This window comes from Muntiacus reevesi, chromosome 16, assembly GCF_963930625.1.
Source record: "Muntiacus reevesi chromosome 16, mMunRee1.1, whole genome shotgun sequence".
Lineage (NCBI taxonomy): Eukaryota > Metazoa > Chordata > Mammalia > Artiodactyla > Cervidae > Muntiacus > Muntiacus reevesi.
The window spans coordinates 15,233,587-15,299,219 of NC_089264.1; the positions used below are offsets into that span (position 1 = coordinate 15,233,587).

The 65,633-nt window shown below is 38.9% G+C and overlaps 3 protein-coding genes across 5 annotated transcripts; all 3 read right to left on the reverse strand.

Annotated features, from left to right (window-relative positions):
* Window positions 1-378: 378 nt before the first annotated feature.
* On the reverse strand, window positions 379-17,648 carry LRIT3 (leucine rich repeat, Ig-like and transmembrane domains 3). Of its 2 annotated transcripts, XR_010659416.1 has the most exons (4): window positions 17,134-17,648; window positions 6,108-6,413; window positions 2,090-5,207; window positions 379-540 (listed from the first exon to the last, which is right to left on the reverse strand). XR_010659416.1 is itself a non-coding variant. In XM_065907332.1 (3 exons), the coding sequence occupies exons 1-3, from the start codon at window positions 17,579-17,581 to the stop codon at window positions 4,102-4,104; spliced, it is 1,860 nt and encodes a 619-aa protein (XP_065763404.1). In that variant the 5' UTR covers window positions 17,582-17,648; the 3' UTR covers window positions 2,013-4,101. The 2 variants fall into 2 exon arrangements, 1 of the variants encoding a protein (XP_065763404.1); XM_065907332.1 differs by lacking the exon at window positions 379-540 and having other exon boundaries at window positions 2,013-5,207.
* Window positions 17,649-25,616: 7,968 nt separating this feature from the next.
* Window positions 25,617-47,189, reverse strand: RRH (retinal pigment epithelium-derived rhodopsin homolog). 2 transcript variants are annotated; one of them, XM_065907171.1, is made up of 7 exons: window positions 47,062-47,189; window positions 35,745-35,935; window positions 33,660-33,759; window positions 32,979-33,132; window positions 31,909-32,077; window positions 29,729-29,907; window positions 25,617-28,251 (listed from the first exon to the last, which is right to left on the reverse strand). In XM_065907171.1, the coding sequence occupies exons 1-7, from the start codon at window positions 47,096-47,098 to the stop codon at window positions 28,137-28,139; spliced, it is 945 nt and encodes a 314-aa protein (XP_065763243.1). In that variant the 5' UTR covers window positions 47,099-47,189; the 3' UTR covers window positions 25,617-28,136. The 2 variants fall into 2 exon arrangements, with proteins under 2 accessions (XP_065763243.1, XP_065763245.1); XM_065907173.1 differs by lacking the exon at window positions 47,062-47,189 and adding an exon at window positions 41,125-46,813.
* On the reverse strand, window positions 46,938-54,297 carry GAR1 (GAR1 ribonucleoprotein). Its single transcript, XM_065907174.1, has 7 exons — window positions 54,018-54,297; window positions 53,514-53,724; window positions 52,143-52,297; window positions 51,608-51,667; window positions 51,250-51,388; window positions 47,621-47,686; window positions 46,938-47,258 (listed from the first exon to the last, which is right to left on the reverse strand). Exons 2-7 carry the CDS (start codon window positions 53,710-53,712, stop codon window positions 47,245-47,247), a joined length of 633 nt encoding a protein of 210 aa, XP_065763246.1. The 5' UTR covers window positions 53,713-53,724; window positions 54,018-54,297; the 3' UTR covers window positions 46,938-47,244.
* Window positions 54,298-65,633: the final 11,336 nt, after the last annotated feature.

Here is a 65,633-nt window from a genome sequence, read left to right on the forward strand (position 1 = left end):
GAAACAACTGAGCGATTTCACTTTCACTTTTCACTTTCATGCATTGGAAAAGGAGATAGCACCCCACTCCAGTATTCTTGCCTGGAGAATCCCAGGGATGGGGGAGCCTGGTGGGCTCCCGTCTATGGGGTCGCACAGAGTCGGATACAACTGAAGCAACTTAGCTGCTGCTGCTGCTGCATCCAACCACTTAGTTGAAATTAACTGCATAAAAAGAGGACAACACAAACCTACCCAATAGTTTGTAGCCTAATTTTTCCACTATTTAAACAAATTAAGACTCAGATTTTACATATGAAATAAAGTTTATTATAATTAAACAAAAGAGGCTACTTAATACAAATATCAGCATTCTCTTCCACTGAAATCAAAGGATACAACTTTATTGATATTCCTTTCTTTCTGCTATAGTCCAAATGACTGAACTTTTTAGTCCACAGTGTCCTTTAGGGTATCTTTCATCATTCCTGGCTTCTGGAATATCTATGAAAGTCCTGAGTAATATTATGACAATATGACTTCCTCCACTGTTTTGTAATTCTGTTAGCAAAAAAAAAAAGTTTGTTTTTAATGTGGAGTAGTTCTGCTTCTTTGTCATCCCAATATTGCTTCTATATCCATTGCACAAAACAGTGTTTCTCAAAGTCATTACATCACCTTCATCATTCCCCTGGGCTGAGTATCAAAGTGCAGTTCCCAAGACCCCAGGCTGCTGAATTCATATTTCTACTTGTAGAACCTAGTAGCCTCCATTTTAACAACCCACGCAGATGGTCCTAAACACAGTCCTCCAGGGAAGAGTCAGCACCTTGTGCTGCACTAAGCTAGTCTGGTCTCCTCAGAGTCTGTGCTCCAGATCCTTACCCCTTTCATGCATGATAAAGTTACCAAATGCTTGGTGATCTTAGTTGCTTTCTAATGGCTAGCCCATAGTTGTAATCAAGGTTCATAATTACTTAAACTTGGCACCCCAAATTAAATCTGATCCTGTAGAAATGGTCTATTAATGCAAAGGATAACAGACCACTTGCCTTCTTTGCTCTGTTCCTTACACTAGAGTAACCTAATGCTGGCATTTTCAGCAGTAACCATACATAACTTGGGGAAGCCCAGGTGGTGCAGTGGTGAAGAATCCACCTGCCACTGCAGGAGATGCGGGTCCCACCCCAGGTCAGGAAGATTCCCTGGAGTAGGAAATGCCAACCCACTCCAGCATTCTTGCACTTCCCTGATAGCTCAGTTGGTAAAGAATCCTTTGAACCCTAGGTCTGAAAGATCCCCTGCGAAGGGAGTGTGTGTGTGTGTGTGTGTGTGTGTGTGTGTGTGTGTGTGTGTGTTTAAAATCTCGCTTTGTTAGCCATAAACCCTTTTTGGATTCAAGTCCCTGGGTCAAAAGTTTCTTCTTTGAACTTTTTGCAAAAGTTTCCCAAGGCATCTCTCTGACTCTCTTCAGGGTTTGCTTTTCCGGACACTGAACAATTTGCTTGGTGTTCTCAAATTTTTTATGTCATAGCACATCACTGATGATAGCCTCACATGTGACACACCCTCACCATGTATTCCAAGTTTTACAACTTCAAATATATTTTGTCTGAAAGTAAAATATTGTAATCATATTTAATTACCAGATATATTACTATATATTATTTATGACTGCTCTTCACAATGCATATATGTCAGTTGCTCAGTTGTATCTGACTGTTTGCGAGCCCATGGACTGTAGCCCACCAGGCTCCTCTGTCCATGGAATTTTCCAGGCAAGAGTACTGGAGTGGGTTGCCATGCTCTTCTCCAAGGGATCTTCCTGACTCAGAGATCAAACCCCAGTCTCCTGCATTGCAGGCAGACTCTTTACCATCTGAGCCACCAGCATATAGTGATAGTGAAAAACAGGCTGCTGCTTGTGTGGAATTCCAGGCTGCTTGCTACAATATCAGCCTTTCTCTCCCACTCAAGGAAGCACATACTTGTAAGAGCATAAGAGCAGTGATATCATCAGGATAACCCTATGTTCAAACGTATGTATTTTTAGAAACTAGATGAGTTACAATTTGCTCTTACTATGAGTAACAAGTTGCTTGTGACTCACCTCATGTGCCAAGTCCAAGTTGAGGATGACAAAGGTGCTTTCTCCCGCCATTCCAATCCCCTCTCCACCAATTAGCTTTTCCTTGCTGGGCAAAATTAAGTCCAGGCCGCACTTGATTTTAATTATGAGAGCGGTCAGTAATTCATTTCATCAGGATGATCCAAGTATCTTGCTTGACAAATAGCTTGCCTTTGTACAGTTTGGGTGTCTTTTGGCTCAGCAGTCTGTAACATTCTCCCACAGCTATATTATTTCTAAGGTGGTAGTATTTTGGCAGTCTGTTTATATGAACTTTTTAAATATGGTAATGAAATCCCATGATGCCTTTAGAGTAAAGAAATGCACGTTTTTGCAGTCATTAAATTTAAAATAAATCATCTAACATAAGTTGAACACAAAACTGTTGTTATAAGGTATTTTTTTTAAAAATCCAAAAAATGAATACAGAATTTAAAACTGTTAGATCATTAGACAATGCACATAGTGATGAAAGCACCATGGTCAAACAGGTTGCAAAGGACAGGAAAGAGGATAAGACAGGGAGGTCTGGGAGTTCTGAGCAGGACATCCACCCATGCTAACCTTCTAATACAGATTACGGTGAAACTAGATTTCTCTTTTTCTTTTTAATTAAAAGCCATTTGAAATGAGAAGTTTTTCATCCTCTGGCTGCTTAGATTATGATTTCCACAATGTGTTACATTAAAGCCTATTTGTTTCTTATGTAAGATATAGTATTTTCTTAGAACTTGCTTCTTAGTATATTTCAGGACTCATAACACGTCTTTATAAATCTGTTCTATACTCCAAAATCTTCAATGTAGAGAATATAATATTTAGTAAATATGGTTTAAAAAATTTCTTTAGAAAAACTAAATTTTATTGATCAATTCCCTTTCCTATCTAATCATGTGGCCCACTCCAATCAAATTTCCCTGATGTTTTTAACCTAGAGTTTGACTAAATAAATCCACTCTTGTTTGTTCAAATTGCTCTTTCAACATCCTAACACATCCTTTTTGGATCTAAAAGACTTTCAAAGATCATTCCTTTATCCAGGCAATCAAAATATGACATGGCAAAAGACAAACTCTTTACCTATGGTCCTTTGGCTGCATGAATATTTTCTGACAAAGCAGAAGGAAAAAAAAAAGTGAAGGAAGTAAGGAGAGGGGGGGAGAGAAGAAAAGAGGGACAGGGAAAAGAAGAGTAAATATAAAACTATTAAAGAGATTGTTTTAAAATGAGTACATTTTTTTAAAAGACCCCATACAGTCTGTTAGCAGATGTATTAGAATGCAACCATTACTCTCTTCTCAGAATGGTCTTACTATTTGCCATGATCCTCTTTTTAACTTATTTTTGCTAGTATCCATATTTCTAAGGACAAGGGAAAATTTTTTCATACTTTCAATATGAACACTACTATACTATATTAAAATGCATAATGGTTCTAAGAGCTGGAGCCCTCCCTGTCCACTGGGTTGCATTTAACCACAGTGAAAGCAAAATTATGCACTGTTCCACTCTACCAGGCAATGGCAGCAAACGTGCACAGCAAATGCCATAAAGCACTTTGAACAAGAATGAACATCAAGGCTTAGCTGGTTATACTAATCTTTCTTCACTGCCCCAAAAAGCTATCTTTTTAAAATTCAGAGTTAACTTTTTATGACTATTTTCACCTGAATTTATTTTTAAGAACTAAAGTATTATCCTAAAATATATTATTAACTGACTTTAGCACTAGCCTAAAAATGATTTCTATGGACATTTTCTACAGAGAAGATATCAAAATTATTTGTCTTTTCAGTTCAGAAGTCTCATGATTTTTTTAAACACACTTTAAGTGTGACTTTTTTCATAAAGGATGTGAAAAGCATCCAAAAGTCATCCAAACAGAGGGTCAACTATACCCCTAGATCCTTAATTTTGTGAGAAATTCTGTGGAGCTCACATGTGTCTGAGCTGTAAAACCTTAGCAGTAATACTCCGATCCAGAACCCTCACTTTTAATAGTCAGGAGACTCCACACTTGACCTAGAGCAAAGTGGCAGTTTTTCTGATTCGGCTCTGGGCCTTCGCGTCCACAGTTCCCCTACACTTTGAGACCTGGGGGACAGCGTCTCAAACTGGATATAAGTCTCTTTTGCCAAATCATCTTCCCAGAGGGAGTCTGGCTTACACTGAAGTTTGCAAACTTTGTACAACAGGAAAAAAATCAACGGCAAGACAGCAACGCAGGCAGCGCCACTCACCACCATCAGGAAAGACTCTTGAGAATCGCCTTCTTCTTCAGCTCTGTCAGTAGAAAAGGTGATACACTGGTCTTTCTGGGGAGGCATTCCCCTTGGACAGACACATGCTATATACTGCCAACCAGGCAGCAAGCCATTTATGGTGACTTGGTTCCTGCTGGAGTTCACATTAAGCAGCAGCAGGTCCTTCTCACCATATCTGGAATAAAACACGGTCACTTCCGAGTTCTGGGTGGTGTTAGCAGTGTCCCACATCAAAATCACGCTTCCTTCTGTTTCACTGACCACCTGGAGGTTTTCTATTGTGGCATTCGTTTCCATGGGCAGGGCTCGATCCAGCAGTGCCAGCTCTTCCCTTCTACTGGCACTAGCTGGGGGAAGCTTCCCGCCACCCATCTCTGCCTTGGCACTTCTTCTCCCATCTGGGCGTAGTGACGGTCGGCTAGCCGTGGCAGTGCTTGTGGATATTCTAGTGCTTGGAGTTGTAGCTGAAGAAACAGTGGAGGAGAAGAAAGGAGACAAGGAGGAAGCAGTGGAGGGAGGAGATGAAGTTGAAGTAGGAGGAAAAGTGGGAGAAGAGGAGGAATAAGGCCAGGGAGACGATGATGAACCAGGCAGAGATGCGGGTTGTCTAGATCCTGGCTGGACCTCTTGTTCAGGGTGATCCCCAGTCCCTCTTTCAGAAGTATCTGATGAGATGGTGGCTGTGACAACACCGGCCACTGTCACAGTGACCACAGCTTCTGACATGCCAGCCAAATTTTTGGCCTTACATTTGTAATCCCCAGCATCCATGTAAGAAATGCCCGTCAAGCTTATTATGGACCATCTGACTCCCTCCCCTGGAGATTCCTGAATTACTGGAATAAAGAAAAATGCATACTCTGTGAGAAAAAAGAAGGAAAAGACTCAAGCAACATGCCAACTGAAAAGTAAACAATTTCTGGTCCTACAAGCATACCTCTCACATAAGCGGAGAGAGAAGTGGTATGCTGCAAGTCTCTGAAGGCAGGTAATGGTTCTGTAAATGGTTTACATGGAAATCTAGGACATGCTAGGTGACATGAGGTTTGTATGGGAAATAGTATTTTAAAAATACATGGGGCTGAAAATTAAGAAACTTTGGCTTTAGTAAACTTTTGTCACTAAATAACATGCTATTCTAGACAAGCTATCAGTTTTTAGACCTCTGTTTCCACGTTTTTTAAATAAGGGGATAAGACAAAGTGATCTCAGATATCCCTTCCAATTTTAACCCACTGTGATTCTATAAAATGTTTATCACATTAGTTCAATATTTCTCAAAATATTTGTCTCATTGTAATAAAATGCCAACTATCCACAAAGTCAGAAGACATCATGGATCATTTTCTAGCATGGATGAGTCATAATTTCTGTTCCTTTCTTTCACAGTATATTTCATTTAGCTAACCTGGTAAATCATGAGTTGCTTTTTTAAAACTTTCCTCTGATGGAGGGAAGTTAAAGACAGAGGCCTATCTGCAACCATCCAGATGCTGAATCATGTTGTTTTCCATCTAAGAAAAAAAATCAGATTGTCTAATTTCATCTATGTGGTTAATCAGACAAACTGAGGAAAATATTAATCAGTAAAGTGTACCTTTCAAAATTTTTCCATTCAACACTCTTAGCAATAATTTATTAGAAATAGCCAGCCAATCTCAAACCATACAAAAACACAAGATTAAGTTCAGACATTTGTAAACACCTTATTTCAAAGGCCTGAATTAAGAAGATACCTGTATAATTAACTGGAGAGCTATCTGGTCTGATCCACGTGAGCTGCGGCGTGGGGTAGCCAGTGGCATCACATCGCAGCAGGACATTGCTGCCCAGAGCAGATGTGATCTGGGTAGCCGAGGTCATCACTGATGGCTTCAGACACTGCTCCAGCTCAGCCCGCTGAAACGAAATCCCTGTGAGGCGTTCGGGTTCACTACACACCATCATCGGATCAAGAAGTACTATTGCAGGGTCAGCGACTTTTGACAATGACATTATTTTGGAAATGTGACAGTCACAGAACCATGGGTTGTCCTGCAGACCTAGACCAGAAAGGAGGAAAAGGTTGATAAAGTTTTTCCTGATGACATCCGTCTACTCACAGCCTCGTGGGATGGCATTTCTGCACTCTGGCCCTAAAAACAGAAGTACTTTGAGGGGTCAGAGTCACCACTCTGTCAGTTTTACCCTGCACTCCAGCCACCAAATTCAATCTGTCCTGTCAGTTCAGATCATCAATGATCATGTGTGTGTGTGCGCGTACTCAGCTGTGTCTGCCTCTGTGACCCCACAAACTTGCAGCCCGCCAGACTTCTCTGTCCATCGGACTTTCCTGGCAAGAATACTGGAGTGGGCTGCCATTTCCTTCTCCAGGGGATCTTCCCAAGCCAGGGATCAAACCCGAGTTTCCTGCATTGCAGGCAGACTACCATTGAGCCACCTGTGAATCCTTTAATGATCATAGCTAATAGTTGTTGAACATTTATTATATACTAGGCTCTGTTCTAAGCACTTACCTGTTATTATTTTATTTAATCCCTACAGTTCTATGAAAAGAATATTATTTCCCCCATTTTAAAAATGAAGAAACTGAGACACAGAGAAACCAAATAACTTGACCAAGGTCATGTAGCTGATTAGTGTCAAAGTCAAGATCTGAATCCAAATATCACAGAATGTCATAAATATGGTGACAGAGTTCTAGAGTGCCAGAAAGTATTATATTATTATAAATATTATTCTAGGGTGCTGAGAGGCAGCTAACTCAGCCTGCAATATGTCAATATTTTGTGTGACTTTGCGGTAGTATAATTTTTGTGTAACAAAAGCATAGAGTGAGACATAGGCAAAGTTAGGTGACAAGATTGGAAAAAAGTGGTAGAACATGGCTTGCCATGAATGTCACAGTGGTGGCCATGGAGGTACACTGCTCAATCCCTCTTCAAGAGAGACGCAGCGGCAGGAAATACAGTTAGCTGACAGCTTCCAGTTGCTAGCGCCTGCAGGATCTGCCTTGGTTTTCGGAACTGTTAGCCAAAGTATTGTACCCTTCAATGAGGCTGTCAGTGAAAGCTTAAAGGAAAGTGAGAAAAATATTATTGGAAAGTAGAGAAAAGGGCACACCCTTGTTATGAAGTAGCAGCAAGTTTAGCAACACGATCACTGGTGGTTGACACAGAAAGTAGAAAAGGTACTCGATGAAATGAATGTTCTAGCTAAGGATATTTCCACATGGTGTTGAAACTGCTGCCTGCTGTCTTCTTGCTGCTCATAGTAAAACATAAAGGAGAGACAACAGCTAAAGGAAGAATCGCTAAATGTAAAGGAGCTAAACCCGATAAAACTGTTTCTTACACCACCCTCTCCAAAATTCTCCAATGAAGGAAGGGTCTCAGAGCAAAAGTCAGATTCAGGTGGGTGGTTCTATACAATTAGTTGCTAGGATCTCAGAAAGATCTCCTTAAGGACCTTACGAGTGATGGTCCATACCAGCCTTACAAAAAAAGCCCAAGGTTAGAAAAGATTTATCTCAAAGAGATTTGTGGTTGTGGAGTGGATTTGTATTGATTTTTAAGAAGAAAAAACAGAACCGCAAGTTTAAAAAAAGTCTAACCAAGGTGGAAGACTTAACCATTCATAAATTCCAGATTTCTACTTATGCCTATTTTTATTATAACAGCACTTTGTGAGTGGTTCATAGTTCTCTGCCAGTATTGGTAAAGTTTGCTGTTTCTACTATCTTCTATATTAGAAATTTCTTTTCTTTCATGGATGAATTACCTTAATCTTCTTCTCACATTTAGTCCCATAAATCTATAATCAGTTCTCTAATACTGATTTAAATTCTACTCAACCTGCTGATAAATATCAAATTCATTCTGTCATATAATATCATATGTGTAGAATACTCATACTTTCAAAAGACTTTGACTTGGTATGCCAGATTTTTTTCTTTATAAAATAATAACAAAAACAGACTTGCAGATATAGAGAACAGACGTATGGTTGTCAGGGGGGTAGTGGAGGAGGGGAGGGAAAGACTGAGAGTTTGGGGTTAGCAGATGCAAACTATTACATACAGGATGGATAGACAACAAGGTACTACTGTACCGCACAGGAAGCTACATTCAATATCCTTCGATAAATCATGAAAAGAATAGATACATGTATAACTGAGTTACTTTGCTATACAGCAGAAATTAAGCACATTGTAAGTCAATTATACTTTAATAAAGGTTAAAATTAAAATAGTAAAAACACAAACCAGCAGTTATTGGTTGCTTCCTAAGTGACAAATACTGCACTTATCAAAAGTTGTAAAGGGTCTACATTTTACCCTGCTTTAGCTGACCTGGTAGCTCAGCTGGTAAAGAATCCACCTGCAACGTAGGAGACCCCGGTTTGATTCCGGGGTCAGGAAGATCCCCTGGAGAAGGGATGGGCTACCCTCTCCAGTATTCTTGAGCTTCCCTGGTGGCTCAGCTGGTAAACAATCTGCCTGCAATGCAGGAGACCTGGGTTCTACCCCTGGGTCGGGAAAATCCCCTGGAGAAGGGTATGGCTACCCACTCCAGTATTCTGGCTTGGAGAATTCCATGGACTGTATAGTCCATGGGGTCGCAAAGAGTCAGACACGACTGAGCAACTTTCACTTTCACTATCCTGATCTTAAAGTTCTCATTCTTAACAACCATATATATGTCTTATACTGACCTCAGGAAGCTAGTATGGTTCTTCCAATTTCTTACCAGAAGACATTAAGGCACAAAGAAATTACTGCCTTGACATTGTAAGTAGCTTAGAGTCCCAAGTCCTAGGTGTTTGAGCCTCTTAGTCTAATGCTTCTTCCACGACAATTCACTTATCTCTTTGCCACCTAAAAGCATCTAGAGTATGGGTAGCAGCTGTAAGTGCTGTCATCTACAAATAACAAGCGTTAAAACAGCAATGTCCGCAGCATAACAGTCTATACAGGGAAAGATCAAGAGCTATAAAATTAAGAGTTTCATTTATACTTTGAAACTGTCAAAATAAAAAGTGTTAACGGTAAAACAAAATTCCTTAAAAATTAATCCAAAGGACTGCATCTAAAAGCGATGTGTTTATTTTTAAATCCCTCAAAAATAAAATATTTATTCATGCTATGAACATCTAAAGTTAAGGGTACAACTTTTAAAGCCTTAATAATAATAGTAACCTAGAGCTGAACACATTCAAGTGTTTTTTTTCTTCTGGGGACAAAGATACAAGAACTCTCTGAAAGTTAAACTATTACTTGTACTGCATTCCTTGGCAAAGCACCAACCACAACCAGCAATTTGCATTAATTAATTTTAAACTACTCTTGGATAGGGTAAATGAACTTTGCGTTGTCCCATTTCTCAAAGGATAATGTTTTTTTGTGCATCACAGTAGTCAGATATGCTATTCTTTATGAAAAGTCAGCAATAAATTCCAGTACAAAAGTTATTCTGTAGACTATAAGCTCTTGAAGGCAGTACCATGCCTTAGTCAACTTTGGGAGGTAGTTTTACTTAACAATTCAAAACGTAAAGTAAAGCCTTTTTAACAACTGGCGCTAGAACTACTGGACTTCTATTTGGGAACAAATAGACCTTAACCCCTACCTCACACTATACTCAAAAACTGTTTTGAGCTAGGTCATAGTCGTAAACATAAAAGCTAAGAATATAAAGCTAAAAACTGAATATAAAAGTTAAGACTACAAAGAAAGACTATCCATATGACTTGTGAATGTGAAGTCGCTCAGTCATGTCTGACTCTTTGCGACCCCATGGACTGTACTTGACAGGCTCCTCTATCCATGAGATTTTCCAGGCAAGAGTACTGGAGTGGGGTGCCATTGCCTTCTCCAGGGGATCTTCCCAACCCAGGGATCGAACCTGGGTCTCCTGCATTGCACGCAGACTCTTTACTGTCTGAGCCACAAGGGGGCTTCCTATGACCTGTAGCTATGCAAATATTTCTTAGATGGTATATAGAAATCACTAAAAATACAAGGAAAAACTGATAAATCAGACGTCATCAAAATTTTAAGCTTTCTTACAAAAGACAGCATGAAGAAAAATTTTTTTAAAACACATCTTGAAGAAAATCAATAGGCAAGTCACAGACTTACAGAAATAGTCATAATACATGTAATTAATGAAGACTTAGTAATAAAAAGATGAACAACATTAAAAATTATAAATATACCAATGGTCAATAGTAAAGGTAAATGGTCAACACCATTACTCATCAGGGAAATGCAAACTAAAATGACAATGTTTTACCACTCCCTTGGCATAATCACTCCCAAGAATAACGAAAATGATAAAGACTGACAATGTCAAGTGCTGCTGAGGATGTGGAACAAACAGACTGTGCTAACGAAAGTTTAGAACAGTACAATCTCTGGAAAACTGGCAGTTTCTTTCTTAAAAAGTTATAATATCTAGCTATCTTATGACTTAACAATTTCAATCCTAGGAATTTATCCAAGAGAAATGAGAACATAGCCACAAAAACTTTGCACAAAAATGTTAATTCATAATAAAGCTAAAAACTGGAAACAGTCCATCTGTCCAACAACAGGAAAAAAGATGAATAACTGGTACACTTATACAATTGAATAGACTGAGCAATAAGAAACTTCCAGCATGTGCAATGACATGGTTGACTCTCAATAAAATACATAATGTTGAGTGAAAGAAGCCAAGCACAAGAGTACTTCAAATGAAATTACAGAACAGGCAAAATTAACTTATGGTCATAGAAATAAAAGTAGTAGTTGTCTGGGGTGGGGGGAGACTGATGAGAAAGGGCACAGGGAAGCTTTCCAGGGTGATGAGAATACTCTGCATCTTGACGAGGCTGTGTGTTTTGTGCAGGTATAGGTTTACCATCATTTGCTAAATTGTACACTTAAGATTCACGGTATGCATATGATATCTCAATTCCTCAAATTAAAAAATAGTTCAAGGAGTTCCCTGATCGCCTAGTGGTTAGGATTCCCGGCTTTCACTGCCATGGCCTGGGCTCAATCACTGGTCAGGGAACTGAGATCCCATAAGCCATATGGTGCAGCTGAAAAAAAATTTTTAACTAAATTTTTAAAGTTAAAAAATTTTTTAAAGATTAAAAAATAAAAGTGATGTCTCTGGAGATGGACTGTGAAGTTGAAACTTGACTCTGCCTCTTTACCAGCTGGAAAAAGAAGGTGATGACAGTCACAGACCCACCTCATGGGGTTGTCCTAGAGGCTGAGATAATACCAGGCAGTCCTCAGATGAATGTCTGGCAAAGGGTAAGCCTTAATTGTACGGATATGTCTCCTCTCTGCCTAGGAAAGAGCAGGTAAGCCAACAGAGAGTCAGAAGTATTTGTCGAACTAAATTAATGCCATTTTACAGAATTCTGTGGGAATACTCAGGGCCACCACTGCCCTTTGGCAAACTCCATTCTGAATTTTTTGTTGTTTAGTTGCTAAATCATGTCTAACTCTTTTAGGAATGCATAGACTGTAGCCCACCAGACTCCTCTGTCCATGGGGTTTCCCAGGCAGAAACACTGGAGTGGGTCTCCAAGGGATTTTCCCGACCCAGAGATCAAAACCATCTCCTGCATCGGCAGGCGGATTCTTTACTCCTGAGCCACCAAGGAAGCCATTCTGAATAGAAGAGCCCTTTACAACTAAGCAACTTTAGGTTCCAGTAAGAAGAACACAAAAAAGCAGTTTATACTCTTCTACTACAGAGTTTTTCCTCCAAGATAAACAGTGTTAGGCCTTACAGACTTTGCCTGTGTAAATATTTCTTTATTCTTGAGAAAGAGGTCATGGAAATTTACCTGTACTGCAAATCAATCTAGTTTCACAGTTAATTTAAATGCTTATTTGCAGGACACTACTTTACATTTTTATAACTACATTAAAGGACAATTTCATTAGGTTGATCTTTTTATTCACACAGAGGAGAAACGGAGTAACTGAAAAGACTCTCCCTAAATTCTTTTTTATTAAATAAATATTTGATTTAAATAGACCAGTAAAATAATATATACGAGGAAAATAACTCTGGTACTACTACATATCTTGCATTACAAAGCAGTGGGGAAGAACATGGGTCCTACAACCAAATGGTTTGTATTCAAACCCTACCTCCATCACTATGGAATAAATGAATCTGGGCAAGTGTTTTAACTGTGCCTCAATTCTTCATCTATAAAATAGGGATGAAACTATACTTATCATGGGGTTAATGTGAGATTAGAAGAGGTTACATCATAAGCTATAAGAACTAGGCCTGGTCTAGCATCCATCAGTATTAGCTACTATTACTATTATAAATAGAATCCATTAACAACAATAAACACAGGGTAACAAAAATGAAATGAAAAGAGAATGTATCCCACTATAATAGTACAAAAGTAAATTCTACAGGGCACCTGGAAAGATATAATTGCTACAGTTAAGCACTTGAGTTCTAAATAATCTAGAGCTGGTTCTCACTGCCATATTTTAACAATTAAATTGGAAGACTTAGGTATATTATAGTTAAACTAACAAAAAAGTCAAACTAGAGAAGTCCTTCTTTATAATATACTCACATCTCAGTCACAACTGCTATGGATTGTTGTTGATATAAAATCATAGCCTCGGAAACTGTCCAGTTATATTCAAAAGGACTGTCACGTAAACTGCATTCTCATTACATTTCTATTAGCAAGATGGAGTAAATCCTGTTATCTCCACTTTCCAGATGTGAAAACTGAGTTTTCCGTGTGTGGTGCGCATACATGAACTAGTCTTCTTTTCAGGAGGTAGCACTTCTTTCCCCATCTTGTTACGCAGCAGTCACGACTTTGCTTTGGTCAGCTGCCACACGTGGCTGGACATGTTTCAAAATATCTTTTGTTGCTTATTATTACGATTATAAAAAATAATGCATGATCTTCGAAGCACATTTTGAAAATACAGAAAAGCAGAAAGATGTCAAAGAGAACAGTTAATCAATTAGTATAACTTTTAGTCTTTTTCTTTGCAAATTGTAAAGTACTCATGATCATGCATTATGTAAAATTACATAAATTTAATGTTATACTAAAAGTATTCTTGTGTAAGTTTTTAAATAATCTGAACTGTTCCTCAATAAAATATTAGCAAACCAAATCCCAGAATACAGTAAAAGGATCATATACCATAATCAAGTGGGATTTATTCCAAGGATGCAAGGATGGTTTAACATCCACAATTTAATCAGTGTAATATATCATTTAATAAATTGAAGGATGAAACACATGATCATCTCAATAGAAAAAAAGCATCTGACAAAATTCAACATCCATTTATGATTAAAAAAAAAACTCTCAACAAAATGGGTATAGAGGGAATGTACCTCAACATAGTAAAAGTCATATATGACAAACTCATAGTTAACATCATACTCAAGGATGGAAAGCTGAAAGCTTTCCACTAAGACCGGAAACAAGAGAAGGATACTTAGTCTCACCACTTTTAGTATATGTGCTGCCGAAGCGAGCACTGGTCTCACCACTTTTATTCAACACTATACTGGACTGAAGCGACTCAGCAGCTGCAGCAGCATACTGGAAGTCCTAGCCAAAAAATTTGGCAAAAAAAAAAAAAAAAGGAAAAGAAAGAAAAGGCACTTGTATCTAAAAAGGAAGAAGCAAAACTGTCACTATTTGCAGATGACATGAAACTATATATAGAAAACACTAAAAATAATCACCAAAAAAAGAAACATGAATTCAATAAACTCACATGATACTAAATCAATATATAGAAATCTGTGGCATTTCTATACACCAACAACAAGCAATCAGAAAGAAAAATTAAGAAAATAGTCCCATTTATAATTGCAACAAAAAGAATAAAATATCTAGAAATAAATTTAACTAAGAAGATGAAAGATCTGTACACTAAAAACTATAAGACACTAAGGAAAGAAATTGAGGATGATGAAAATAAATGGAATGATATACTGTACTCATAGGTTGAAAGAATTAATGTTTTTAATTAACTGTATTACCCAAAGTAATCTACATATTCAATGCTATCTAATCAAAATTCCAATGGCACAGTTCACAGAACTACAACAAAAAAACTCTAAAGTTTGTATCGGACCTCAGAAGATCCCAAATAGCCAGAACAAAAAAAAAAAAAAAGAAAGAAAGAAAAAGAGAGAAAGAAAGAGAAAGAAAAAAGCTGGAGATATTATGGTTCCTGACTTCAAATTATACTACAAAGCTTGTAAAAATCAAAGAGTATAGCACTAGCACAAAAACAGGCACACAGATCAGCGGAACAGAACTGAGAGCCCAGAAGCAATCCACACAGGTGCAGACCATTTACAGCAAAGGACTAAAGAACATGAAGAGGAGGCAGGGCAGTCTCTTCAGTGAGTGCTGTGGGGAAAGCGGGACAGCCACATGAAAAAGAATGAAACTAGACCACCACCTTACACTATACACAAAAGTTAACTCAAAATGGATTAAAGACTGGAATATAAGACTTCAAACCATAAAATTTTTAGAAGAAAAGACAGGTGATAACCTCACTGACTTTGGTCTAAGTGATGTTTTGTGGATCTGTCTCTAAAGGCAAGGAAAGAAAAAAGGAAAATATTAATGTTCTATAAAATTATTTCTTCATATTAATATTAGGAACTAATATTTAGAGAGCTATTAATAGCCATTTAGTAATTTGATTTTATTTTTAGTCTATATCTCCATTGGGTAATTTTATTAGTATCAGGAATTGCACTCAAAGAAACTTTTAAAAATACATAGTGAAATAAAATTCCAATATTATGGAATTTTAAGTTATGAAAATTTCTAGCTATTAGTGTCACTCATAAGAATCAAATCATTCACTAGAATAAAGTAATTAAGTACTACAGTATGGTTTTGCATGGCTATCACAGTATATATATTAATATTTAAGGACTCCACAACTATTGCTAAATTAAACTAATTTTTTTCTCTAACCCACCCTAAAATGCTTCTCTTATTATATAAACAAAAATATCTGAAGGATAGATAGTGGTCAAAACATGAAACAGGTGTGCAAGAGAAATTTTGTGACTTTTTCTCTATTTGGTTCTTATGGAGAAAATATTTTTACTTTCATAAGCACCAAAATGCATATACATTTCAACAAAAGTAATTCTAAAGCCTTTTAAGTGCTGTCACAGTATTTCTTTCTTTTTCCAGTTAAAACACTTTTTATTGAAGTGTAGTTGAGATACTATATGTTATAGGTGTACGATATAGTTATTCAAAATTTTTAAAGGTTATACTCCATTTACAATTATTATAAAATACATAGTACTTTCCTGTCTATAAAAAATATCAAATTTATCTTTCATTTATACTTTATTTCAGAAAATATTTAGCAAGTGATATTGGTCAGTAGAAATTTCTGGCACAATTTCTGGGAATCCAGTTGCTTCTCATTCAAAAGTCTTACAAGTCATTTCACTGACCAAACACTCAAAATTTCTTTCATTTTTCTGAGAATTACAACTTCTTCTGCAGCCATGATGAACATATCTTGTACAATTCAGAAAAGCCTTATGGGGTGAACAAAACTTTAGCAAATCAAATTGCTTTGTCAAAGCTTCAGGTCTGTGTCTCACACAAAAGTGGGACAAGGCCTCACTGCCCACAGATGCTGTTGAGAAGGGTCTCAGCTCACTGACTTCAGCTGGGCAGTCACATTTACTGGGCATTCACCAGAGCACTGTGCAAGCACTGTAGGAAGACAGACAAAAGGAAGAGACGGGCTTGCTAGAAGGAGTTTATATGTTAAGAATCCAAGATAAATATCCAGAGAATCTAAACAAATTCAGGATCAAAATACACAAGATTAATCACAGCTAAACTAAGAGATTAAATCCATCAGGAGACCCATATAGGCTCAATACAATAACTGGGGTTTAGTTTATTTGTTTTTTAATTAGGAATATATGAAGGCAACAGGGCTTTCCTGGTGGCTCAGATGGTTAAGAATCTGCCTGCAATGCAGGAGACCTGGCTTCGAACCCTAGGTTGGGAAGATCCCTTGGGAAGGGAATGGATACACACTCAGTATTCTTGCCTGGAGAATCCCATGGACAAAGAAGCCTGGTCCGTGGGGTCGTCCATGGGGTCACAACAGGCTGGACACAACTGAGCGACTCACATACATACACACACATCTGGAAACTATATTTCCTAACCAACTAAACCACTGCTACTAAATAAAGATGCAGATGCCCTTCCCTCACTCCTGAAGACCCTGATAAAGGGCTGAAAAGAGACCAGAGAAAAAGATCAGTTGTGGCAGAGTATGGAGCACTAATGTGCTCATGAGAATCAGAGCCGGTTGATAGATTCTGTCATTCTTCCCCAGGTTCTCTAAGAGCAGCATTTGTCTCTCAGTCTATGAGGCAAATTTCCTTCCCTCCCCTCACACGCACACACAAACACTTGCTGCCCTCAGTCCACAAACATGGATGCACTCACGCTCATACACATACACACATGATGTGCACATATACAGTCACAAAAAGAGTCATTATACCTTACACAGGGCAGACCGATAGACTGATCTCAGTCAAATGATAAAGTACTGCTCCATCAAAAGTGCAAGTACAGAGTAAAACACCAAATTCAACAGATGCAAAAGTAATGGACAACTGAAACAGGTACAGAGAGCAAACCATCTGGACTGGAAAAGCCCAGAGGCTGTGAGCTTACCGAGAATAATTCTTCTTGGTGGAAGGTCCAGGCTTCTGGATGACGCTATCACCAAGTGTGACCAGCTTTCCAGGAAATCTGGTGGCAGAGTGGTTAATCTGTTGCTTGATAAATCCAAGTAGGTGAGGTTCTTCAGGTACCTGACTGCCTCGTTTGGCACATTGGCTATTCTGTTATTGTGCAAATCCAGGGTCCTCAGGCCGGGCATGTCCCTCAGAGATGTCCAAGGGAAAGCAGTCAGAGAATTTCCATCCAAGCGCAATTCATGCAGATGCTTTAGGTTGTAAAAGCTACTGGTGTCAAGGCTGGCCACAGAATTGTAAGTCAGCCAGAGGTACTGGAGCTCCACCAGGTAGTAGAAGGCCTCGGCAGGGATCGTACGGACAACGGTCTTTTCTATGCGAAGCTTCACAGTGTCCACGGGAAAGTTTGTAGGTAACTCATTCATATCAAGGTCATTACATAGCACCACCCTAGTGTCACAAAGCAATGGAAGGAAATCTGTTTTCTGAGGCTCAGTTGAAAAAAGTAATACTTATTTGAAATATGCATAAAATTTTTCATTCCCTACTGGTTTGCACAAAGTATCCATTCAGCCTAGCTGAATGCTCAGTAATAGTCATCCTCATCACCTTCTTCTAGGTTGAACCATATGAAATGGCCATTTTTGCAGTTTAAAAACCATCAAATATCCTTAATTTCATGTGACTAAACCTGAACTTTTTATGTATCAGGCCTGTGCAATATACATCACATTCCACTCCTTATTAATCATCACAACAGCCCAATGAACTGATATTAGGGAATAGGTAAAGGTACCAGCTCTAGAGTCAGTCTGGGCTTGGTTTGACTCTAAGCTCTATCATCTTCTTTGTGGCCATGGAAAGCCATTTCATCAGTCTCAGCTCATTTTCCCACATGGTACTCTTATGGTGAGTAATTGAAATGGATGAAAAAGTTTACACCTTCTTGGCACTCAGTAGGTGTTTGCTAACAAGCACTCAATAGGTATTTGCTATTATTATCATCGGTCACATTTTTATAGATAAAATAACTGAGGCCCATCAACATTAGGTAACTTGCCAGAGTCACAGAGCTAGTGGTTACACAACCACCTTTCAAACCCACATCTATCCAGCTCCAAAGTGCACACTCTAAACTTCTTTAGGAAATGCCCCATTTTAAAAGAATCCCCTATTGAAGTTATAAATTGATCCTTATGAAGAGGAGCACAAGAGAAAGGAAGAAAGAAAGGAGGGAAGGGAGGAAAGAAATGGCAAATGTTCATATTGGATGACTAAAATCAAGCTCTGTCTTAACAATGTGACCATTGCATTGCTTTCATCCTAAGAAATAAACCAATTAAAAAAAAAAAAGAAATAAACCAATTAACTGCAAGTTTGTTTTTTTTTTACCGCTCACAATTTAAGTGACCTTGTGCAAATGACATCATGATCTTGTTTGTGGCATGTAGAAAACCAGGCATAGGAAAACAAGCCTGTTCATATGTGGGTGTAAAGTATGAAAAATCAGAAAATTTAGATTCATTTAAACCTGAAAAAAAGACCTATTTATCTCCCATTATATATTCAGATCCACCAGATTGCTGAAAATGATTAATATAAAGCATCAACTGAATTATGATACATTACACATGTAGTAAATAGTAACAATAAAAGTAACAATAAAACAGCCATTCAGTAAAACACATCACATTAAATCAGTGAATTTTTAAAGCCAGCCCATGATGTAAAGAGAAGGAAGCAGCATAAGCAATGTGCTGGTTGCCTCATCTCCGCTCTTTAGGAGAAATGCCTATGCATCATTGGAATTCTCTAGGCATACCTCTTCATCTCTATTCTGAATCACAAATTTCAGTGTACTTTATACCAGAATGATCCCGCTTCTCATTAAGTCAGCATTCCAGTGCATTGTATTGCAGAAAGCCTTGACTAGAAGCTAAAAGACCCAGTCTGTCAGTCAGTCACTGCAACAATTCAACACTGTGATCTCAGACAAGCCATTTTATCTCTATAGGATTTATTCATCCAAAAAATGACAGTGGTCAAACTAGATTATTTCTGGAGTTCTTATCAGGCATAACATAATATGATTTTTATAAAATGCATCAATAATGGGGCCACCGTGAAGAAGGAAACACTTCTGTTACTGTTTTCTGAAAGGTAGTTTGATCTGAGTCATTAACTGCAGTATATCTTTTGCCAAGTAGGTCTTAAATTGTTACATTCTTCTCACTGTCTTTAACCACTTTGAGTGACTATCTCAGACACCAGGAGTTAGTAAATTTTATAAAATAACACGAAAAATTATACAAAAATATGTGTTAATTATTATTTGTATAAATTTGTAAGACATAAATTGAGCGATTCTTTTAACAAATTACTTTGAGGCTCACTGTTCACTTCAACTGAGTCACACAAAAAGTCTGATTTTGTTATTAAAAATTCTCTCTCAAAAAAAAAGTTTACTATGTTTAGCCAATAAGAGTTCTGTTTTGTATTTAACGTCTATCTGAAAGGACTCATGCATGTTAAAAATAAACACTTGTTCTCACTTCACAAGCATATATTAAAGAAACACAGAGGTTAAGTAACTTCTGCAAGGTCCCACAGTGTCCAACACAAAACGCTGACCCATTTCTTTCAAACTCTAACATCTTAAAATGAAAAATTCTGATTACAAACGTCTCTAATTTCACTCATGTGATCGTCCTTCCTACTTCCTAAAGTCTATTCAGTTGAGTAAATAATCCTTAAAATGAAAGGGAAAACCCTGAAAGCAAACGATCTGGGCATGTCAGCCCTGCCCCCTTTTGCTTTCCATAACCAGGTTGAACTGGCCACACAAATCTCAGTGGTTTGACCTCCTGCAAGGTTCATTGTGTGAATACAAGTGCAATGAATATTTTAGTAACACAATGTGTCTGAGAGTATCAAATAATTTGAGGGGTTCTGAAGGAGTTAAACTGCTCACAGTGGAGTAGGCAACCAGGATTAACACAATTACATTAAAGCTTATCTAAATTAAGCCTCCTCTCTGATTTCTGAGCAGAGGCAACTGCTTTCAAAACAAGGCCATCTGGTTTGAGTCCTTTTCCTCGGAATCATTAGAACACTGAGTAGCAAGGAGAGAAGCATACCTTGATCCCAGGCCATCATTTCTGCCGTGATAATCACAGGTGCACTGTGAAGGACATAAACAGCTCACTCTCTCCAAAAAGCTAAGCGCAATGCACAGACTTGCAAAGAGATGCATGGCTCCTTTTAGAGGTTATTTGGACAAAAGGTAAAAACCAAATCCTAAGCATTCAGAAACTGGTGCGCCAGGAATACAAATGGCCATTTAGTAACAGCAGATTACACAGGATTAGCTGAGATCTGTAGTTACTTAACCTTCAAGTGTAGCTAGCAGAGGATCAATCTGCATAGACTTTGAAACGGGTTTCAGCAAAGTAACACATTCTAAGAGAAGTAAAAATCAAACAAGTATCAAGAAAATTTCAATAGTTTCTCATATCTAAATTTGCCAGGAAATGCCTATCAAATCCCTTTTCCTTAGATGTATTGCTACTATACCTTGAAGAAACACTTTGAAGAAGCATATAATGCTCAAAATACTTCAGTATCTTATCAGATGTTAGAAAATACTATAGATTACTTGCATGTTAAACATTATAAATTTTACTTTTTGCTTTCTACCAGCATGCATAATATTCAGTTTTATAAAATTTAGATTTAAAGTTAGAAGTGCATGATATAAAATTGATTTAATCAATATTGCCATGTTCTGCTTAGCCCCCAAAACAAACTAAATAAAGTCCAGTACCTAGAATATTTTAGGCAAAATGCTTGAATTCACCACTGTCACAGCAGCACTGAGACTCTGGTAAGCCAGCAACCTGCGATGCTCCCAGCTCCTCACTATGCAGTGCAGGCTCATGACCAACATATTTATTTTTCAGTGAAGGTTTTTTTCTTTGTTCCAGAACATATTTTGCTCCAAGCTAACTTCCCAAGTTATGAGCAATAGAACCTTATCTGAAGCTCAATTCTCCTGTCTGCTAGCATATATTAGGCTCTGTCCAAAAATAAAAATTAAATACTTAAGAAACTACTTCCATACCCATAACATGGAATGGAATGGTCACACACTGAGGAAACCAGAGTTGAAAGAGACACGTGCACCCCAATGTTTATCGCAGCACTGTTTATAATAGCCAGGACATATAAGCAACCTAGATGCCCATCAGCAGACGAATGGATAAGAAAGCTGTGGTACATATACACAATGGAATATTACTCAGCCATTAAAAAGAATACATTTGAATCAGTTCTAATGAGGTGGATGAAACTGGAGCCTATTATACAGAATGAAGTAAGCCAGAAAGAAAAACACAAATACAGTATACTAACACATATATATGGAATTTAGAAAGATGGTAACGATAACCCTGTATTCAAGACAGCAAAAGAGACACAGATGTATAGAACAGTCTTTTGGACTCTGTGAGAGAGGGCGAGGGTGGGATGGTTTGGGAGAGTGGCATTGAAACATGTATATTATCATATGTGAAACGAATCGCCAGGCCAGGTTCGATGCATGAGACAGGGTGCTCGGGGCTGGTGCACTGGGATGACCCAGAGGGATGGGATGGGGAGGGAGGTGGGAGAGAGTTCAGGATGGGGAACACATGTATACCCGTGGTGGATTCATGTCAATGTATGGCAAAACCACTACAATATTGTAAAGTAATTAGCCTCCAGTTAAAATAAATAAATTTTAAAAAAATAAAGTGAAGGCTGGTGGAAAAAAAAAAGGGTCTAGGTAATAAATATATAAGGCACTTAACTTCCTTTTGACATGGTTCTATTCATCATCTTTAAATCAAAAAACTTTTCTAAAAGAAAATTAATTCCATAAAAATAAGATTATGGAAAACACTATTTAAAACTAATAATACACATAAACAACAGCATCAAATGAATTTTCTCAAAATAAAATACTGGAAAGTTTCAGAATCTGCACAATTCATTTGCTCATTCAGTATTTACTGAGCATTTAAAGAATTCAGTGCTGGTGCACTGGGAAGACCCAGAGGGATGGGATGGAGACGGAGGTGGGAGGGGGGATCGGGATGGGGAACATATGTAAATCCATGGCTGATTCACGTCAATGTATGGCAAAAACCGCTACAATATTGTAAAGTAACTAGCCTCCAACCAATAAAAATAAATGGAAAAACAAACAAACAAAAAGAATTCAGTGCTTTGTACTATGTACGAAGCACTAAACTAAGTCTTAAGGGTAGAATTGATGCTTTTGAACTGTGGTGTTAGAGAAGATTCTTGAGAGTCCCTTGGACTGCAAGGAGATCCAACCAGTCCATCCTAAAGGATATGAGTCCTGAATATTCATTAGAAGGACAGATACTGAAGCCGAAACTCCAATACTTTGGCCACCTGATGCAAAGAACCAACTCATTTGAAAAAACCCTGATGCTGGGAAAGATTGAAAGTGAGAGTAGAAGGCGACGACAGAAGATGAGATGCTTGGATGGCATCACTGACTCAATGGACATGAGTTTGAGTAAACTCCGGGAGTTGGTGATGGACAGGAAGGCCTGGCGTGCTGCAGTCCATGGGGTTGCAAAGAGTTGGACACGACTGAGTGACTGAACTGAACTGAGGGGTGGAAAGATGGATGAGACATGATCACTACACAAAAGGAATTACATGATAAAGAGAGGCACAGAATACACTTGGAAGAAGCACAAGAGATCACCAGACGCAACAGTATTGGTGGGGAAAGGCTTCCTAGAGCAAGTGGTACCTGAGATGCCCCTATGAGGCATACCAATGTATTAAGTGGAAAATCTGAAAGAGGCAAGCAGAGGAACAGCGGGAACAAATGGAGGAAGCAAGAAAGAGCATGTAGTTCTTAGAGAAATATAAGCATTTCAATTTGTATGTATGGCACACACACACAGGAGTAAGACCAAAAGATGAAGAGTCCCTGTGGAACCATGTTGAAAAGGGTCATGAGGGTGCAACTGACAGACATAGTTACTTGGCAGATGACTGATTTTTTTGTTTAAGATATGTGCATTTTTTTTTTTAAAAGGAAAAATTATTTTTATTCTTTGTTTAAAATATTTATTATTTAGTTTTTTTGGCAGTGCTGGGATTAGTTGCAGCACTTGGGATCTTCAGTCTTTGTTGTGGCATGCAGGATCTTTAGCTTGGCATGTGGGATCTTTTTAGCTGCAGCACAGGAACTCCTAGTTGTGGCATGTGGGATCTAGTTCCCTGACCAGGGACTAAACCCAGGCCTCCTGCCCTGGGGGCTAGGAGCCTTGGACATTGGACTACCAGGGAAGTACTGACTGAAGGTTTTATGAGCTGAAGATTTCGGGAATGGAAATTTTATTTTTAAAAGAAGAGTATTCCAGTTAAAAAGCTGATACATTGATTACAGTGGAGAAAGGCAGAGGATGGGGAAATAAATTAGCAGGTTATAGCAGTTTACCAATCCAAACATATGGATAGTTGTATATATTTGGATTAGTGTCCTGATTTTCCTTTATTTGCAGTCAAAGGTGCTAAAGAAACAGCCTACAAAAATAAATACATAAGAAAATACAATATGCAAAGATACACAGCCTCACTAGCAGTTAAAAAATGTGAAATGAAATGAATCTGTCAAAGTATATAGCTTTTAGTTTTAAAAAACTGATACAGCACTATTCAGTTCAGTTCAGCTCAGTTGCTCAGTCGTGTCTGACTCTTTTCGACCCCATTAATTGCAGCATGCCAGGCCTCCCTGTCCATCACCAATTCCCGGAGTTTACTCAAACTCACGTCCATTGAGTTAGTGACGCCATCCAGCCATCTCATCCTCTGTTGTCCCCTTCTCCTCCTGCCCCCAATCCCTCCCAGTATCAGGGTCTTTTCCAATGAGTCAACTCTTCGCATGAGGTGGCCAAAGTTCTGGAGTTTCAGCTTCAGCATCAGTCCTTCCAGTGAACACCCAGGACTGATCTCCTTTAGGATGGACAGCACTATTAGCAGGACCATAATGGGAAAAGTGAACTTATTCAACGCCAGTGGCCATGTAAATTAGTTCAGTCTTTTCAGAGAGCAAGCTCACAATGATAATACTGTTTCTATATTTTTATCCAGTAATTCTAGTCTGAGGAAACACTCAGATAGAATAATTTCTCCTTGCCTTCCCCACACAAAAAGTATTTGCACTAAAATATTCCCAGTGGTTCATCCACAACTGTATTCCCAGTGGTTCATTCACAATTCTTAGACTTGTGGATGAACCACTGGGAATATTTTATCAATTTAAATATCCATTATTGGTCCACAATTAGTACAGAACAGACTGGGTCAGATGATCTGGGGATATACTGGGCCACACGTAATGAAAATTCTTAGCTTAAATACTTGCTTGAAAGTGAAAGTGGAAGTGAAGTCGCTGAGTCGTGTCCAACTCTTTGTGATCCTGTGGACTATCACCTACCAGGCTCCTCCGTCCATGGGATTCTCCAGGCAAGGATACTGGAGGGGGTTGCCATTTCCTTCTCCAGGGGATCTTCCTGACCAAGGGATCAAACCCGGGTCTCCCGCATTGCAGACAGACGCTTTACCATCTGAGCCACCAAGGAAGCCCTAAATACTTGCTTATGACCTTATTAATGTTACTAGCTATATTATTTGAACTCAGTCTGTTTTACCAAGTTACTGTTTCCTGCATTACCAGATGTATGACTGAGCCTCAGATAAAAGTAATGACTAGAGAACTTAAAACAACTGACCAAATACATCTGTAATAAGATCAAGGATTGTAACAGTGGAAGTCTATATACGGGGATAACCAACAAGTGAGAACAGTTCCTGGGCCATAACAGACTGGTAAGACAGGTAGTGCAGAGGCTTTTGGTTGCTGTTAACGGGGCCTAGTCCAGGAGCAGCAAACCAAGTGGCCTTTCAACAAAATCCCCACCTGATCTGGGAATGAGCATTCCTAGCACTGAGGGACAAATGAGTCACAAAATCCTTCTCTAACCTTGGTCGAAATTATTACCCAAATGAGGGGATTATAAAATAAACAGTGTGGCCCACTATCCAGTTCTACAAGAATCAAGTCATTAGCCACAGTAGTCTTGACCTACAATACATCCTGAAAGGAATTCAGGGTGAAGGTCAGGATGAGGCACTTTTTGCTCTGGGGAAACCAGCAGAACTGACTCTCAGACGGTTATGTATTTTAAGGAGAAAATTTTATGAACCCAGTTTCTTGCATCTTTCCATACTTAAAAGAGCATTAAAAACATTAGCTAAGATACCTGTTCCTTACCAAGATATGTTCTTCGTTGTACATATATACCAGCCTCCCCATTCACCTTTCTGGAACAGTCCTCAGAGCTTCCTGAAAGACTGTCTCTTGGGTTATAATCTTCAGGCTAGCTTGAATAAAATTTCCTATTCCTTTCTTACACTGACTATTGATTAATATTTTCTTCAACAAAACAAGATAGGAAAAAGAGAAAAAAACATACAGAAACACCCACTCTGATTAAACTTAATTCTAATGTCAAATATATGGAAATACATACACATAAAAATGAAATTAAAAAAGCAAAACACATATTAATATGCACAGGTTACAGTGTTACATAAAATATATATGGCATTGACTGACGTGATTTAAAAACAATAGTGCTTAATATTCATTCATTATTCTTGTTAAATGGCAAGTGAATACTTGCATTAAAATTTGAAAATTGTGAAATGCTGACAGTTTCCCATTCTAGCTGGAAATAAATTCCAACAACTTAGTAATTATTTATTAAAGACTATTAACCATTATTTGCTGTTGTGCTTTTTAGTTACTAAGTCATGTCCAACTCTTTGGTGACCCCATGGACTATACCCCAAGACTACTCTGTCTCTGGAGTTTCCTAGAATACTGGAGTGAGTTGCCATTTCCTTTTCCAGGGGATCTTCCTGAGCCAGGGATTGAACCCATAACTCCTGCATTGGCAAGCAGATTCTTTACCACTGAGCCACTAGGGAAGCTCATTAACCATTATTCAGTTCAGTTTAGTCACTCAGTCATGTCCAACTCCTTGCGACCCCATGAATCACAGCACGCCAGGCCTCCCTGTCCATCACCAACTCCCAGAGTCCACCCAAACCCATGTCCATTGAGTCGGTGATGCCATCCAACCATCTCATCCTCTGTCATTCCCTTCTCCTTCTGCCCTCAATCTTTCCCAGCATAAGGGTCTTTTCAAATGAGTCAGCTCTTCGCATCAGGTGGCCAAAGTATTGGAGTTTCAGCTTCAACATCAGTTCTTCCCATGAACACCAAGGACTGATCTTCTTTAGGATGGACTGCTTAGATCTCCTTGCAGTCCAAGGGCCTCTCAAGAGTCTTCTCCAACACCACGGTTCAAAAGCATCAATACTTCAGCACTCAGCTTTCTTTGTAGTCCAACTCTCACATCCATACATGACCACTGCAAAAAACCACAGCCTTGACTAGATGAACCTTTGTTGACAAAGTAATGTCTCTGCTTTTTAACATGCTGTCTAGGTTGGTCATAACTTTCCTTCCAAGAAGTAAGTGTTTTTTAATTTCATGGCTGCAATCACCATCTGCAGTGATTTTGGAGCCCAAAAAAATAAAGTCAGCCACTGTTTCCACCATTTCCCCATCTATTTGCCATGAAGTGATGGGACCGATGCCATGATCTTAGTTTTCTGAATGTTGAGCTTTAAGTCAACTTTTTCACTCTCCTCTTTCACTTTCATCAAGAGACCCTTTAGCAGTTCTTCGCTTTCTGCCATAAGGGTGGTGTCATCTGCATATGGAGAAGGCAATGGCACCCCACGCCAGTACTCTTGTTGGAAAATCCCAAGGACGGAGAAGCCTGGTGGGATGCAGTCCATGGGGTTGCCAAGAGTCGGACACAACTAAGTGACTTCACTTTCATGCATTGGAGAAGGAAATGGCAACCCACTCCAATGTTCTTGCCTGGAGAATCCCAGGGATGGAGGAGGCTGGTGGGCTGCCATCTATGGGGTTGCATAGACTCGGACACGACTGAAGTGACTTAGCAGCAGCAGCAGCATCTGCATATCTAAAGTTATTGATATTTCTCCCGGCAGTCTTGATTCCAGCATGTGCTTCATCCAGCCCAGCGTTTCTCATGATGTACTCTGCATATAAGTTAAATAAACAGGGTGACAATATACAGCCTTGACGTACTCCTTTTCCTATTTGGAACCAGTCTGTTGTTCCATGTCCAGCTCTAACTGTTGCTTCGTGACCTGCATACAGGTTTCTCAAGAGGCAGGTCAGGTGGTCTGGTACTCCTATCTCTTTCAGAATTTTCCACAGTTTATTGTGATCCACATAGTCAAAGGCTTTGGCATAGTCAATAAAACAGAAATAGATGTTTTTCTGGAACTCTCTTGCTTTTTTTATGATAATAACTATTATTACTATTAATTTATTCTAACATTAAAATTACAGAGAGGCCTGGCGTGCTGCAGTTCATGGGGCTGCAGAGTCAGACATGACTGAGTGACTGAACTGAACTGAAATGAAAATTAAAATAGCAGTTGCTTCTGATCTAGTGGAGGAACCAAGCAAGACAGCAGGTCTTTGGTACACTGTAATACATACCATAATAAGGAGAAAGAGAAGAGGCCTTAATCTCATGTGCCTCTCTTCATCAAACTAGATGAGTAATATGTTTACATATAAGGAAATAGTGAAACATTCCCAATGGTAGCCAGTGCACAAACAGAAGAACTATAAACTACACTTGAGAAATTTATAGTCTATTAAGACAATATTCTATGTCTGTATTTGACTGAAATGAGCTCACATTTAAAATGAAATTAAACCACTGCAAAAAAAAAAGAAGTAAAGAAAATGTTTTGATAAATGTGTGAGTTCCTCTTATATCAGACTTTTCCAGAAGTCAGTGGGTTTTGAGGTACATCCATTGGTAAAATACTCATCACAGGCATTGCTTGGGCAGTCTGACATTTGAACATGGCAAGCATCGCCCTTCGAAACCTATAATACAAAAGGGAAAATCTGGCATTATCCCATGATGACTTGGAATGTTTAAAGAACTTTCAAATATGACTAAGATGCCACTACTGCCAATTAGCATCTCCAAATAAATTTCTGCTTCCAACTTTAACATATCCTACAGAGACCCTTTATAAATGTATTATAAAGTATACAGTACAATTAAAGACCAATTTTGTACCATTGACTGTAAACATTGAAGACATTTATTAAAAATCAATAACTATGTTTAAGATGACACTTCTAATGTCAGTTGCAAGGAATCATTTACTTGAACTAAGGATTAGTATTTCAGACATTTGTTCTAAAGAGCAAAGGCCAGTTTAATGCCTAACCTTTCCAAAAGAACTACCAATAGACTCTAAATTTAAGATGTGTTCTTTATTCTTCTTATGTGGTCTGTTTGATCTTAAAAGTTTTTATGTTTCTTCATATATTTGTGGCTAAAGTTGCTTTCCCAAACATGTTCATAAATATATAAGCTTAACAGAAGCAGCACTGGCAATCCATGATCAAATTATCAGTACTTCACATCTACTGAGACTTTCTGGTCAAATATTTAAGCAAGGTAGATTGGTTCAATCCACCTTTAAGCAGTTACAGGAAATGAAGTAGTCTAAGCTGCCCCACCCAGAGGCTCAAGGGTAAAGAAACTGCCTGCAATGCAGGAGACTCAGCAGGAGCCTCAGGTTTGATCCCTGGGTCAGGAAGATCCCCTGGAGAAGGAAACGGCAACCCACTCCAGTATTCTGGTCTGGAAATCCCATGGACAGCCCATGGAATCGCAAAAGGGTCAGACACGACTTAGCAACTAAATGACAAAAGCTGCACTGAGGAGTCAGGAAAGAAATCCTTGCTCAGAGGCTCAACAAAAGGGGAAAAGGAAGATTTTCCATTATCCTCGGTGACTACACAATCCTGAAGCCTGTTATGTTAACAATGAATTTTTCTCTTGCATCTGAATGATATGTCTTCCTTCTAGTAAATACACAGTTATGCTACCCATGTAGGGAAGCCAACTGGCCTTGCTTTGTCCACTTTCCACTAAAAGAATCACTCTTTTTCTTTGCAAAACTGATTACATATATTTTGAATAGGGTAACCACAGGAATCAAGCTGAGCTCACTAACAACCTTCCAGGGTCACTGCTGCCAGAGGGCCATCAAAGATGAAACTTGCATTTGGGGATGCTTAGCTGGTGGCACTTGATCTTGAATCACCCATGACCATCTCACCTCCATGTGGGAAGAGTCTGTCAAGAACTGGAGTCCTAGACATTTCAGGTCCTGAATGCTTCTGCAGTTGCATGAACCAAATCACTCTTAATTTCATCTGAAGTGAGTTTCTGTCATTTACCTCCCCCCCAAATTTAGAACATTATCCATTGCCTTCCTAACATTCTTTATTCTGTATATACTTTTCTTTTTTTTAGTTAAGAAGCATTTTAGACATGACTTACTTTTTATTAGCAATCACATAAATACAAGGATTGTAGAATGTAGAAGATTTTGCAAACAGAGGAGCTATGATGGCCATTGAGGGAGGAATCTTCTTTGGGTCACCAAAAGATGCCCATAAGCACACGATGGAATAAGGGGACCATGCCACCAGAAACATGAGTATCATTATCACAGACATCTGTAAAAGAAATCAGTATTCACCAAGCCCAATAACTAAAATATCAAAATAGCTAGTATATCTAAAACTGCATGAAAAATTATCTGGATTGGAACTTGAATAAGTTTATGATGTTGAAGACAAAGGAAACACTGAAATTTTCCCCTCACTGTACTCTGCTAATATACCTAAAGTCAGCTATGATAACTGGAGCTTGTGAAATGGGTGGACTGGTTCATGAATGTAAAGAATGCCCTCTTTCTGTTGGTGACCTGAGGAGAATGCAGCTGGATTTACCTTTTTTGGGTTTCTGAGCTTTTTCAGTGCTTGTTTAAATTTTACAACCCAGGCTTGAGCATTTCCTCACCCAATCTCAGCCCTGGACATGGTTGAGGAAATCTCTCAGAAAGTAGAAACCAAGACAAACAAACAAAACCCCAAAGAGAGACAATATAGGAGAGAATAGTTAAGAAAATTAAAACATAAGTCCAGGAGATTAAATACCGAAATAAAAAGAGTTCAGGAAAAGAGAATAGAGAAAACAAAAAGGGAAGTGAAATTCATGAGAGAAATAATGCAAGGAAGCTCCCAGAAGGGGAGATCTGAGTCTCAGCATTGAAAGCACTCACCCAGTATCCAGCACATAGGTGAATAAAGAGCACATCAAGCATGACATTTCAGAGAGAAAACTGGAGACACAGAGAAAATCACAAGCTTCCAGAGAGAACACAGACCACCAGTAAACTGTCACTCTTCTCAACAACAACATCTAAAACTGAGAGACTATATGAAAATCATTTTTCTACTTTGAATTCTATGCCAAGTGAACAATCAATCAAATATAATAGAAGCATTAAGACATTTTTGGGCATGCCAAATCTTAAAAATTTTACTTCCATATAACATTCTCAGGACTCTGTCAAGGGATGTGTTCCACCAACTGTGAGAAAATGAACCAAAAAAACAAAAAGGAAGACATGCAATCCAGAAAACAGGTGATCTGATCCAGGAGACAGGCCAAAGGCATTCTCAGCTTATGATAAAGGAGATGTGGGGACACTGGCTTTCTAGGTAGTCATCTTAAAGAGGAGCCAATGTAATCTGACCTCAAAGCAAGAGGTCTGGGGGTGCCAGGAGGATGACTCTAAGAAAAGGATAAAGTCAGTTTAGCCTCCGATGCCTATGAGAATGCTGAGAGGAAACTGCAGCTCTGACGGGTTACTTAGAGACGCATCGGGGACAGGCGCACGGGGCAGTCAGGGCTCCCTGGGGGCTCAGACAGTAAAGCGTCTGCCTGCGCTGGGTTCCGTCCCTGAGCTGGAAGATCCCCTGGAGAAGGAAATGGCTGCCGACCCCAGTACTCTTGCCTGGAGAATTCCACGGACAGAGGAGTCTGGTGGGCTACAGTCCATTGGGTCACAAAGAGTTGGACACAACTAAGTGAGTAACGCTTCCACTTTCCAAAATCACTTCATCTTCACACAGAACAGGAAACAAAGCTACAGAGAGATGGGGTGTGGCGGGGGAGGAGAGAGGGAGAGAAGAAGAGAAGGGAAGAGAGATGGACAGAAGACAAGAAAAAAAAAAGAAAAGGAATGAACTGTTAACTCCAAAGGGGGAACAGCTGTATAAAAAAAAGGAAATATAAATCATACAGCCCTACAGAGATCTGCAATAAATGAAATTTAGATAATCACAATAATGTAAAATTGACTCTTCATCTAGCCAAATATTAACATTTTACTGACAAGATGAGAGAGAGATGTTGGTGGGGAGAAGGAAAAGATGGTGCTATAAGAGAAATTGTCTTTGTCCATAGCAGGAAATCAAGAAGTAGCAGCAAACAAAAATATCTGAAATAGCAGATAAGCACATTGTTTAGAAATATGGAGGCCAACACTAGAAAAAAGAGCCAGAAAATAAGAATTGGGAGTTGGGGAGAGACGACTACTATAGGGTCAAGGAACCATGTCCATGTAGAGGCTTGATTACAAAACTTTTTTAAGGATTTTAATGCCTTACCTTCGTTACATCTACCTGATCTGACCAATCTCTGTTGAGGTACTCAGTGCAGTTATTAGTACCATGATGTTTAATGGATTGAGTGACATGGTAATAACAGTAAAACATCACCATCAAGGGCACGATAAAATTTATTACAACTACCATCATGGTGTAAGAAACAAAAGACCTGAAAGTAAGAAAAGTAAATAATTAAATCATGACATTAAATCACTACTCATCTAATGTATTAAATAGAGGAAGGGAAACAGAATAATTACCAGAAGTAATATTGGCATCGTCTAGTATTAGTAAACAGCTTAGGAGGTACATTTGACTTTTAGTTCATTTGGACTAGGGGTTGGCAAACTACGACCTGTGGGCAAATCCAGCCTGTCCCCAATTTTTGTAAACAAAATTTTATTGGAACCACATTCATTTCCTTACTGTCTATGGCTGCTTCCACAGGGAGAGTTGAATAGTTGCAATGGAGACAGCCTTGCCTGTAAAGTCTAAAATATTTATTTTTTGACCCTGTACAGAAAAATGTTTAGACTTAGATGTAGTTTGAGAGAAGTTTTCTTTTTATTTTTCTGAGTAATCTTTCACTTCCTTTAATGAACTAAATTACCTTCTTTTCCTTAGTAAACATAGAAGAGCATCACTGATGAGTAAGCAATCCTTGCAGTGACTGCGCTTCTGCTGTGTAATTCTCAGAAGATGCTTTATCACCAGAAAAGCAAGCCTGGGCTTCCTCCAGAACCGCACACTGTCTAACTCCACCAACAGTCCTTTCCCCCTCAGGTCCCACCTCTAAGGTGCAGCTATCAGAAGGATGCTCTGTATCCCCTTTGCTGCCAAAGGATAGAAAGGAGGGAACAGAGCAGGGAGACAAAGGGATGCCCTGTCCTTGCAATTTAACATAATTCATGTTTCTCAATTCGTCTCTAGGCAGAATCACATCATCTAAACCAAGGAAACCCTTTGCCACACTCTATATGAGAAACATTAGATCTGAGGTTAAACTTGAAATGGTGAAAACGTGTCTGCATTAGAAGCATTTAATTATAAACGGTATATACGTTTCTTACACATCATTTTTCCGCCAGTTTATGGTACAGGTGGCCCCAGTAGGATCGGGGGCATAACTAGCCCACCCGATGATGGGCATCAAAGCCCAAAACAGGCCGTTGGTCCAGGCCCCCAGAATCATGCTGACATAAGTGTTGGTGGTCATTCTTCTTCCTATTAACAAATACATGGAATAATAAATCATTTCCCAATGATGTGATTCATATCTTTATCTTGTCTTAACTGATTATTCAAAATTATCACCAAGTAGATTCTTTACAGAGCACTTTAGTTCACACAAAACCTATGAATTCATATTCTGGAAAAAAATAACATTTAAACTGAAACTTGAATGATAAAATGATGAATCAGAGGATAGGCAGGGAGAAACACTAGGAAATAGCATTTGCAAAGACCCCAAATTGGGAAAGGGTTTCACCCCAAAGTGACAAGATCCCAGGATATGCTGTAAAGGTAGTCAGAGGTCAGAACACATAGGGTCCTGGAGGCCATGTTATGAAATTTGAATTTTATTCTAGGTATAATAGAAAACCACTGAAATGTCCAATCAAGGATTATCAGAGAAAGAGAGTGGACCATGTCGCAAGTCATTACATTTATTAATACATTTTGAAGTGAAGGTGTGACAAGCAGAACTTAGGCAAATGGGTTCATTGAAAAAGCTGAGAAAAGTGCTGTACCTGCATCAGGATGGCAGATGGTCAGGTATCGATCCACAGCCACGACCGTGAGCAATCCAATACTTGCCATTCCAAAAAAAATATTCAACCCAGCATAAATCTGAAAATCAAAATTGGAACGATTCCACCATCTACACACCCTCCCAAGAGACATTTATACTTTTATCCCATTGCTAAAATATATTTTAAATACATTGAACAGTAAATAAATACATTGAGTGTTTTCTATTTTGTGTGTGTGTTCAGTTGCTCAGTCGTGTCCAACTCTTTGTATCCTGACTCCTCTGTCCATGGGATTTCACAGGCAAGAGTGCTAGAGCGGGTTCCATTTCCTCCTCCAAGGAATCTTCACAACCCAGGGATCGCACCTGCATTTCCTGCACTGTAGGTAGATTCTTTACCATGGAGCCACCAGGGAAGCCCCATTTTCTATTTTACTAATGTTAAAATATATCTGCTGCTGCTGCTGCTAAGTCACTTCAATCATGACCGACACTGTGTGACCCCATAGACGGCAGCCCACCAGGCTCCCCCGTCCCTGGGATTCTCCAGGCAAGAACACTGGAGTGGGTTGCCATTTCCTTCTCCAATGTAGGAAAGTGAAAAGTGAAAGTGAAGTCGCTCAGTTGTGTCCAACTCTTAGCGACCCCATGGACTGCAGCCTACCAGGCTCCTTTGTCCATGGGATTTTCCAGGCAAGAGTACTGGAGTGGGGTGCCATTGCCTTCTCCTAGAATACATCATCTATTATCAAATTGTAAGTGGCTTAATAAAGGTACTTATAGAAAACATTCTGGGACTTCATTAATTAAAATAAGCTTTTTTTTAAAAAGCTAAGACTTAAAGTAAAACTTCTATACATACTCTACAGAGGTCAAAAACAAATCATGAATCATGAGCAGTGCATATAACCAACAAAAGCCTGGTATTCAGAAGACAAATAATTCACTAAGGGGAAAAGACAAACAGAAAAATGGGCTATTCACACAAGAGGAAACCAGAGCATCTATGACATAAGATGTACAATCACATCAAATATTGAAAGAAATGCAAATCATAAGATACTACTTTACATCCATCATAACACTACAAATTTAAAAGTCTGACCATCCCAAGCACTGGCGAAAATGTGGAGCAACAGTTCTCATAATTGGCCACAACCATTTTGAAGAATAATTTGGCCACACCTGATAAAGTTGAAGTTGTGCTATCTAGAACCAAACCATTCCTCTTCTCTAGTAATGTATCTAAAGAAACTTTCATATACTGCAGAAAGAGCCATGTATGAGAACATTTATTGAAGCCTTGTTTGTGAATTCCCTGGAGGTCCAGTGGTTAGGACTCTGCACTTTCACTGCCAGGGCCTGGGTTCCATCCCTGGTTGGGGAACTAAGATCCTACAAGCCATGAAGCACAACCAAAAACAAAAAGCAAGAAGCCCCAAACAACCTGAAGGTCACATTGCAAAACGTCAAGATTTAACAAACCTATTGATGCGTAAATAGGTATTGATTATTCTCTACCATTTCCATTTTATTCTCTATAGCTATATGGCTTAAAACAGCAAACAGTTCTAAAAAACTGGGCCAAAAGTCATACTGCAAACTATATTAATTTATTTTCTTGTCAGTAAAAATAATACTGGATATATTTACCAGCAATTCTCATAAAGAACTTACCACAGGAAAAAATCAACAACTTGTAGTTTAACTATATTACTTAGACATTATGATATAGTCATTAACTATTTTATTGTTTCAAATGAAAGCAGAGTATTTCTTTTGGAATTTGCAATATGCAAGTTTTTATTTGGATATGCAAATGTTCACTTTTCTTCTCTAGCTGATTTCTAATTTTTTGCTAGTTTAATTTTTTCCTTTAGGTTGGGGAAATTTTGAAAATATGATGATGGCTACTGCTTTCATTTCTCTTATTAAAGAATATATTTCCCAGTCACTCCTGAAGTTTTCAATAAGAGCACCATATCTACTATGCTACATAAAACTATTTGATTTTGTAAAGACACTTAAACTTACAAGTTCTTAATCTAGTTTGCTTTGCTTTGATTCTAAGGATCTCTGATACCTGACATCCTGCATATCCAAATTTCCAGCTTCCATGCAGATCTGAAGCAGCAGACATGGGGTAGCCAATGCTACTGACCCCTATATCGGTAACAGCCAGGTTGATGATTATTGCATTTGTGGGTGTCCGAAGTTCCTTGAACTTAATGAAGATGCCTAGAACGATTATGTTGCTGAGAATACTTATCATACCTGAGAACATAAAAAAAAATCACACACTTTGCTTAATTTGAATGTGCAAAAGTAAAATAAAAATTAATATCTAAATTCCTTCAGAAACAAAGCAAATTCACAAATCGGTTTTGGTTCATTTACAGGAAGAGCTCCAGTTATTCTTCAAACTCGTTGCAATATTTTCACAGCACTCTTGCGAAAATAGAAATATAAAAATCAAAACACAAAGAATCTGCCACTTGTATAAACCAGCACCAAAGGCTGGCATTTAATGATATCACTATTGATCACTCTGTCCTTGAAGTGACTCCCATGATACCACCAATGCTGATTTTTAGGATACAGATATTAATATATACACGTGTGTTTTGTGTATGACCATATAGTCCCCTTTGGCAACTTAATTTCCTCTCCTCCTTCTTAAAGATGGAGGCTCTTCTTTCTCTACTGTTTCTCAGGCATCAGCTATCATTCTATCCTAACAGCACTTCTGTCACTTTCTATTCCTGAAATACGCTCCAGTCCCTCATACCTTTTCATACAACTCATTGCCATTAAACATTTATTAAGCATCTACAGTATGTAAGATCATACGACTGTTTCAATATTACTTAAAACTTAACATGTCCAAATCTGATTACACACACACATACACGTACATCCCTAAATAAGAATGCACACAAGGTTTAGCTAGCTAGAGAGGAAGTCAAGCTGGCTCTCGGATCCACTGAGAAAGCTCACAGGCCACATAACCCTAGTGAAGTTTCCAGTCTGGAATCTGACTCTTAGCCCTGCAGGTCCAGAGACTCAAGATTGTCAGTGCCCCAGAATTGGCTGGATTCAGGTAGACTGATGACTGAAATTCTTAATCTGAATGACAATGTATTAATTTATAATGATAAATATTGCTGAGTAGACTGGATGTGAATGTTAGCCTGCTTAACACCCCCATCTGATGAATAAATTTCCCATCAGCCAGATGTAAGCCATACTAGGTCCTAACAACTGAGAGAGGGTAGAGCCATTACCAGACTCCAAGGGGCTAAAGCGGGGGGTAAAGGGCAAAAGGAATAGAGGGTGTTCACCATCATGAAGAGAACTCTGGTGAGCAGAACCAGCTATTGTCAGAGAGAGGGAAGATTTCCAAGTACCAACACACAGAGGTATCAGCTAAGGAAGAACTTCTAATATATTTGGCACCTTGGTCAAAACTTCCGTTCAACATTGTTATACTAATCTTCCAGGTTCCTGTTCTTTTTCCTCTTGCATGCTGCTGGCAGAACAAACTTGCTACAACATAGAATTAACCAAGACTCTTCTCAGTTTACTCCCCAAAGTCTGTGGGATAAAAGTTCACATGTCTCAGCCTGATACCCCAGTCTCTGCTTCAAACTATTTTTACCTTCTGTAAGCAAATGTTCACATTTGTCAAATAAGGCCTCCATCTACTTATCTATCAGATACACCAGGCATGTGGTAAATTTCAACTCTCATTTCTCCCACTTGGAACACCCTACTCCTTTACCTATCCGAATGCTACCCACCCTTCAAAATTCTGTTCAAGCCTGATTCTGCCCTCAAAGGCGTATCTTCCTCATAGTATCCTCTCACCACTAATAAATTTTCAAAGTATTTGTCTATATTACACTTCATCTTATGTGATGCTATATTATTCAACTCATATATTCCTAATCTTCCTGTGTAAATTACAGGCTTCTAATGACTTCTATGCTGAGTATGTGACATATAGCAGATTTATTTAATAAACAGACAACTAAAACTCATATTGCTTAATATCTATTATTTCTGCAAGCATAATTAAGACACAATGATATCAAATTTGATGATTCTTTGGCTTATTATTTTTGCATCCAGTATTGTAGCTCCAAACAGTTTAGTGAACTGAAGAATCTTTCTGGTTAGTTACAGATTTATTGATTTTTTCAAAAGTCAGATAAAAACATAGTGTAGTAAATTTGTTCCCTACCAAGTATGCAACCAGAATAAAGTAATTGTACTTCTGGGGTAGTTTTAGACATAATGGGGGGAATGAGGTGAACAGGTTAGTCCTTTTCTTTATTTTCTCTGCAGCTGTCTCAAGCACTCTGCTCTATTTCCTAGCTGTGAAAGTGTTAGTTGCTCAGTCATGTCTGACTCTTTGAGACCCCATGGACTACAGCCCACCAGGCTCCCCTCTTCATGGGATTCTCCAGGCAGGAATACTGGAGTGGGTAGCCACTCCCTTCCCCAGGGGAATCTTCCTGACTCAGGGATTGAATCCACATCTCCTGCACTGCAGGCGGACTCTTTACTGACTGAGCGACCACGGGAACCCATGTTTTCTGAGTCGACAACAGATTATTTAGTAGTTAGGTCTAAGTTCACCTAACTTAGGGACTTTCCTGGTGGCTCAGAGGTAAAGAATTTGCCTGCAACACAGGAGACACAGGTTTGATTCCTGGGTTGAGTAGATTCCCTGGAGAAGGGCATGGCAACCCACTCCAGTATTCTTGCCTGGAGAACTCCATTGACAGAGCACCCTGGTGGGCTACAGCCCACGGGTTGCAAACAGTCAGACGCGACTGAGCGATTAACACACTTTCACTTAGCTTCCCTTTGGCTTCTGTGGCTCTTCTCCAATCTCTTCAGAAGATCCTTCTCAATCTACTTCCTGGTCCTTCTTTCTTCATCTCTACCTTATTAAACATATACATTGTCCAAGTTTCTGTCCTAGACCTCTTTCTTTTCACATTCAACATACACTCAGTGATTTCAGAGTCAGGGCTATATGCTGATACTTTCCAGATCAATCTCATAAAATTCACACCCATGTGTCCAGCTTTTTATGGGACTTCTCTCAAACTAAACCCAGAGATTTTCACTTCTGCCCCAAACATGTTCTTCTCCAGGTATGAAGAGCTTCATCATTTATCCAGTGGTCCAAAAAATGAAACCTAGTTGTCATCTTTGATGCTCCCTCACCTTCTCCCCCAGTCTCTACCTCCAACCACCAGGGACTCTAAATTCTAGCTCTTTCTATCGCCACTGCCACTACTTCCTCCTCAGAAGCCTTCTTAACCTTTACCATACCTCCTACCTAGGGTGCCCCTACCTGGCCTGTTAGCTACCATTACAGCATATATCTAAAACACATATTGGATCATGTCATTTAGTGGTCCCCTACTGCCTTCATAGCTTAGGTCCTTCATTAGCTGCTTTGCAGTCATCCTCTCAGCCTATTATCTGTCACCCTTTATCCTATAATGCACCCATAATGAAGATCTATTTCAGATCCTTAATTCACCATGCCCTCTAACCCCCAGCATAAACTGGAAAAAGGGAGAGCTTAAGTTGGTAAAAGTTTTAACAGCTAAAATCCAAAGAGAACTATTAAAAATGAAATTCAAAATGAAAAATAGAATTTTTGTAACAGTAGCAAATGAAATAAATGCTTTGACTAAATTTTTTTCCTCATAGTTTTGGTTTAATTGAGTTTTGTTAAAGGTAGAGGTTTGGGAGCCCAAAGAACAATAAACATTTAAACAAAAGCATAATGAGGTAAGATATGCTCACTTCAGTTCACCTGCTAAAAATACAACACATACACATTAAAACTGATCCTTGTCATTTTACATGAGGGTTCTAGAGCCAAAGAACCTGAGTTCAATACTGGTGTAGCTACTTAGTAGATGTGTGTGTTGGGAAAGTTACTTAAAATCTACCAGTATAAACAGAGAAAACAAAATGAATTCACTTACTGAATTAGTTTAAGGATGAATTATTCTGTACAGGTAAGTGCTTATAGCTGTGTTTGGTATATACCAAGTATTCAAATACTAACATTAGTAGTGGTAGTGGTGATGGTGGTTGCAGTAGTGGCAACAACAGTAGCAGAGTCATCATTGTCATAGTAAGACTACTATTACTGTTATTGTTATTACAGGAAGAAGAACAAGAGAGAACATTTTCTTAACAGGAAATTTTCTTTGCATGCTTCTTTTGTAACCAGATCAAAAAAGATAGCTTTTCTTGGTCATCTACCAAAAACTAAACCAAAAGTTTGTATACAAAGTATTCCATGCAGTTGTGACAAGATTATCTCATTAAGTAGCATATTGTTTTCAACTTTTTGTTGCAACACCAAAAAAAAAAAAAAAAAAAAAACAGAACTCACCCAGGACTTATCATACAGAGGTATTCAAATGAAAGAGTTATTAGCATGTACTAAAATTTACAAAAATTAACTGAGGAACCACAGTTTCTAGCAAAGAAGTGATACTCTAATTGTGAATAATGGGGAAATTAAGCAACTATAAAGAATAAACAGGGTATAGTAGGATTTGCTATGCTTTTACTCTACTTTTGAATATACTTGAAATTTTTCATGTCAATCCAAAAAATAATAAAAGAGTTACTTCTAAAATTCATTAGTATTTGTCCAACATATACTGTATATATCATTTAGGTATGTCTGCATTATTTTTTTTACTTTTCACAACAATCCCAACTGGTAGCTTATTCTTATCTCCATTTTATAGATATGAAAATGGAAGAACAAAAAGATAAAGGAACCTGCTCACTGCTACTAAGAGACTAAAAACTGAAAACCAAATTTCAGTTTTCCAATACAGCATTCAAAAACGAGCTCAATAGTCAAACTCAGTCCTCAATGATAACAGTCTGCTCTCTTTACAACTAATTTTCTTTCCAGGATCTTTCAATCTGAACTAGATTCCACCACTGATGACAAAACTACAGAAAGTATGTATGAGAATAATAAATGCCATAAAAATATATTTTTGCCACAGTGCACATTCTCCCCCGATAAAAATTCATTTGACAATATGATAACCAAACATACAGTTGATTGTTTTCTAGAAAACTTTTCTCAGCCCCATTTCACTGTCTATCAAAATTCAAAATAACTTGTTAGATTAACCACCATTAACAATGTTTCCATTTATCCTTTCACCTACATTTTCTTATTTGATCTTTACAGCCAGGAAGAAGAGCAAGTATTATCCTTATTTATCACATGAGCACAACAACTGAGAAAGGATAAGTGACTTGTCGAGGTTGGCCAACAGTACAGAACTTAAAACACTGTCTCTGAACCCATGCTTCTTCTACTACCTTATGCTAAAAACCTCAGCTTTTCTTCACTCATTCAAAAGCAAAATAACCACTAATGGAGTGAACATCCATACCTGCGGTAATCAAGTAAGCTGCAACAATGCTGTGTTCAGTCTGTGAAAAGACAGAGCCATTTTCATTTTTAAAGTCTGAACTGTTGGCTAAATTATTCCTTAGCATTTTGGAGTGAAGATATTGAGACATCCTTCATAATGAGCTTTCAATATCTACGAAATGTTTCAAAAGCCAGTGAGAGAAAAATTTTCAGAACCAATCATTTCCATTTCCACTTAAAGACCTCAAAGAAGGGCCTTTTCATAGAGGCTCTCCTTTAACAAATCTAATTGGGCTAAAGAAGAAAGGATTTTAATCCCCAGAAGAAGGGAAAAGCTTACTAGCAAAACAAAGAGAAATACCAAACAACATACATTTTAACCAATTTGGGCATCAGCTTTATATCCAAGGAGATTATCAAGTGCACACATCCCATTTAAACAATAAACAAACTCAGAAAATTAGATCAGAACCTGAATTAACTAATTTCTGCTGGAAATTAAGTCACCATTAGTCCTCTAAAACTATACAGGTTAAGGTGACTGTTTTCTGTTGATTTTCAAGTTTTCCATTTCAGTTCCTTTTGTTTTTTCACAACAATTTAAATCATTAGAGATAAAGAAGTAATCTCCCTCCTACCTTCCAAATTTCACTCTCCTGATGATAATAATTGTTTTGAGTATATTATTTTTCTTTGCTTATAGAAACATTTATAGAACTGTTTAAGGTTTCCTCCACTTTTAACCCCATTCTTTTCAAAAAATGAGGAGTTACATATATACAAAATAATTCTTCAATTTGTTTTCCCCTAAAGCTATACCATAAATTCCAGGTCAAGAAACCTAAATCTACGTTATTAATAACTTTATATTTCAAAGCACAGATATAGCATGATCTACTTCATAATCCACCTCAGTTCATTTACCCTACATTTTGATATGCATCAGTTGTTATCTGGTTAATAACCATAGCATAGACCAGCAAAGTATCTAGAGTGAACGATTCATCTCATAAACTACAGAGCATTTCTAATATTCTGGACTATTTTAACTCCAAAAGTGTGTTATATAAGTGGATGATAATCTAATATGAACATTTATTGTTAGAATAAGATATCCCTACCATCTTTTTTCTTCGTAATTTTTTATGCCATATATTATAAAAATCTGATTTTACTCAATAGTGAAATTCCTAAAAATCAGTATCTTTAGAAAAGTGATAGACGCACCAAAGTTAACAGTGTAGTATATAACAGAACCACTAGAGGGCTATATTTACCTACTTAATTCTATAATCTTAGCATGGCCTACAGGAAGGGGACACAACATAATCCTTTTGCCTCAATTTTTAGCTATATTCTTGAATAAACTAAAGAAGTTGAAACCAGGTGGGCTCATCTGTCCCAGATCTTACAGCTACTAGTATTCAAATTTTTATGACACATATAGTAATACTGTGAAGAGTATACTAGAAAAGTGAATCTCATTAGTTTTCCAATATCAAAATATTTTCAAACAACCCTAAAGCAATGAACGTTTAATCCTAAAATGACCTCTCCATTTAAAAACCATGGGTTATTAGGTTTCACATCTTCCTCTTTCTTGATTTTTTTATTTTTGCAATCACTATTCACTCAAAACGTTTTGAGTTTACTTTTGTTCATAGTCCCTATCTTTTCTGTAAAGGATTATGCCTAGTTAATTGTACCACTCATTTAAATTTTCCAGAAATAATTAGCTCTGTTTATAAAAACTGAAGAAAAATAATTCCAAAGATAACTATTTGCTATTGATAAAAGTTTTACAGATTATGAGTGTGATAGGTACATTCTAAATTTTTTATGCTTCCTTCGTAAGTCACATGGAAAAACTATATTGTGATAAGGCTTAGAATACTAAGAAATATAACTATAAGCATGTCAAGTTGACACAGCTCATGATTCTTCAATTTCATAAACTTTAACTGGCCTAAAATCAGTCCTCCTTTCATAACTCTTCCCAAATGCTCAGGGATACCAGGTAATATTGCTTGTATTCCACTAAACCTTTTCATTGCTATGGCAACAAGTACATTTTAGCATGATGCAAGCACTCAGAAAGTTATTCAGCTAACAAGTCAAAAGATTTAATATGTCAATAACTATTAAAGTATCTTTTACAATGGAACTCAGTGATATCACAATACAAAATGTATCAGTTAGGTTCCCAAAACATATGAACTAGATTCAAAACCAAATGCCCTAGGGACTTCCCTAGCAGTCCAGGGGGTACAGATTCAATCCCTGGTCAGGGAACTAAGATCCCACATGCCATTCAGAGAAGCCACAAAAAAAAAAAAAAAAAAAGAAAAAACTAATAACCCAGGAAGAACTACTATAAGAAAAAAAAAAGAAAAATAGGATGTGGAAATAAAAGCTTAAAGATGGCTAATGCCTAACGCACTGGTCATAGCAAACACCCCCTTCCAACAACACAAGAGACGACTCTACATATGGACATCACCAGATGGTCAATACAGAAATCAGACTAATTATATTCTCTGCAGCCAAAGCTGAAGAAGCTCTATACAGTTAGCAAAAACAAGACAAAGAGCTGTCTGTGGCTCAGATCATGAACTCCTTACGGCAAAATTCAGATTTAAATTGAAGAAAGTAGGGAAAACCACTAGATCATTCAGGCATGACCTACATCAAATCCCTTACAATTACACAGTGGAAGTGACAAATAGATTCAAGGGATTAGATCTCACAGACAGAGTGCCTGAAGAACTATGGATGGAGGTTCCTGACATTATATAGGAGGCGGTGATCAAAACCATCCCCAAGAAAAAGAAATGCAAAAAGGTTCTCTGAGGAGGCCTTACAAATAGCTGAGAAAAGAAGAGAAGTGATAGGCAAAGGAGAAAAAGAAAGATATACCCATCTCAATGCAGAGTTCCAAAGAATAGCAAGGAGAGATAAGGAAGCCTGCCTCAGTCATCACTGCAAAGAGAGGAAAACAATAGAATGGGAGACTAGCAAGCTCTTCAAGAAAATTAGAGATACCAAGAGAAGATTTCATGGAAAAATGGGCACAATAAAGGACAGAAATGATATGGACCTAACAGAAGATGTTAAGAAGAGGTGGCAACAATACACAGAGCTATATAAAAAAGGTCTTAATGGTCCAGATAACTGCTATGGTGTGATCATTCATCTAGAGCCAGATATCCTGGAATGAGAAGTCAAGTGGGCCTTACAAAGCATGACTACAAACAGTTACTGGAGGTGATGGAATTCCAGCTGAGCTATTTCAATTCCTATAAGATGCTGTTGTGAAAGTGCTACGCTCAATATGCCAGCAAATTTGGAAAACTTAGCAGTGGCCACAGGACTGGAAAAGGTCAGTTTTCACTCTAATCCCCCAAAAATGTTCAAAACACTGCACAATTGCAACTCGTTTCACATGCTGGCAAATGCTCAAAATTCTCCAAGCCAGGCTTCAACAGTACATGAACCGAGAACTTCCAGATGTTCATGCTGGATTTAGAATAGGCAGAGGAACCAGAGATCAAACTGCCAATATCTGTTGGATCAGAAAAAGCAAAAAAATTCCAGAAAAAAAATCTACTTCTGCTTTATTGACTATGCCAAAACCTTTGACTGTGTGGATCACAACGAACTGTGGAAAATTCTTCAAGAAATGGGAATACCAGACCACCTTACCTGCCTCCTGCGAAGTCTGTATGCATGTCAAGACACAACAGTTAGGACCGGACATGGAACAACAGACTGGTTCCAAATTGGGAAAGGAGCATGTCAAGGCTTTATATTGTCACCCTGCTTATTTAACTTATACGCAGAGTACATCATGCGAAATGCCAGGCTGAAGCACAAAACAGAATCAACATCACCGGAAGAAATATCAATAACCTCGGATATGCAGATGATACCACCTTTATGAGAGAAAGCGAGAGGACCTAAAGAGCCTCTTGATCAAAGTGAAAGAGGAGAACTGAAAAAGTTGACTTAAAACTTAACACTCAAAAAACTAAGAACATGGCGTCCGATCCCATCACTTCATGGTAAATAGATGGGGAAACAATGGAAACAGTGAGACTTTACTTTCTTGGGCTCCAAAACCACTGCAGATGGTGACTGTGGCCATGAAATTCAAAGATGCTTGCTCCTAGGAAGAAAAGCTATGACCAATCTGGACAGCATATTAAAAAGCAGAGACATGACTTTGACAACAAAGGTCCATCTAGTAGCTATGGTTTTTCCAGTAGTCATATATGGATGTGAGAGTTGAACTATAAAGAAAGTTGAACAGCAAAGAATTGATGCTTTTGAACTGTGGTGTTGGTGAAGACTCTTGAGAGTCCCTTGGACTGCAAGGAGATCCAACCAGTTCATCCTAAAGGAGATCAATCCTGACTGTTCATTAGAAGGACTGATGCTAAAGTTCCAACACTTTGGCCACCTGATGTGAAGAACTGATTCCTTAGAAAAGACAGTTGCTGGAAAAGATTGAAGATGGGAGGTGAATGGGACGACAGATGGTTGGATGGCATCACCAACTCTACAGACATGAGTTTGAGCAAGCTCCAGGAGTTGGTGATGGACAGAGAAGTCTGGCGTGCTGCAGTTAGTGGGGTCGCAAAGAGCTGGAGACAACTGAGTAACTGAACTGAGTGACTGAAATAGATATACCCAAGGAAAAGGTGAAGAAAACCTCAAAAGTGCTCAAAAGTGGTTTGTCTACAACCTATCACTACTTCTACACAGCCATTTTAGACTTTTTTTTTTTAATGTTAAAAAAAAAGTGTAGGAACTGTGTATTATTTGTCCTTAGGACAATACCATAGTCACTTTGGTGGTTACTATGTCTTTTATAGAACAAGAGTAAAAACCCTGGCCCTAACTGAAAGTTTCAACCCAAGGATTCTAAATCAAACAGATTCCTTTCCCAAGTTGTAATAGCATAACTGCTTCTGTGAAAAATTTTCAACATATTTGATCATCATATATATTTATGTTTTACACATTTATTAATCCTGCTACAATTCCATTAATCAAAAAGCATAAGGAAAACCCAAATACTGACTTAGGCAATACTATATGCTACTCAAATAAGCATTCAAGAGTTAACCAAGTATTAAGTAAAGCATGCTAGAAAACTGAAGAAATAACACAACAACTCATTCCTTCTAAGAATGAACCATGTTGGGGAGGGAGGGAGGGTGGGAATCAATGGCAGGGGAAATTATCCTATATCACAGTATTCTAACTTATTAACATCTTGATACTATAACAGCATTGAAGACCACAACCAATTTCATTTGTAATGTCCCTACCCAAGAATACGAACATGTAGCAAGCGATCAAATATTTATGGTCAGTAAAACTTTAAACCTGGAGTCCCTTAAAAAAGGAAAATAAAAACATTCAGTGAAGCTTTCAACATTCCATCTATATTGAATGAAAAAGTTAAATATTTCTTCAGAAATGTCTTGAATTTCTAGTTCTCAACCTGAACAGAGCTGTTCCAACTTTAATAGATTCATAATTAATACTAAAACTTTCTAATCAATTATGAGTTACAATTAGAGAAGTTGTCTTACTTTGATTTGTGTCCTAACACACAAAAGGGAAAAAATATGATAAAGTGTGATGTTCTCATATACAAAAGGCAAACATTTTAAAGGGAGTGTTAATTTATAAATAATGTGAAGTACTGCTCTACTAGCCTGTTTTTCTTTAAAGCTCAGTTAGATATATAAACATCCTCTTTTTCTATCTTAAATCTACTGGGCTGTCCCTTAAAAACTCTGGTTTAATAAACACAGCTCTAAATTACTTAAAGAAATAAAACACTTTATTTACAAAATTCGAATATGCTCCAAATAAAAGCTGTCCCTTTATTAAACACCCACAAAGTTCCGAACATTATACAAAATGTTAAAACACTTATTCATACTCTTTTGAAGCAAAGTTGCCTGTTTGGCCGCACTCATTTTTGCGTGACGTTGACATTCAGCTCCACTTTTCTAAAACGACCAGTTCTTCAAAATTTGCTCAAGAAACAAGTTTCTGATCCACTGAAGTAAATTATGAGGTTAATGCAGAAGTCAACTGGTGAAGTTTCTGTCAACTGTTACACTTAATGTCCTCTTCCTGATAGGAAAAAATGAAAATATTAAAAATATAGAAAAGTGAACTTTAAATAACACTATTACCCAAAACTCAAGTTTAAAGTCAGCATTAGTTCTGGTTAAGTTTAACAAACATACTTTACCAAATTTAACTATCATTTATATTACCACCTTTTTGCTTTTTAAATTAATAATATAGCAAAGTAAAGCAGAAACAGGTGAAAAAATTCAAAGGTAAAAGTGATATAAAATGAAACTGTATATTAGGTTAAAAAAAAGGAATACCATGGTGTTCTACATACTTGCTGGCAAAAAGAAATAAAAGTTACTAGACAATACCATTTCTAGAAATTCAGTTATTTCAAGTTTTTTTTTCCCACTCACCTCTGAAACCACCACCCCCTCTTCCTCCTCTGAAACCTCCACCTCCTCTTCCACCTCTAAAACCACCTAAAATTAAAGGAAATATTCATTAAATAACTGTAACCTATCACATTTTGGTAAGCCTATAAACATCAATATATTTCCTACAATTATAAAGAATAGTGTTGTTACAAAAGTCACTGCAGTTTCAGACCCTGAATTTTAAATTATAACTAGGCTCAAGCACTTCCTTAATCAAAATAGGAAGCATTACAACCAACACGCTTTTGCCAACGAGAGATACGTTTGTTTATTCCTATAACATAAAAACTCATGCCATGGGATTCAACAAACTCTTGGAGAGCATTTTCTGTATCCTTCTGGTTGTGGAAACTTCTTCCCTGCAAAAAGTTGTCAAGGTGCTTGAAGAAGTTGTAGTCGTTTGCCAAGAGGTCAGATGAATTAGGCAAGAGGTCAGATGAATTCAGCAAATGAGGCAAAACTTCACAGTCCAATTTGTTCAAGTTTTGAAGCGTTGGCTGTTCGACATTAGGTCAAGTATTGTCACGGGAAAGAATAGGGCCCATTCTATTGATACGGCTGCAGGCACTGCAGTTTTCGGTGCATCTCATCAATTTGCTGAGGATACTTCTCAGATGTAATGGTTTCACCGGGATTCAGAAAGCTGTAGTGGATCAGAAGACTGGCAGCAGACCACCCAACAGTGACCACGACCCTTTTTTTGGTGCAAGTTTGGCTTAGGGAAGTATTTTAGAGCCTCTTCTCAGTCCAACCACTGAGCTGGTCATTGCTGGCGTCATATAAAATCCAATTTTTGCTGCAGGTCACAATTCAATCAAGAAATGGCACATTGTTGTTACAGAGAATAAGAGAGGATGACACACTGAAATGATTTTTTTTATTTGCAATCAGCTCATGAGGCACCCTCTTGTCAACCTTTTTCACCTTTCCAATTTGCTTCAAATGTCAAACAACCATAGAATGGTCAATGGTAAGTTCTTAGGCAACTTCTCATGTAGTTTTAAGAGGATCAGCTTGAATGTGGTTCTCAACGGCTTGGAGTCACTTTCCGTTGGCCAGCCTCTGCACTCCTCATCTTCAAGGCTCTCATTTCCTTTGCAAAACTTCTTGAACCACCACTGAACTGTACATTCACTAGCAATTCCTAGGCCAAATGAGTTCTTAATGTTACAAGTTATCTCCACTGCTTTATGACCCATTTTGAACTCGAATAAGAAAACTGCTCAATTTTGCTTTTTGTCTAACATCATTTCCATAGTCTAAAATACAAATAAAATAAACAGCAAGTAACATGTCATTGTTGTTGTTGTTCAATCACTACATCACTCTGTGACCCCATGAACTGCATGCGGCACACCAGGCTTCCCTGTCCTTCACTATCTCCCAGAGTTTTCTCAAACATGTCCATTGAGTCAGTGATGCCATCCAACCATTTCATCCTCTGTGGCCCCTTCTCCTCTTGCCTTCAATCTTTCCCAGCATCAGGGTCTTTTCCAATGAGTCAGCTCTTCACATCAGGGGGCCAAAATACTGGAGCTTCAACTTCAGCACCAGTTCTTCCAATGAATATTCAGGACAGATTTCCTTTAGAATTGACTGATTTCATCTCTTGCAGTTTAAAGGATTCTCAAGAGTCTTCTCAAGAGCACCACAATTTAAAGCACCAGTTCTTTGACACTCAGTTTTCTTTATGGTCCAACTCTTACATTCATACATGACCACTGGAAAAACCACAGCTTTGACTAGATGGACTTTTATCAGCAAAGTAATGTCTCTGCTTTTTCAAACACTGTCTAGGTTTGTCACAGCTTTCCTTCCAAGGAGCAAGTGTCTTTTAATTTCGTGGCTGCAGTCACCGTCTGCACTGATTTTGGAGCCCAAGAAAATGAAATCTGACAGTTTGCACAATGTCATTAGCAAAAAATATAAAGCAAGAAATGTGCATTAAAATGAGGTATAATACAATCATATTCATTTAAGAATGTATTCTAATATCAAAGGGCAAAGTTCAACAACGCAAAACTGCAATTATTTCTGCACCAACCTAACATATATTCACATATTTTATCTCGCAGAATTTTCTAAAAGATAAAAATGGAGAAACAGTAGTAGTTTCTCAAACCAACAGAAAGGTAAAATCCTAGGTTACAACTTTTTAAACAAGTTTTAATATATTAGAAAAGCTTGTTACTTTAAAGTTCAGTTTAGCCCTATTGTTAAATGTATGAGTACCTCAACTTTTGCTTAAGGTATACACTTTTTAAACTGCACTAAGGCTTTTTAATCCTAAGAACAAAAAGTAGCAGACATGGGTGGTTTGGTTCTAGGAGTACTACCATGCCTGCTAAGTTGCTTCAGTCACGTCCGACTCTTTGTGACCCAATAGACTATAGCCCACCAGGCCCCTCTGTCTATCGGATTCTCCAGGCAAGAATACTGTAATGGGTTGGCATGCCCTCCTCCAAGGGATCTTCCTAACCCAGGGATCGAACCCATGTCTCTTATGTCTCCTGTATTGGCAGGTGGATTCTTTACCACTAGCACCACCTGGGAAGTACCATGGATACAACATTTAAGGCTAACTGAGCTGGAAACATACACACTGATGTTCACATGCTGACGAGCTTTGAAATTTAAAAATTTTGAATTATTTTTTCTATTATCCAACACATTTGGCTTCCTACTGCAGTCCCTACTTTTACTTATTTTGGGGGATAGCTTTGTAAAGAATGATGAAACATAAAAAGAGAAATAATAAAGAAATAAACACATATATCCAAAATACTAATATAAAAAGATTAAGATTTTAAGAAAATAGAGTTGCAAATTTTTAAAATTATATATAGAAGACTGAATATAGAATGGGAATGGGGGGATCTCCATTCAAATTCTCAAAGGGATACTTCCAAAGAAATAAATATGTACATATCTCTTAAGAGATTATCTCCAAGTTACCTGGATCCCAAAAAGGCACATTTACAGAGTGAAATGTTCATTAAATTGAGAGGCAAAAGTGAAAACAGAATTCTCTTTTCTAATACAGTAACCCACTTGGCAGCTCCTCTTCCTTACCACTTTGGCTCTGCCCATCATCCTGTCACCCACCTAACACATCATTCCCAAACGCTGCATCCCAGCTCATCCCCAACCTGGCTTATCACCTGGCTGCCTGCACAATAAATGTATCAAAGCTGTGGGGAAATACATAACATCAACATACTGAAATCAAAGCAATGAATTTATTGGTGATAGTCTTTGACATGACATCAGAAGATACTGGTTTTATTTCTGAGCCACCAATTGTTTGATTAGGACAAATTAACATTTCTAAGCTTACATTTCCTCATCCATAAAATAAAGATATCACTCACCTTCACGAAGTTTTGCTAAACACTAATTAAAAAATTAAAATTCAATTAAGCTAATCCTATATGTTATAAAAAATAAGCATAATTACTATGGTAATCTGCCAAGATTTGAAAAGAGCCTTACTAAAAGAAATAAATAACCATAAGGGAGGTTGGCTTATATTCAAAATTAAATTGTACTCTTTAAATAGGCTGTGACTTTGAAATCTCTTTAGAAATTTTCCTCCATGGGGAACTTACCACCTCTACCACCTCTGCCACCTCTGCCTCTTCCTCCTCCTTGACCTCCCCTGCCACCGCCTCTTGGAGGTCCCTTTTCACCAGGAGGTCGAGGTAGAAACCTGTGCAACGGCAGCAGCTTATATGGGTCTATATAAAACTGGAAGTATAATAGAAACAATTAGTGTGATGAGCTGGGGGTAATATAATATAATCATTACGAACTGACACACTAGACTCAAAACTGTCTGGGTCAAATCCCAACCCTGTGACTTCACTAATGATACACTGAGGAAGTCTCAAGTGCCTTTAAGTAAAACTGCCCTAAGGTAGGTCATTCATTTATAAAACCAAGGATCTAGGTGTCAGCTTGACTCACCTTCTGTAGTTTTTTAAAGGAAGATGCTTTCATGTTCTCTGATAATTTAACTGAAAAATACTATTAATTTTATTAAGGAATAAGCAATTACAATGAATGATAATCTTCTGGATTCACATGAAATTTTTAAAATAACAAGATTAGAATATAAAGAAATATTCACAAAAAGTAAGAAATGAGTTTCCAAACAGAAGTGAAGTTTTTGTTTTAAAACTTCCAGTTCCACCATACTATTGCAGTAGCATCTTCATATCGAAAGCAAAGTAACTCAAGTGGCACTGATCCAAGTGACAATCATTTCTAAAACCTTCCAAAAAGGAAGGCACACTTAAGAGGCCTATCTTTTCAATTTATGTGGAAATAGATTCCCCTGTCTTGATTCTCCTTTATGGTCCAATCTTAGCAATACTGCAACCACTTCTATGAAGCACCAAGTTCAGTTTAATCAATACTTAACTCCAGAAAAAAACAAATCAAAAAAAACAAGTCATGACCTTTCAACAGGATTGCTACATCTTCCAATTAAAAAGGATACAAAATCTCTAAGCTGTCCAAATATTTCATCCACTTTTCCAATTTGTTCTTTGTTTTCTAAATAAACTGGAGCATTGAAATAAGGTACTTTATTTTCATCTGTGGTACATTTACACACTATGTCATCTTCACAAGGATGCAGGAACTCTCCTAATACTGAAATAGGACATGAAATTGTTAAAATATAAAACAGTTTCAAATGATATTGACCAACCTCTTCTAGAAGCTCTCCCCTTGGCTGCCTGGGATTTCACCGTATCTGTCTAAAGGCGAAAAAGCCTTCCTGGCTTAGTACCAACTCCACGAAATACTAGCTATGAGACCTGGAGTAAGGATCTCACCTTCTCTATTCTTCAGTGTCTTCATCTTTAATGTAGGGCTAACAACAAAACCCTCTCCTAACACCTAGTACAGTGAGGATTAAGTACAACAATAAGTGTCAAGTGCTTAGAAAGTGCCTGGCATACTGAGACCACTCAACCTATAAGTAATTTTATTATAGTTACTATTATTATTTGATTAAATACTACACTTCATTCTATTGTTTCTCTTCCTTCTCTCCATCCATAACTCACTCTAAGACAGTCTGTTGTTCTCCTGCATGTTTCCCCCCTTCTCCTTTTAAAACTTCCCACTTATCACCTTTTCAATGACTCTTCAATCCTCACCAAGAAAGTCTGGAATTTCATATCTAACTTATATCCACCCCAAACTAAAATACTCACCATATTCCTATAAAACCAACTCTCAACTCCCATCACCCAAGTTCAAAATCGAGAACCTTTTACTTCTAATATTAGTCATCTTCTAAGTTTGTTTCCACTGAAATCTCTCTCCCATCTAACCCTTTTTTCTTCACTTTCGCAATGCTCTCAATGTGTCATGCATGGACTGTTATGGGGACAGGATCTTTGACTCTAGCCACTGACCTCTTTACACCATTTTGCATACTGATCCAACTTTCTCTTCATATATTAGACTCTATTTATCACTCATCACTATGACACTAGCAAAGAAACTTAACTCTGAATCAATTTTTCTTATCTGTAAAACGGAAACAGTACGGGTAAGGACATAAAATACCTATTTATATCTCCTATTCAGCCTAAACTCTAGTTCTATTTCCATAATGCATTTTAGGTATCCTTCAGCTTTCTTACATTCTACAGCACAATTAAAAGTCAGTTTACCGCCTCTCCGTAGGCTTGACTCCACAACTAAGGACCAACCCCCTGAGAAAGGCAGCTGCTGCATCTACCTTTCAGCACCAGACTCCTAGTCAAACTTACTAATAACACAGACCTACAACCTACGCCCCCGACTCCATTCCACCCTCCGCGCCCATGTAGGCCAAGCTCTTAAGTCTACATACAAACTACTTGTTCTGGAGGTCCTTGATCTTGGCCTTTGTTAAAGCCTCCGCGGCCGCCCCCTCGTCCGAATCCTCCTCTGCCGCCGCCGCCTCTGAAATTGCCGCCGCCTCCACCTCGGAAGTGGTTGTTGCTGCTGCCGCCGCGACCGAAGCCGCCACCTCGATTAAATCCTCCGCGACCTCCGCCTCGAAAAGACATGCTCGCTCCTACCTGGTGAGAAAAACAGTGCGTGCTGTTCAGTCACTGGGGCCTCTGGGCCTCAATCAGAAACTGAAAACGCGGATAACAATAACAGCAACCCTGCCACCTCAACCACGGCCAGAGGGCCAGCGACTCGCCCGAAAGATGAGTGTGACCTGCCGACAGCCCTGTGAGCGCCGACCGACCACTCACGAGCCTCCTCCCCCGGCAGGCAGGAAAGGCCTCAGCCGCATTCGCTCCCTCCCTCCGCTGCATTCCACGTCCAACATTCTCAGACCGCCTGGCCTCCTCCCGCTACTCACCGGCGCCACGTGCACCTCAGGCCCGGGTGCTCACACCCACACTCCGGTACTTCCGCCTCACACGAGCCTCTTCGGCCACCGTACCGGGACAAAACTGAAGTGGGGAGGGAATCACCTAGAAACTCGAATACCTGGTTTAGAAAAAGCCAGGCACCTGCGGAAGCAGGTACGCTGTAGCCTGTCCGAAAGAGCCTTCAGTGCTGGAAGAGTATCAGTAATATTTCAACATCAACCGTTACTTTACGACAATCAGCTTTACTTGCCTATGGCGAGCAGAGGAAGTGACATACAATATCGGCGTCCTTTGAAACATGACGTTACAGGAAGTTCCGCTCTGCGGCGTTGCCCTTGGCGACGACTGGCGTCAGGGCCCGCCCCTCTGCCCGTAGCCCGGCCAGTTCCGGTTGGGAGCTGAGTGGAGGTCCGTGCTCTATTGTTACACTGCCCTGCGGTCCTCTTCGTCGGCAGTTGGTTGCGGCTCCTCCAATTGTCTGTTGAGGAGATTTGAGCCGCGTTCTGCCGGAAGGTGGATCTGTTCGCATCGGAACCCAATGAAAGGGCTTGTCTGAGTTCTTCCGAGTCGTTTGTTTCTTCCGGATCCTTTGAAGTACGCACGATTGTGGGTAGTACTGTGCCCATCGTTTTATCCTATGGTTTCACTAAGGGCAGTTAATTCGCTCAGTCGTGTCCGACTCTGCGACTCCATGGACTGTGCAGCACGCCAGGCCTCCCTCTCCATCACCAACTCCTGTAGTTTACTCAAACCCATGTCCATTGAATGGGTGATGCCATCCAACCATCTCATCCTCTGTCGTCCCCTTCTCCTCCAGCCTTCAATCTTTACCAGCATCAGGGTCTTTTCAAATGAGTCAATTCTTCACATCAGGTGGCCAAAGTATTGGAGTCTCAGCTTCAGCATCAATCCTTCCAATGAATATTCTGTACTGACCTCTTTTAGGATGTACTGGTTGGATCTCCTTGCAGTCCAAAGGAGTCTCAAGAGTCTTCTCCAACACCACAGTTCAAAAGCATCAATTCTTCGGCGCTCAGCTTTCTTCACAGTCCAACTCTCACATCCACACATGACCACTGGGAAAACCATAGCTTTGACTAGACGGACCTTTGTTGGCAATGTCTCTGCTTTTTAATATGCTGTGTAGGTTGGTCATAACTTTTCTTCCAAGGTGTAAGCGTCTTTTAATTTCTTGGCTGCAATCACCATCTGCAGTGATTTGGGAGCCCCCCCAAAATAAAGTCTTGTCACTGTTTCCATTGTTTCCCCATCTATTTGCCATGAAGTTTTGGGACCAGATGCCATGATCTTAGTTTTCTGAATGTTGAGTTTTAAGCCAACTTTTTCACTCTCCTCTTTCACTTTCATCAATAGTCTCTTTAGTTCTTCTTTGCTTTCTGCCATAAGTGTGGTGTCATCTGCATATCTGAAATTATTGATATTCTCCCGGCAATCTTGATTCCATCTTGTGCTTCATCCAGCCCAGCATTTCTCATGATGTACTCTGCATAAAAGATAAATAAGCAGGGTGACAATATACAGCCTTGACCTCCTCCTTTCCCAATTTAGAACCAGTCTTGTTCCATGTCCAGTTCTGTTGCTTCCTGACTTGCATACAGATTTCTCAGGAGGCAGGTAAGGTGGTCTGGTATTTCCATCTTTTTCAGAATTTTCCACAGTTTATTGTGATCTACACAGTCAAAGACTTTGGTATAGTCAATAAAGCAGAAATAGATGTTTTTCTGGAACTCTCTTGCTTTTTCAATGACACAACGGATGTTGGCAATTTGGTTTCACTAAAGCAAGGGGGAAAAGTATGTGTGTACGTGCTAGTAAAGAAACTTGTCTGAAGGAAAGCCAGACAATATTTTTATCTTTTGTGCCAAGTAGTTTGTTCCTCTGCAAGTACATTTTGAGCACCAACAGGACAGTCTCTACTACAAGCCTTTCTCCGCTCCTGTTTTTAAGTCCTGGATATCTAACTTCAGCTTCCGCTAAAAGTTATCTCCCAAACAAGGCTAGCGACCCTCCATTTGCTAAATTGGAATTATCTTTTTTCACTTGGATAATCTGAGGCCTTACCTTGATGCTTAGCACAGTCACCTGCCTTTTTGAAAGAAGGTAGGGATTGGTATCTTTTTTAGGGGGTTATTTACATATTGGAAGAACTTTGTAGACTTTAACTATGGGTATATTAGGAATCACAATATGTCACCTACACTAAAGTACAAGCTTCTTGAGAAAGCACCTAGCAATCCTATAAATAAGAAATTTTTTCTAAATAAATTTTTATTCAGATTTTCTAAATGCACTTTAAATTCTATACATCATACAGAGGCAGAATAATTCATAACAGCCCTGCTCTATTTTGCTCTGTGTACATTCAGTGTTTTATCTCCAGTTCAGTTCAGTCGCTTAGTCGTGTCTGACTCTTTGCAACCCCATGGACTGCAGCATGCCTGGCTGCCCTGTCCATCACCAACTCCTAGAACTTGCTCAAATTCATAAGATGCCATTCAACCATCTCATCCATCTCATCCTCTGTCATCCCCTTCTCCTCCTGCCTTCAATCTTTCCCATCATCAGGGTCTTTTTCAAGGAGTCAGTTCTTCAAATCAAGTGGCCAAAGTGTTGGGGTTTCAGCTTCAGCATCAGTCCTTCCAACGAATATTCAGGACAGATTTCCTTTAGGATTGACTGGTTGGATCTCCTTGCAGTCCAAGGGACTCTCAAGAGTCTTGGTGTCTGTTATCTCCAACTCAATGTGTTGAAACCATTGAACTTCCATGGAACCTTCAAGATTACATGATACCCCTTTATTTTACATGCAAGAAACTGTTAGAAGGGAAGAAACTTCCCCAACTAGTTAGAGAGACAAAGTAAAACCATGGATTCTCACACCCCATCAATCCTTTGCTGTATCATCACCCCCAGGCTCCCTCCTTCCTCTTTTCAAGTTATTCTTCATTCCAATTCCCTGTTTATCTTCATGGTAGCATCATACTCTTGGTTTCTGAATCTTTGGACTCCAACATCTGAGCACTCTCCTACCATCATCCCCACCCAACCTTGGTTGCAGTCTCTTTATTCAAAGCTGTCTATTTCTATTCATTTCATCTAAAGTAGATTCATACTGTCAATACAGGCCTCCTGTTACCACAATCTCCTCTGTTATTCCTATCCTAAATCACCCAATATAATCTACAACAACTCAAAAGTTGAGAAATAATTGCAGTGAACTACAGCACCCTCACATTCTTAGCATCTTTGCTGTGTTGAAATAAATGCCTCCACCCTTTTCTTCCTTCCATCTGTAATGCATGTGATGACATACTGAACTTAATAAAAGTTTCCTCATACCATAGCCATCTTCATGACCCTAAACAGTTTGCTGTTTCTTTAGTAACAAGTCTAAAGTAAAATTTCCACATGACTACGCCTTCTGGATAATTAATTTTATTTCCCTCCAGCGCGCTACACTGTTTTTCAGCCCCATCAGACCAGCATCATTGCCTTGCTTCTCTTTCTCTGCCAGTGGCAATCACCTCCTTCTTGGAAGAGCTCCATTTCCCATCCGTTAGATCAGCCTTTTTCTATCCTTTTATCCTGAAAGAACCATTGAATTAATTTTTATGTCTCAGAAAACCCTGCATAAAAATTTTATATACCCAGGTGACACAGTGATGAAGAATCTGCCTGCCAATGCAGGAGATGCAAGAGGTGTGGCTTCAGCCCTCGGTTGAGAAGATCCCCTAGAGAAGGAAATGGCAACGCACTCCAGTATTCTTGTCTGGTTGGGAAATCCCATGGACAGAGGAGCCTGGCAGGCCATGCTCCACGAGGTCTCAAAGAGTCGGACACAACTAAGCAACTGAGCACACAGCACAAGCCTCCATCCCAGTACATTAACATGATCAGAAGCTTATAGACATGTAGACATAAGAATCCAATAATAATTACTAATGCTCTTTTTTTCCAACTATGGTAAAATATGCATAACATAAACTGTACCACATTAATCATTTTGAAGTGCATAGTTAACATGGTTCACATTGTGCAACTCAGTGTTTATTAAAGAATGGTGTTTTTCTATGAGTCTGTTTATTTTTGTGCAAGACTACAACTTATTGGCCTACTCTGTGTAGTTTCCTCCTCCTCACAAAGGATTTCAATTCTTTTTTTATAAATTTTTATCAAATTAGAGTTACTGTATAATATTATGTTATCATTGTACAAGTTATTCATAGTTTTTAAGTTTAATACTTGATTTATAGTAATTTAAAAATAGAACATCAATTCTCATGCAAATTGAGTAGGAGAGAAAACTTCAATTATTTAATTTAGTAGAGTGCAAATTGGTTTTAATAAATATTAATCATTTTATAGGCCTACATGTACATAAAAGTTATTTAATGCATAAATTGTTTCATCTTTGGCATGTGAGAGCACTTTCAAGTTTGGTCCTAAGTCTTAATACCACTCACTAGCTTCTGATGGCTTCCTCACTCTCTGACACTGGATGGCTCTGTCTGGCATACACTTTTCCTGCCTCAGCACTTTCTTTAAGAAGCCCAAAGAACACAATCTGGCACTAAGGGGTGGTCATTGCTTCTGAATTATCATGACTTCTGTGTCTTATCATTGGACAGAGACAGGAGGTACATATTTTTTTAAAGGAAAAAAAAAATTGCTGAACTGCTATGTCCAATTTAAATGTGAAATTCTCCTACCCTGAAATTAAGACAATTTAACATAAATATTTTATTTACTTGAGCCTATATACATATTTGGGCTTCCTTGGTAGCTCCAACGGTAAAGCATCTGCCTACAATGCAGGAGACCTGTGTTCGATCCCTGGGTCGGGAAGATCTCCTGGAGAAGGAAATGGCAACCCACTCCAGTACTCTTGCCTGGAAAATCCCATGAACTGAGGATCCTGGTAGGCTACAGTCCATGGGGTCGCAAAGAGTCAGACATGACTGAGCAACTTCACTTTTACTTATATACATATTTATGTGTGTGTGCAGAAAAAGCTGTAAGTGTTAATGTTATTATTAACAGGCTGCTGAATCCTATTTAAGATTTTGTATCAGTTTGTTGGTATTTTGTTTAGGATTTTTGCAGCTATAGTGGTAAATGAGATTGGTCTTTCTTTTTCTTTTGCTGTATATACTGGCTGTGTTGATTCTGACTAGAGAAGGACTGTGTGGATGATTGTGTAGGAGAAGCTGGGGTGGGATGTGAGGTCTCGGCAGCTTGCCTATAGCTTACTTTTTTAAGTGCAGAGATTCCCTGAATGCCAGGAAGTTGTGTGTACCAGGAATGGTTCTCTGCTTCTTCCACCCCAGTGCTCACTCCAGGGACACTCAGTTAGAACTTGCGCCACAGAGAATCTTTGTAGGCTTTATCCTGGAGAAAATGCTGAGGTGAGTTTCTGAAGAATGGGGTACTGGCTCAACTGCTTCGCTCTTTATTTCACTGATCACCTATCACTTCTCTCAGATTCCACCGTCTTTACTTTGTGGTCTCCCTTATTCTGGATACAGTTGTCACCTACATTAGTTCAGTTCAGTTCAGTTGCTCAGTCGTCTCCAACTCTTTGCGACCCCATAAACTGCAGCACGCCAGGCCTCCCTGTCCATCACCAACTCCCAGAGCCTACCCAAAATCATGTCCATTGAGTCGGTGATGCCATCCAACCATCTCATCCTCTGTCGTCCCCTTCTCCTCCTGCCCTCAATCTTTCCCAGCATTAGGGCCTTTTCAAATGAGTCAGCTCTTCGCATCAGGTGGCCAAAGTATTGGAGTTTCAGCTTCAACATCAGTCCTTTTGATGAACACTCAGGACTGATTTCCTTTAGGATTGATTGGTTTGATTTCCTTGCAGTTCACGGGACTCTCAAGAATCTTCTTCAGCACCACAATTCAAAAGCAGCAATTCTTTGGGGCTCAGCCTTCTTTAAGGTCCAACTCTCACAATCATACATGACTACTGGAAAAACCATAGGTTTGACTATATGGGCCTTTGTCAGCAAAATGATGTCTCTGCCTTTTTAATATGTTGTCTAAGTTTGTCATAGCTTTTCTTCCAAGAAGCATGCATTTTTAAATTTTATGGCTGTGGTCACCATCTGCAGTGATTTTGGAGAGCAAGGAAATAAAACCTGCCACTGTTTCCATTTTCCCCCCATCTATTTGCCATGAAGTGATGGGATCGAATACCATGATCATTGGAAGGACTGATGCTGAAGCTGAGGCTCCAATAATTTGGCCACCTGAATCAAAAACCGAACTCATTGGAAAAGATCCTGGGGCTGGGAAAGATTGAAGGCAGGAGGAAAAGAGGGGCAACAGAGGATAAAATGGCTGGTTGGCATCACTGACTCAATGGACATGAGTTTGAGCAAACTCCAGGTGATATTGAAGGACAGGGAATCCTGGCATGCTGCAGTTCATGCAGTTGCAAAGAATATGACCCAACATAGTGACTGAACAACAACACTAATAGATATCCTAATGTTGAACACCCCCGTATTTCTAAAATGGTCCACACTTGGTCATGATATGTTATTCTTTTACTATATTGTGATTTATGGTATATGGTTTGCTAAAATTTTATTTAGGATCATTCAGTTCAGTTCAGTTCAGTTCAGTCTTTCAGTCATGTCTGACTCTTTGCGACCCCATGAACCGCAGCACCCCAGGCCTACCTGTGCATCACCAACTCCTGGAGTCTACCCAAATTCATGTTCATTGAGTCGGTGATGCCATCCAACCATCTCATCCTCTGTCGTCCCCTTCTCCTCCTGCCCTCAATCTTTCCCAGCATCAGGGTCTTTTCAAATGAGTCAGCTCTTCGCATCAGGTGGCTAAAGTATTGGAGTTTCAGCTTCAGCATCAGTCCTTCCAATGAACACCCAGGACTGATCTCCTTTAGGATGAACTGCTTGGACCTCCTTGCAGTCCAAGGGACTCTCAAGAGTCTTCTCCAACGCCACAGTTCAAAAGCATCAATTCTTCAGCGCTCAGCTTTGTTGATAGTCCAAGTCTCACATCCATACATGACCACTGGAAAAACCACAGCCTTGACTAGATGGACCTTTGTTGACAAAGTAATGTCTCTGCTTTTTTAATATGCTGTCTAGGTTGGTCATAACCTTCCTTCCAAGGAGTAAGCACCTTTTAATTTCATGGCTGCAATCACCATCTGCAGTGATTTTAGAGCCCAGAAAAATAAAGTCAGCCACTGTTTCCACTGTATCCCCATCTATCTGCCGTGAAGTAATGGAACCAGATGCCATGATCTTAGTTTTCTGAATGTTGAGCTTTAAGCCAACTCTCCTCTTTCATGTTCATCAAGAGACTCTTTAGTTCTTATTCACTTTCTGCCATAAGGGTGGTGTCATCTGCATATCTGAGATTATTGATATTTCTCCCGGCAATCTTGATTCCAGCTTGTGCTTCCTCCAGCCCAGTGTTTCTCATGATATACTCTTCATATAAGTTAAATAAGCAGGGTGACAATATACAGCCTTGACGTACTCCTTTTCCTATTTGGAACCAGTCTGTTGTTCCATGTCCAGTTCTAACTGTTGCTTCCTGACCTGCATACAGGTTTCTTAAGAGGCAGGCCAGGTGGTCTGGTATTTCCATCTCTTTGCGTGTATATTAATAATTAAGATTAGCTTATAGAGTTCTTTCAAAGGCTTATCTTACCCAGTTTTGGATAAGTATGTCAGAGTATTGCTAATAAGTCAGAGAGCTTTTTATATTTTTTCATGTTCTGAAAAATTTTAAATAACAAAAGAATGATCTTTCTTTTTAAAATTTATTTATTTTAATTAGAGGCTAATTACAATATTGTAGTGGTTTTGCCATACATTGACAGAATGATCTTTCTTTAAAAAGTTGGCAAGACTTAGTATCTTTGGGAGCTTAAAATCTTTAATTTTTCCATTTCATCTTAGCTATTAATTTATTTGAATTTTCTATCTCATCCCAAGTCGATTCTGATAATTTTATTTTCCTTGAAATTTTTTTCGGATCTTCAGATTATTTAATAAATTGCACATGACTTTATCACTTAAATTTCTAACTGACAAGCCACCAAGCCAACACTGGCTAACTTTAGTAAAAGAAAATTCAGTAGAAAATAATAGGATGTTCCCAAGTACTGACAGGTGGCTAAGAAACTAGGCTTAAGAACTAAGGCTACTTAACAAGGCCTAAAGGAATCCAAGGAAGCTTATCTGTAGCTGAAACAGTCTGACCAGCATGCTGCTTCTCCTGCTGCAATAAATAATTCACAACTGTTTCTTTTGTTCTCTTATCACTTATCTCAAGACCCAAACACCAGAGACAGAGACTCTTTGATCAGTCCCTGGGCTATAAAAAGGAATGGAAGGAGGCTGGATATGGATTTCTCAACTTCCATTTGGAAAGCAGGTGCCTGGAATTACTCTCCTACCAAAAACAACTCATAATAGAAGAAAGATAATTCCATACAGAAAATTGGGACCCTATTATGAAGGATAATGGACGTTGGCAGCCCCCTAGAAATAACCACTTCAAAAGCTTTCCTCTAAGATTGTTTTACTCTCTCTTTTTAAAAATTATTTCTCTGAATGACTCATGTTAGTTATCAAGTCTACTGGTTTTTTACTTTCTGGTTTATTTACTATTGCTTATGTCTTTATTAGTTCCTTTCTACCATTTTGATTCTTTTTCATTATGTTTTAAATAGTATCTTGAGTTATATGCTAAGTTCACTTTTCAGTGCTTTTTTGTTATAAAATGTTTAATATAATTTGGATATATAAATGTCTTTTTGTTTTCTTCTATTCCTTCTAAGTTTAGAAATTGCACCCCTGCTAAGGTTTAATATTTGTTTCAATCAAATTTCTTTTAGAGATAAGAACCTTGATTCTAGTTTCAGCAATATTATAAAGTATATCAATAAGAATGTTTTCAGGACCAATAATAAAATAATATTTAAAAAAAAATAAAATAAAATAAATAAAATAAAAAAAAAGAATGTTTTCAGGAAAACTGAAACCACTGTAAGTATTTTAAGCAGAAAAGAATTTCAGAAACAGTTTGCATTCACATGGGATGAACAACAATATACAATTATAATTTTCTCATAAGTCTTCTCTGCCAACTTCTGCCATAAAAAAGTCTGAAGAGATCTGGTTATCACTGAGATTTCCTATAGAACATTAAATTGTTTTATTACACTGATGGCATTACCTTAATCAGAGCAGATAAGCAAGAGATGGCCAGCATGTGGAATGCCTTGATGAGACATACATGCTCCAGAGAGCAGGCAACAAGTGGCACATGAGTAAAATTGTAAGAAAACAGCTCAGATTTTTTCCAAGACATCTTATCTAATGTAAAGGACAAATTATTTTGTCTTGTACTTCATTTCACAAACAAGGAAGCATAAAATTTAGTCAGTCTTTTTGGAGATATTCCTTTTGGGGAATATTTGAGTTGGGGGGCAAATATTTCACACTGAAGAATAATGCTTTGGCTCCCAGAGCAGGAAAGAGTTCTTCAGTAATCCAGAAGACCCTGTGGCGTTGGAGGTGTCACCAGTGGGAAAAAATCATTGCAGAGTGTTTGAGGAAGTCTCAGCGGAAGAACAGCACCCTGAGATTCTGGAGCAAGGCCATGCCATCTGCAGCAGAGGATTATATTCTTTTCAAGAAACAACCCACGCACTACTGAACACTGATAAATGGAGTGACTGATGTGTCACTGTGGGAGAAATGTGCACTGTGGGCTGGGTCCTAGCAGACCCATGAAGTACAAGGTTGAACAGGCCTAGCAAAAACATAAGGTGAACCTGTCACTTCTAGAACAGAGGGCTCAGAGGAGCAAAGGGCACCAGCAAAGTACTTGAGCAGGTACCCCAGGCTTCTCTCTTTTCCCCCAAATCCAAGCTGCTGCACCTGTGTCCTTCAGCTCACCCCTGTGGCTCTATGGGAACCCTGGTATGAGCAGCTGAAGGAGGAGAGAAATGTTTGAGTTTGCTTCACAGATGCGTGGCTCTGTATGTAGGTACACCCCGAAAATGGCAGCTGAATGACAGCGTGCTTGGTAATGGTTGTGAAAGACAGCTGTGGAAGAAAGTCCTCCCAGTGGGCAGAGCTTCAGGTTGTACACATGGCTATCCACTCTGTGTGGGGAAAAAAGAGGCCTAAGGTTAGACTATATATGGAATCGCAGGCAGTAGTAATTGCCTGATGGTCTTCTTTCCTAAAATGAAAGATATTCAAAGATTAAGAACAAGAAGGTCTGAGTAGAAACTTGTGGACATACCTATAGGAGTGGGAATGAAGTATAAAAATCTTTGTAATGTACGTTAACACCACCAGAGAACATCCACTAGAGAAAAGTAATAGTCAACAAAATGACTCAGCTAATTGATATCAGCCAGTCTCAGTCATCAACCATCTCAGTACTAACACAACGGGAACAAGGATAAAATGGCTACGGTGACAGAGATGGCCAATAATAGCACAGACCCTGAAGGTTTCTTTGGCTACTGCCATCAACAAATGTCCAATTTGATATCAACAGGGACCAATGCCGAGCCCCCAAGATGGCACAGCTCATCAAGGATACCAGCTAGCCACTTGGTGGTAAATTGAGCATTCACTTGTTTCAGTCTTTAAAAGGCCAGAGGTACATCCTCACAGGAATAGACATAAATAAACAGACATAAAGACAGGTACCTTTCCTACCTGCAGGGCCATAGGGTCATGAGTCAAAGGATTACAGAGTATTTCATCCTCCAACAAGGGATCCCATGTAACATCCTGCTAGATAAGGGAACCCATTTCTAGCAAAGGAGATGTGAGCGTGGAACTCTGGCCGTGCAGTTCACTGGTCATACCATATAACCGCACCACTGTGAGGCTGACAGCCTTATGGAGCATCGGAGTAGCCTGCTGAAGGCCGAACTGAGGTGCTACTTAAGACAAAACTTGGAGGACTGGGTGCTGATCTCCAAGAAGCAGTATATGCATTGAACCAAAGGACCGTCATGCGGCACTGTGTCTGCGACAGAGAGAAGACACAGGTCTGCGACTCAAGAAGCAGAGGCAGGAATGACCACACTTGCCGTCACTTCTGATGACCATCTGGAGGCTCTGTGCTTCCTGTCCCCACACTTTGCACTCTGAGGTCTGTTTCTCAAAGGAAACACACTCTTCCCCTGGGGCACAAACAGGAATCCCAGTGAACTATATGCTATGCCTTCTGCCTGGTGCACATTGAGCTGCCTGGGGAGAGGAGGACTCACTGTCTAGACAGAAGTAACCTGTCAAGAGAACTTCAGGGGAAGGAAGCCTGCTGTTACACAGCGAGGATGGGGAGGAATGTGTGGGGAACTGTGAGAGCTACTCAGGTGTCTCCTGTGTCAGTAAAGGGGAACAGCAGCCGTGGTCTGAGAAGGGAATGGTATTCAGGGGCTCAGCCACTCCTGGAAGAGGCTGAGGGTCATGCCACCAGGTAAGCCACTGAGGCCAGCAGCAGGGGAGACTCAGGGTGAAGGAGTCTAGAATGGACAGGAAGGAGGCAGAGGCTGAGGAGTA

What these genes read in the sequence shown, in the direction of transcription:
- LRIT3 (XM_065907332.1), bottom strand. Translation starts at nt 17,581, where the DNA reads ATGAATGAGTTACCTACAAACTTTCCCGTGGACACTGTGAAGCTTCGC. An exon ending in ACCAAGAAGAATTATTCTCG is followed by an intron (nt 6,414 to 17,133) that starts GTAAGCTCACAG and finishes TTTCTGGTCTAG; the next exon opens with GTCTGCAGGACAACCCATGG. An exon ending in CTCTCCAGTTAATTATACAG is followed by an intron (nt 5,208 to 6,107) that starts GTATCTTCTTAA and finishes TCTTTATTCCAG; the next exon opens with TAATTCAGGAATCTCCAGGG.
- GAR1 (XM_065907174.1), bottom strand. Translation starts at nt 53,712, where the DNA reads ATGTCTTTTCGAGGCGGAGGTCGCGGAGGATTTAATCGAGGTGGCGGC. An exon ending in ACCTCCAGAACAAGTAGTTT is followed by an intron (nt 52,298 to 53,513) that starts GTATGTAGACTT and finishes GTCCTATTTCAG; the next exon opens with TATTAGGAGAGTTCCTGCAT. An exon ending in CCTTTAAAAAACTACAGAAG is followed by an intron (nt 51,389 to 51,607) that starts GTGAGTCAAGCT and finishes TTATACTTCCAG; the next exon opens with TTTTATATAGACCCATATAA.
- RRH (XM_065907173.1), bottom strand. Translation starts at nt 41,254, where the DNA reads ATGTCTCAATATCTTCACTCCAAAATGCTAAGGAATAATTTAGCCAAC. An exon ending in AACTGGCGGAAAAATGATGT is followed by an intron (nt 32,078 to 32,978) that starts GTAAGAAACGTA and finishes TCTTACTTTCAG; the next exon opens with GTCTTTTGTTTCTTACACCA. An exon ending in TATGTGATTGCTAATAAAAA is followed by an intron (nt 28,252 to 29,728) that starts GTAAGTCATGTC and finishes TTTGTATTATAG; the next exon opens with GTTTCGAAGGGCGATGCTTG.